Source organism: Canis lupus, chromosome 2 (assembly GCF_003254725.2).
Source record: "Canis lupus dingo isolate Sandy chromosome 2, ASM325472v2, whole genome shotgun sequence".
Classification (NCBI taxonomy): domain Eukaryota; kingdom Metazoa; phylum Chordata; class Mammalia; order Carnivora; family Canidae; genus Canis; species Canis lupus.
Window position 1 is genome coordinate 15,811,854 of NC_064244.1, and position 72,089 is coordinate 15,883,942.

At 41.1% G+C, this 72,089-nt stretch overlaps 1 long non-coding RNA gene across 1 annotated transcript; it reads left to right on the forward strand.

Moving 5' to 3' along the window:
* The first annotated feature begins 21,731 nt into the window (after positions 1-21,731).
* On the forward strand, positions 21,732-29,058 carry LOC112670273 (uncharacterized). The gene is made up of 4 exons (XR_003142843.3): positions 21,732-22,500; positions 25,468-25,672; positions 25,773-25,897; positions 26,920-29,058. It is a non-coding gene; the product is annotated as an uncharacterized LOC112670273 (long non-coding RNA).
* The last annotated feature ends 43,031 nt before the right edge of the window (positions 29,059-72,089 follow it).

Sequence of the window (72,089 nt, forward strand, 5' to 3'; positions counted from 1 at the left end):
GTGAAAAATGGTTTCATAGCGTTAAAGTTTTTTTTGCCTTTTATGTGGAATTGATTTTGAACTTACAGGAAAGTTGAAAGAATAAGAGTTGTACTAAGAATATATTGTTCCCGTGTTAGAATCTTAGCACCTTTGCTTTATTATTTGTCTCTTTTTCTTCCTGAATTTTGAGGGTAAGTGACATACATTAAGGTTCTTTATCTCGATATACATAATGTTTATTTCCTAACAATCACACAGTTATTAACTTCAGTAAATTTAACACCATATAATGCCTTTGTCTAATCTAATCTGTCATTGGCACTGGTATTCCAGTGTTGGTAGTTAACTCAATAATGTCCTTTATAGAATTTTTCCTCCAGTACAAGAATCAGGCTAGGGTCATAGTTGTACTTAGTTGTCATGCCTCTTTAGTCTTTAGTCAAGAATATTTCTATAGCTTTTCTTTTTTTTTTTTTAAGATTTTATTTATTTATTCATGAGAGACACAGAGAGAGAGGCAGAGACACAGGCAGATGGAGAAGCAGGCTCCATGCAGGGAGCCCAATGCGGGACTCAATCCCAGGACTCCAGGATCATGCCCAGAGCCAAAGGCAGAAGCTCAACCACTGAGCCACCCACATGTCCCTATAGCTTTTCTTGACATATTTGAAAAATTCAGCTCCTCCACCCTGTTGTTTTTTTTTTTTTTTAAATAGAATGTTCTCCACTTTGGGTTTGGCTGGTGTTTCCTCATGATTAGACGCAAGTAAGCATTCTTGGCCACAACTCGACAGAGGATGTGCCCTTTTCAGGGAGGTACCTGATATTCATCCATTCTTTGTTGGTAATGTTGATTTGGTTCACCCCAGTTGAGGTATCCAATTTCTCCATTGTCTAGTTGCTCTTCTCTATCCTTTTTGCAACTAATAAGTGGTTTAGGAGGAGACATTTTGAGCAAAGCTTCTCATCAAAATGCCTAGATTGAGCATTTATTGATGATTCTAGCCTGAATCATGCAGGCTTTACACTTAGTGTCCAACTCTAGCACACCTCCACATCGATCAGTGAGCCCTGAGCAAGAGTTTTTCTTATCCCCAACTATTTATTTCTCTGTGTATTTTTGGCTATTATCTATTATTATCAGTATAGACTTGCAGATTACTATTTTCCCAATAATTTATAATATTATTAATTATTTTGGTGCTCAAATTGTCCTGGATTTGACCTATGGGTATCCCATCAGGCTGGCTCCTGGGTCTTTGTGACATACCATGGGTATTTTTTTTTAATGACTGTGTTTTTAATAATAAATTCTACTAGTACTAGAAGAAAAAGAAAAAGTAAAAACAAATTTTTTAAAATGTAAATTTTATATAAAAGGATTTCAGGGTGCTTTGTTGTTGCTTGAATTGCATTGCTTTGTAGTTCTTTTTGGTTGTAAAGTTTTTTCCTTCAATAAATGAAAATTTCGTGAACATATATAGTGCATTAGTTGTGCAAAATTCTATTGCGACACAAAGGAAATGTAAAAGAAGTACAAAAAAGTGCCCTCCTTAGAGCCCATCACTTAGTTACCTCATCCCCCAACCCCCTCCCCTCAAACAACCCTCAGTTTGTTTCCTAGAGTTAAGAGCCTCTTATGGTTTGCATTCCTCTGTTTTCATCTTATGTTGTTTTCCTTTCCTCCTCTTATGTTCACCTGTTTTGTTTCCTAAATTCTACATATGAGTAAAATCATATGATGATTATCTTTCTCTGACTGACTTATTTAACTTAGCATAATACACTTTATTTCCATCCACATTGTTGTAAAAGGCAATGTTTCATTTTTGATGGCTGCATAATATTCCATTATACCTATATCTATCTATTATCTATCTATCTATCTATCTATCTATCTATCTATCTATCATCTCTCATATCTTCTTTGTCCATTCATCTGGGCTCTTTCCATAGTTTGGCTATTGTGGACATGGCTGCTTAAACATTGGTGTGCAGGTTGAATCACTATGTTTTTAGCCTTTAGACAAATACCTAATAGAGCAATTGCTGGGTGGTAGTGTATTTCCATTTTTAACTTTTTGAGGAACCTCCATACTGTTCCAGAGTGACTGCAGAGTTTGCATTCCCACCAACAGTGCAAGAGGGTTCCCCTTTCTCCACATCCTCACCAACATTGTTTCCTGACTTACTAGTTTTAGCCATTCTGACTGGTAGGAGGTGGTATCTCATTGTGAAAACCTCCTACTTCTAATGAGTTGCAAGGGAAACCAGATCAATTTGACCTGGTGCCAGCCCTGCCTTCCTGAGCTCCCCCAGGGACTGTGGACAGCCTAAAACTCACACTTTACATTCTCCCATGGGCACAGGAAGGCATCTGAGAAGCACTGGAGGGCAGGAGATAAGTAGGGACTCTTCTTCCCCAAAGGTGGTGTGAACATCTGCAGACGCAGACAGCTGACATGGATGTTTGCCTGTGGTTTTCAGGCGTACTCTAAGAATCTCCCACTGTGTTGCTGAAAGACTGAAGAGGTGCCTGTCTGTGATCCATGTTCCATGCCTTCTATCATCCCTGCCTTCCTTATCTCCAAAGGTTGTTTAAGTCCCTAGTACCCAGTAGTAAACTTCATACTCAAACTACTTAGGTGGCTCCTGTTCTCCTAATAGAGTGTAGATTACTGGTTTCTTATTTATTTGTTACACACTTGTACATTTGCCATGAACTGGGGCACTCTGCTTCACAAACATGAACTTCACGGATCCCTAGGAAGTAGGCACTATTCTTTTTCCCTTGTAGGAACAGAGGTAACTTGCCTAAGTCACAGAGCTAGTGAGCAGTGGAGCTGGGATTCAAACCCAAAATGTTTGACTCCAGAATTCATGCCTTTATTCACATAATTTTAAGAAACAATACCTATGATGCTAAATTAGTCTGCTTAGGTTGTCATAACAAAATCATAGATTCAGTGGCTTATATAAGAGAAATTTATTTTCTCACAGTTCTGGAGGCTGGAACTTCAAGATCAAAGTTCTGGCAGATTGGATTTCTGATGAGAGCTCTCCTTGACTTGCAGATGACCTCCTTGTCACTAGGTGCTCACATGACCTTTGCTCAGTTAGACAGAGAGAGAGCGCGAGTGAGCACTGGTATTCCTTCTTATAAGGATACTAATCCTACCAGATCAGAGCCCCAATCTTATGACCTCATTTCATTTTTTCTTCTAGTTTCATTGAGATAAAATGGACATATAGCACTATAGAAGTTTACAGCTTAGTGATTAAACTTACACATGCTGTGAATTGATCACCACAGTAAATTTAGGTAACATTCATCATCTCATATAGATAGGATGGAAGGAAGGAAGGAAGGAAGGAAGGAAGGAAGGAAGGAAGGAAGGAAGGAAAGAAGGAAGGAAGGAAGGAAGGAAGGAAGGAAGGAAGGAAGGAAGGAAGGAAGGAAGGAAGAAAGAAAGAAAGAAGAAGGAAGGGAGAAAGAAAGGGAAATAAATTTTTTTCTTCCTTGTGGTGAGAACTTTTAGGATTTACCTTCTTAAGAGCTTTCCTGCATATCACACCGCAGTGTGAACTCTAATCATCATGCTGTAATCACTGATTTATCTTATAACTAGAAGTTTGTGCCTTTTGACCACCTTTTCCAATTCCTCCACCCTCCACCCCCTCATGGAATCTTAAGCTCCCTGCGGCAGCAGAAATTTGATTTTCTGAGGCAGGAGTAGCAGAGGGGCAGGGTGAGGGCACGTGTTTTGTGGTGTGGACCACAGCAGAAGCAGTGCTGCCCAGAGCCCACAGCTGGGCATCAGTGCCTGGGTTGTCTGGATTCATTCCTGTAATTGAGGAGGTGGTTCCCTTGTGGGGCTGGTTCTGTGATGTTGGCCTCACCACAAGTTTGCTCTAAAAGCTCAGCCAGAGTCTACCACTCCAAGCTTTGCGATTCCCTTATGATGCCTTTCTGCTGGACTCATTACTATCTGAAGCCAAGCCTGGCTCAGACAAAGACTGAGATAAAAGCTATGTGCTGCGTTGGGATGTAAGTTCTACAACATCAAGATTGTTTCCCCCTAGTGCCTAGAACAGTACCCAGCAGAGCTGCTCAGCAAATATTTATGGAACTGTTGACTAAATTGGTAATGAAACTCTTACTCCTTGACTATTTATTTGTGGCTGCCTAACAAATTACCCCAAACTCGTGGTTTAAAACAACAGACATTTGTTATCTCACAGTTTCCATGGGTTAGGAACTGGGGAACAGCTTCGCGAGGGAATTTGGGTTGAGGTCCCTCACGAGGCTGTAGTCATTTCAACGTTCACTGGGGGAGGATTCCCTGCCAAGCTCTTTCATGGGCTGTTGACTGGGGGCAGGATGGCGGGCCTCAGTTCTTCGCCCTATGGACCTCTCCCCGGGCTGCCCTCTCCTCAAGGCTTCCCTGCAAGAGCAGATGGCATTCCCCAGTGTGAGTGTGAGAGACAGACAGACAGCCACACACATCCAACACAAAAGTCCTTTTATAATCTAGTCTCAGCAATGACATCTCACATTACACTCATTAAGATGGCTATTATCAAAAAACCATTAAGTCACAAGTATTGGTGAGGATGTGGAAGACTTGGAACTCTTTTGCGTTTCTAGTAAGAATGTAAAATGGTGTATATATTATTGTGATTAAAAATAAAATATTGTGAAAGATGCAAGAAAAAAGGCATGGAAAATGGTGTAGCTTCTGTGTCAAACAGTTCGGCAGTTTATAAAAAAATTAAGCATTGACCTACCATGTGATCAAGCAATTCCACTCATAGATGTATACCCAAAAGAATGGAAAGCAGGGACTTATACACCCATGTTCATAGCAACATTATTCACAATAGCCCCAGTGGAAGCAGTCCAAGTGTCCACTGACAAAGGCCTAAGCAAATGTGGCATATAATGTACAGTACAGTGGCATATTACTCAGCCTTAAAAAGAAAGGAAATTCTGGCATATGCTGCAACATGGATGAACCTTGAGGACACTGTACCTTGTGACAGAAGCCGGTCAGAAAAAGACAAATACTGTATGATTCCACTTCTAAGAGATGCCTAGAATAATCAAACACCCAGAGAAAGAAAGAATGGTGGTCGCTGGAGGCTAGGGGCAGGTAGGGAATGAGGAGTTGTTTAATGAGGATAGAGTTTCAGTTTGAGATGCTGAAAAGTTCTGGAGGTTGCTGAAAGGTGCCACTCACAGTTTCTTTGAGCCAAGAACCAGGGAACAGGGAGCACCTGCTGGCTCAGTGGTTGAGTGTCTGTCTTTGGGTCAGGTAGTGATTTCAGGGTCCTGGGATCGAGTCTTGCATCAGGCTCCCTGTGTGGAGCCTGCTTCTCCCTCTGCCTATGTCTCTGCCTCTCTCTCTCTGTGTCTCTCATGAATAAATAAATTAAATAAAAAAATATTCAGGGAACAGCTTAGCTGGGTGATTCTGGGTTGGGGTCTCTCTCAAGGCTAAACTGTACACTGAACCATATACTGAAAAATGATTAGTCAATATCATATTATATACTTAACCACAATATTAAAAAAATAATAAAAAATAAAGAAGTGACATCATTTCTGCCTAAATCTGTTGGCTAGAAGTCAGTGACTAGATCCAGCCCACACTCAAGGAGAGAATTAAGCTCTACCTCTTGAGGTAAGGAGAAAAAACATTGTGGACATATTTTTCAAACCACCACCTTTCAAAGGCTTCCTTCCAAAATAGACATAATTGATGTAAAGATAGAAAAATACACAAACTACTTGCACAAAGTATTTGTTATAAATGGCTTTAGTGGGTGGACTTTTTGCAAAGACTGATCCAGAAGTCGAGGGTATATATTTATTGTCAGTTAGTGCTCAGCATTTACCTATTCACACATGTGGCACTTGAAGTCTGAATTTGTTTGCTACAAAAAATAAAATAGGGATAAAGAGGGGTCCCTGGATGACTCAATTTGTTGGGCATCTGACTCCTGATTTCAGTTCAGGTCATGATCTCAGGGTTGTGAGATCGAGCTCCACACTGGGTGTGAAGCCTGCTGAAGATTCCCTCTCTCTCTCTCTCTGTCCCTCCAGCCACCCCCACTCATGCTCTCTCTTTCTCTCTTAAAAAATTTTAAAAAATAAAAGAAATCTTTAAAGTACTGATAAAGAGATAAGATACTTCATTCAAACTCAATGAGTTAAGATTCTTTTAGAAAGGAGATTCTACCTTTAATGATTTCAAATCAAAGTGCCTAAGGATTTTATTTGGAGTTGTAGCCACACAAACACAAAGACTGTAGCCTGTATAAACTGTAATTCAGTTGTGATTCAGTTTTGTTGAATTGCTAAGTGAATGTAGAGACCACATTCTAGAGGGGCTCATGCTGAATTCCCTGCTGTGATCTCCATAACACCGTGGGCCTCCCAGTCACTGGATGGAACAGAGGTGGGCAGAGGCCTAGTCCGACAGCTGGGGCTGATGATAAGCAGAAGCGTCTGTTTTCCCGAAGCCCTTCAATGCCCTCCAGTTACTAATGCCCTATGATCTGCGCCAGATCATAAGCAAACAGAGAATACCCAAATGATAGCATTTTCCACTTCTTTCTGAAGTAATGTGCTATCACACACACTCCTAATGAGTTCTCTCTCTCTCTTTTTTAAGATTTATTTATTTATGGGGGGAGGGGCAGAGGGAGAAGGAAAGAGAGAAGCAGACTCCTTGCAGAGCGCACACAGAGCCCAGCACAATCTCCATCCCATGACCCTGAGATCATGACCTGAGCCGAAAATAAGAGTCAGCCACTTAACTGACTGAGCCACCAGGTGCCTTAATAAGTTCTCTTAAGTAGCTTAATTGTTCCTGTGTATAATGAGAGTTTTCTTTCTTTCTTTCTGATTTAGCCATCTGTTTCTCCCTGTGCAGGTACCCTCCACTTTTGGAAAGTTTATGCTACTCCACTTTGCTTTTTACAAAAGACCCACGCTAGTACCTGTTACTACTAACTGAAAAGAATCCAAAGAGGATTTTTGCTTTTACCAGAAAAGGTGAAAAGCCAAAACAGCGTTGAGCATTGGTTTTGTGGCAAGCCCTTAGGGAGGCGGTGCGGACGCCCAGGGACGGCCCGCGAGCCTCTTGCCCAGCAACTCCACTCCGCATCTCAGCATCAAACAGTCAAAGCTTTGAACTGTGTCTGTGAGCATCTGTGCTTTATCTTGATTTATTTTGTGCATCCGTTAGCGAGCTGTGTCCTAAGATCACATCAGAAAAGCCTCAGAGAGGTTATTCTGGCCGTCTGGAACACCCCCAAAATTTCCGTACATGTTAATGGTAGTTGCTTCTTTGCACCATTTTGGCTTACAAAAGGTTTCCGAAGAAAGCTTCACTTTTGTAGAGCCAGGGAAGCCTGCCCTTCTTTTTCCTCCTGAGACACCAAACTGCTTCCAATTTAAGCTCACACTGCTCTGGCTTTTTTTGTAATATTGTATCTGCTTTCCTTCCTCTTCTTTCTTTCTTTCTTCTTTCTTTCTTTCTTTCTTTCTTTCTTTCTTTCTTTCTTTCTTTCTTTCTTCTTTCTTTCTTTCTTTCTTTCTTTCTCTTTCTTTCTTCTTTCTTTCTTTCTTTCTTTCTTTCTTTCTTCTCTTTCTCTTTTCTTTTCTTTTCTTTTCTTTTCTTTTCTTTTCTTTTCTTTTCTTTTCTTTTCTTTTCTTTCTCCAGAGCGTATTACAGAAGAGCTTTTAGCTATTTCTCAATATTAAGCAGTTGCTTTCTGGGAAAAGGAAATCAATCGTCAAGAAAACAACCTTAAAGAAAAAAAAAATCGGCACCTTCTCTTTTGCTTTTTATTATTTGACATGCCTGTGGTTACATCTCCTTCAGGAGACAACAGGACTTTATCAAAAGAGTCATATGTCAAGTATAGCTAATTTTTCAGATCTCAAAACAGATTTACTTGTATTAGGGTATTCCTGCTATTATTTCATGCTTCCCCAGATTGCTGCTTTTTCAAAATTCCCTCGCCCCTCCCCCTCCCTCTTGTTTTCTCTATTGGGGGTAAAGGAATTGCCCATTCTATTTCCAGCTTTGGTGCTCACCAAAAGTGCTACCCCCAGAGGTCACCCCCACTGCTCCACTGGGAATTACCCAGTCTCCCTCCCTCCTCCTCCTTCCTATACAAGCACAGTCGCCTGTGGGCTGGGAGAGTGTTTTTTCCTTTTGTCGTTGTAAGGGAGCAGGGGACAGCTGGGAGGTGTTATTTTGTTTGAGGAAAGTGTGCGAACGTGTGCTTTTCTACCCCCTGCTAGTGGAGGGGGAGACAAGAGTTAGTGAGACTAAGTGACAACTGAACATTTCTTAAACAGCTGGCAATGAATTGGGGTTCACATGACCAGTTTTGCTCCCTGATATCCCATATCACTTAGCACAAAAAAGAGACACTTTGTAATGGACAGCCAACATACCCCTCAGACTTCCAAGTTCACTTTCCTGTGTTTCTGAGCCTTCAAATCTTAAAGGTCATGGTTTTCAACATGAAACTAAACAATTATCACCAGTTGAATAATTTCTTTTATAAGGTTGGCTCCAATCGTCCACAATCAGAAGAAACTCTTTTGGTTTCTGGTCACAATCTCTGAAGAAACTGCTCCATATTTAAAACAGAGCTTTCTAGAATATTCTGAACATGTGTGCTAGTGTTTTCAGTATAACGAAGCAAATGTCAATGTTCAGGTCTGGACTCTTCCAGGAAACCGACTCTGAGGTGCAGACAAGTGTGCAGGACATTTACCAAAGAATGCCCCTGGCATCTCACCTGAGGAAGGGAAGAAGAAATCCAGGATTGGGCCAATGCAAAGTTGGACTGGGGTGAGGTCTCAACAAAAGCTCTCATGGGCCCCACAGAGAGCTCTGAACTTGGGATGGCCTCACAGAGCTGCCCTATTTGTGTCAAAGCCTAAGTCAATTAGTCACTGGATGTGGGCCACCTTGGGAAGGGTGTATAACCTTGGGTGAGGCTCTTCTTTTCAGCTGAGGCAACTTCCAAGGGGGCCAGTAGCTGAGAGCTGTCTCCTGGCAGCCCTCCCACAGCAAGGGACAAGGTCATCACCTAAGAGCATTTTGGGTGGTGCACGAGAATGTTCACTGCCATCAGGATATCTTTTTGCAAGAACATCCATTGTGAGGGTGAATTCACAGAAACCTATGGTGAAGTTGTCTCTGTGGTGATGACAGAAGCTTCTGTGCCTCAGGGCTGGTCCACAGCTACTAGGAAAGCCCTGACCATAGCTGTCAGACAAAGAATAGAGAGGTACGTTTATGCTAAACCCTCCTCTCCTCCTTCCCTACCAAGTCTCCTCCACTGTTCACACATCTCTGGAAGGCAAGTCAGATGTCACCCCACCCCCACCCTAGGACGAGGGAAGAGTTAGCTTTCTAGTTGGGACCAAGGCAGACCTCATGCCTGTAATTCACTCCTCCTCCAGTCTTATACCTGTCCTAGAGCTTCAACCAAGCAAATCCTTTGCTTTTCTCATACTTAAGTCCTGCTTACTGTCCTTTTGTGATAACCTGAAAATATGGCCCGAAGTGAGGAAGGGGCAACTTTTCTGGAACTACAATTGTCTTTGCCTCTCTTTTCACTCTCTCCTCTGTACAGCTCTCAAGCTTCCTCTCTACACTCAGCAGGAACCCCTGCACGAAGTTTCTAACACCATTTTGGAGGAGGGATATTAAAGTTGGTACCACCTTCTGACATTCTGACATTAACTTGTGTTAAACCCATAGAGGTAAATGGAATACGATAAAATACTTTGAAACAAACAAACAAAAAATCAAAAAACAAAACAAGAAAACCCTTTGAAACCCAGAAAAAAATCAGTCTTTTAATGTTAGGAAAGAGAATGTATTCATATTTCTCTCCAAATTTTTCTTTTAGAGTTGAGCTTTGTAAAGAGTCACATTAGAAGGTTTTACAGGTTCTGTGACTTGCTTATTTTCACAGAGGAATTTTTTAGTCTGCATCTTCTTGAAATTTGTGTGTTTGAGTGCAGAATAATAATAATAATAATAATAATAATAATACATCACCAGCTATAGTCTGACTGACTAAAATCAAATAGGGCATTATGTGTATACAATGCAAAAGCAGTTGGTGCCCATGTGTAAGGAAGAGATGCGTGTGAGTTCAGAATCCTTTATAACTTGTTAGATAGGAGATTTAGATGAGTTTGATGAAATAAAACCTAGTGAGTTGCAATAAGAAGGTTTTATTATATTCAAAAAGAATATTTAAGTAATGAGAGACAAGAATCCTGAAGAGCAGCTACTACACAATATGAAGAAGTAGAGAGAAACAAAATCAGTTCTACAAAGTGATCTCTCAAAGATTAAGAAGATGAAAAAGAAATAATCTTTTAGAGGCATCAGATTAATCTCTTAAGTTTCATTCATAATGTACATGATTTCTGTCTTGCTTATGAGGGAAAACACTACTTTTTAATTTTTTTGGTTGTCTTAGGGTTTCCACTAAGTTTCTTTCTTTCTTTTTTTTTTAAGATTTTATTTATTTATTCATGAGAGACATGGGGAGAGAGGCAGAGACATAGGCAAAAGGAGAAGCAGGTTCCCTGCAGTGAACCTGATGTGGGATTTGAACGCAGGACCCTGGAATCTGACGTGAGCCAAAGACAGATGCTCAACCACTGAGCCACCCAGGTGTCCCTCCACGGAGTTTCATGCATGTGACAGTGAGTGCAAAGAGCCATTCATTCCAAGGAGAATGGGAGATACAGCCACAGGCCAAAACAAGTTTTATAGCCACTATATCATGTTTTACCTTGCCTGTAAAAGAGAAGCAATGAGAGATGAGGTGAAGGACTTTCAAGGAATTCCATGTTTCCCATTGTCACATGGCTAACAGGCAGCAAAGCCACTACTTAATCCAGGCATGGGCTGCTCTGAAGTTCATGCTCTTTCCACCACCCTGGTCTGACTCCTGCAAAAAGTTTTCTGAGTAACCATTAAGAATCTATGACCCAGAAAATGGAATTGAAAAATGCCAAGAAAATACCGGGGGCGGGGTCTTATAATGCAAATCGATTTAAGATGAATACTGTAGGAAAAGAGAACAGAGAGACTTAGTTGAGGACAGAATATCTGGTTCTTATAGAGTTTACTTAATTTGAGGTTCTAAATATAGTTTATGTGCAATTTTCCCGGGAGAGTGTTCATAGACTCTATCAGATTCTAAATGATGCTCATGACCTTGAAATAATTTACATGCTAAAGAATCAGAGGAGTAGGACAAAAACAAATAGAAAGTAGAAACTAGGGGGACGCCTGGGTGGCTCAGCGGTTAAGCATCTGCTTTGCGCTCAGGGTGTGATCCCAGGGTCCCAGGATCCAATCCCACATCAGGCTTCCTGCATGGAGCCTGCTTCTCCCTCTGCCTGTGTCTCTGCCTCTCTCTGTGTGTATCTCTCATGAATAAATAAATAAATCTTAAAAAAAAAAAGGAAAGGAGAAACCACAGAATATGCTAATAGAAAAGAAGGAAGGCAAATAGAAGAAAAGAAAGCAAAGAAGAATGAAAAAGGACCAGCTAGAGCAAAGAAATTCTTACCACCTCTTTCTCCTTCTGTCCCCACTTTTCATTGCCCAATATGTTTCTCAGCTGCTTAGGAACAGATGATAGCCTTGAGACACAAAGAGCTGATAACAAGAGGTGCAAAGGGATGCAAGTTCCTTTTCCTCTTACAGACCTGGGATAGGGCTGGGGGGTTAGGAAGGGTACTTCTACTCTCAAAGGGTAGATGTGTTGGCATCATTTTTGAGACTAGCCCTGAGTTCAAATATCAGCAGAGGGGCACCTGGGTGGCTCAGTGGTTGAGTGTCTGCCTTCGGCTCAGGTCGTGATCCTGGGTCCTGGGATGGAATCCTGCATCTGACTCCCCAGAGGGAGCCCGCTTCTTCCTCTGCCTATGTCTCTGCCTCTCTCTCTGTGTCTCTCAACCATTGTTGTGATAGTTTTAATGAATAAATAAATAAAAATCTAAAAAAAAAAACAAATATCAGCAGATATGGCTGAACTGAGCCACAACCAGAGTTGAGTAAGATAATCAGAAATCACAAAGGCATTGGGACTCAACAATTGATAGTGTTATCGCAGGTTTTGTGTAAAATTACAGCATATTATATAAATATAATGATCACAGTATGTATGTATTTTGGGCTTAAGGGAAATTTGAAGTTTCCTACCATGTTCAAGAAAAAAGTGAAAAAAAAAAGAAAAGAAAAAAATGAGTTATTGTCAAACCAGGTAACAGCAAGTTTTGGGTTTTTTCTCCTGGTTAACACTCACTGACTCATTTTTACCTCACTGCCTTTTTTTTTTTTTTTCTAAAGATTTTATTTATTTATTTGGGAGAAAATGAGCGACAGAAAGCATAAGCGGGGACGGGGAGAAAGGGAGAGGGAGAAGCAGACTCCCCGCCAAGCAGGGAGTCTGATGTGGGGCTCTGTGCAGGGCTTGATTGGGGGGTCAGTAGGGAGTTCAGTGGAGGGCTGGATCCCAGGACCCCAGGTTCACGACCTGAGCCAAAGGCAGATGCTTAATGACTGAGCCACCTAGGCATCCCTTTATCTCACTTCCTTTTTCAGGTCATCAAGTTTCCAAATACCCTTCTTTCACCCATAGAAAGTTTTTTCTCTCATTTGCACAAATCCAAATATAAAATCAGCTATAATAAAGATAGAAAAATGATTTTTGTAGATGAATATTAGAATAAACCTCAGATTTATAGAACTAGAGATTTTTCTTTTTTAGAGATTTTATTTATTTATTCATGAGAGACACAGAGAAAGATGCAGAGATATAGGCAGGGGAAGAAGTAGGCTCCCTCTGGGGAGCCTGATGTGGAACTTGATCCCAGGACCCCAGGATCATGTGCTGAGCTGAAGGCAAATGCTCAACCACTGAACTACCAAGGTACACCTCGAACTGGAGATTTCTTATTATAATCAAATTTTGAATGATCAGAAGACACTCAAATACACTGATGAATGAACAAGAAATAAGGCTTTTAGTTGTGTTATTCAGAATAAGACTAGGTTATGCTGCAGTTACAAATAACCTTAAAATATCTATAGCTTATTTCTAGCTCACACTGCATTAAAGGCTGACAGCGATTTTGCTCCACCGACCATCAGAGACTCAAGCTGACACTGGCTCCACTATCTTATGACACTTCCTTCTGAGCACATGGCTTCACAGACACCATACCAAAGGCACAGACAGCATGAACTCAACTTAATCCTACCAGAACTGGTCACATGACCCCAACTGAGCAGCAAGGAAGTAGGAAGCAGAGAAGTACCAGATATGTTGATTCTTGTAAGCTCTACCACCCGATGTTTTTTGGATTTGTGGAGATTGTGTCAGTTTTACCATCAATTAATTCATTAATAATTAATTAAATTTTGAGAGAGAGAAAGAAAGCGAGCAGGGGCAGAGAGGAGTAGAGAGACAGAGGGAGAGAATCCCAAGCAGGCTCCACGGGCAGTCTGGAGCCTCAATGAGGCTCCATCTCCATCCCATGACCCTGACATCATGATCTAAGACCAACTCAAGAATTGAAAATCCAAACGCCTGAGCCACCTGGGTGCCCCAGTATTACCATCAATTTAGACCTGTGATTTTAATAGAATTTTTATTTAAGAGGCATGATAGAAAGGGAGTTGCTGTGTTAGCTCACACAGAGTTGAACTTTGATACAAAAATTCTCGTAAGTTAGATAAGTTCACATATTTTAGTAAGTACCAGAATAATTAGAGAATTGATAAAACACAAATTTCTGGTCCTCTATCCCTAGGGATTTTTATTTCAGTTAACCTGAGGTACAGTCCAGGAATTTGGATTTTAACAAGCACCTCAGAGAGTTTTCATGCTGGTCACCACCAGCCAAGCTGGTGGTCTTCATGGTTTGATAAACACAAGATTATTGGTTTCTGCCTTCTTGACAGTGATACATCAGGGTTTTAGCACATGTGAGAGTGTATGTGTGTATGATATTTTATTTTGAGAAGCAGAGTGCTAAGAAGCAGATGGCTGTTACTTCTATCTCATTGATTTTCACAAGATAAAGCCTTGGTAGAAATAGACCCGAAAGCTTGAGAAGTATATGGAGAAAAACAGCTGAAAATGCCAGAGAGTAAGTAGAAAGTTCACTAAGAGAAGCTGTGAGTGATAAAGGACCAGGAGAGGGAGCAGAAGGAGAGTAGAAATGAGGAGAATGAGCATTCCTAGTAGACCAATCATGTTCCTGGATTCAAGGATTGGTTTATCTGGGTCAGCATATGGTCTGGTAGGAAGAGAAGGTGCTGAAAGGCACCTACAATATGGCCAAGGATCATTGTGATGGTTTTTATTTAGAACCACTTAACCGAAAATGAAGACAATGCTGAGAAGGGGCAAAATAGAGCTAGTTCCCTGCCATTATTGAAAATGTGGTAATTCAAAAAAAAAAAAAAAAAAAAAAAAGAAAATGTGGTAATTCAATAAAGTATAATCAGAGACATGCACAAATATCATGTACAAAGTTTTTGTAGCTTTTTACAGTGATCAAAAATTTGGAAATCACCTAACCATTTGCCAGTTGGAAATTGGGTAAGTACATTTGGCTTCATGCTTGTGATTGGGATGCTATGTGACCTTTAAAAGTGCTTTGGGGGCATCTGGGAAAGAGCAATGTATTAGTGGGTTTATAAAAAATTTCCTTCCAGTGCTCACTGGAATGGATAAAACAAGATACACCAGAAAAGGCATCATCCAACAAAGAATTTAGGGATTTTCCCAACCCCATATTACAGACCTCAAGAAAATACAAAACAATTAAGCCTAAATTGGTATAAAATTCTGGGAATCAACCCACAACTCCCTTTTTAGAGTGAACTGCACAAAGTGGTGACAAGAGGCAGAATTTCTGAAAATGCCACTAAAAATAATTCTCACTTTGGAAGAACAGGAAATAGGGGCTTGAATTGGCAAAAGAAAAGATTTGGAATGTTCTACTTGGGGCCCCTTTTCCTCATTGTGAAGCCCAACATCAGTCGAAGGCCCAGTGGCAAGAGAGAGTCCAGATAGAAGCTTTCAGCAGCAGTTGTCTCAGAGGGGCTGGCAGCTCTGGACGGAGCAGACTGGATGGAGGGACGTGCCTGCAGCCACACGAGACCAGACGTTCACTCCACTTGGAGGCCTCCAGCTTTGAGCATCCGGAGAAGGGAGCCAAACCCAGATCTCCAGACCCATCACCCTCCACGGAGCAAGGTAGAGTCTCTACTCATTGGACCAGGCTTCTGGTTAAAGGTTTCCACAAAAGAAAAAATAAAATGAATGTGAAAACTGTTCCCAGCTTTGATGGCTCATGGAACCACTGCCCTCCGACTGTCTTTGGGCAGCCTGGGGACCCCTACATATAAATGTAGACCCAAGGGCCAACCAACTCATGATTCACAGGGAAGGAGCAAACCATGCTCAACCATGCTCGGGTAAACAGAGAGATGAGCAAAAGACTGTGTGGGTATTGTTTTGGGAATGAAGCACAGGCCTGTGCAGAGCTGCCCCTACCTCGAAATGACTACATGAGAAGAAACCCATCTTCGGGTCTGTGGGATAATTCTGTCCCTTGCTACCCCCAAAAAGAAATAAAAAGGAAGAGTTGATGTGAAAGGAGCTCAGATCACATGAGAAAAAAGAACTGATTTTGGAAGAAAATTCCTTCTATTCCTACGTAAATTCAACCAGCACCACCACCACATATGCTTAAAATAACAGAATGAAGAGGCCTGCAGACCTGCAAGAGGCCCGGGACTTGCAGTGTGTGCAGGAGTTGGACCACCCCTCAGTGCCTCCTTTCAGAAGAGGGCTGTGTACAGTTTATGAAGCTGTTGTTATTGTTGTTTTAAACAAACTCATAGATGGGAGGAGTGCCTGGTGGCTCAGTCGGTTAAGTGACTGACTCTTGATTTCAACTCAGGTCATGATCTCAGGGTCCTGGAATCAAGCCCCACATTGGGCTCCCTGCTTAGTCGAGAGTCAAGTCTCCTTGAGGATTCTTTCTCTCTCTCTCCCTCTGCCCCTCCCCCCTGCTCGTACTCTCTCTCAAAAATAAATAAACTAATTAAAAAAAAAAGATAGCTGGGAAAGGGTATAGGCACGTTGGATAGTAGGGAGGAGTATCAAAGTGAACACCGTTGACTGCTCACAATTTTTCCTTCCATCTTTCGACAGAATCCCCGCTGAGTTTAGGTGTCCACCCCTCCTCACCGGCCTTGCCCTTCAGAACATGCCAACCCCACCTCTGGGCTCTGTATCTGGCCAGGCCCAGTTCATGAGTGATTAGGGTGGCCCTGGTGAGTGTCATTGGTCAGGGAGGGCATATGATACAAGTTGATGCCATTAGACTTAAAGAACAAATTGATATTCTCTGGGAGAAGGGACCATGCAGCCTTGATTGCCTCTGGAAGCCATCTTGTGACCATGAGGAGAACCGGCTTGCAGATGAGGCCCCCGGAGACAGCGGAGGAGACAGACAGCACCTGCCATCCTGATGACCCTGTTGAGCCCGTCCTGTTTCTGCCAACTGAAGTCACGGGTTCCTAACTCATCCTGAGCATTCCCCCTTCCCTTTCTTTTCTATGCACTGTTGGCATTTCTTTCACATTTAGAGGTTATTCCTTTTGTAATTAGGGGAAAAAGTGTTTATGTTTTGACAAGTTCATACAGAAGGATGTTCAAAGACATTAAAACTATTTAAAATGTATTATTAAATTAAAAAGTATGGAGCGTCTGTGTGGCTCAGTTGAAGCGTCTAACTCTTGATTTTGGCTCAGATCATGATCTCCTGGTCGTGAGATCAAGCCCTGCATCCGGTTCCATGCCAGCAGGGAGTCTGCCTAGACTTGCTCTCCCTCTGCCCCTCCACCCACCCCACCTCTCTCTAAAATTAATAAATGAATCTTTAAACAATTAAAAATCAGTTTGCAAAGTCTTTTAATGACATAATCACAATTTTATTTTAAAAGGTACACATAATGCCCTGTGTGTACAGGATCGAAATCTGAAGGTGTGCATGCCAAAAGCATAGTAGGACGGTATGTGCTCATTTTCCTTTTTCTTGTTGTCAGGTTCCCCCCCCCCCCCATAACGAACACATAATGACTTATGTAGAGATCTAAAAGATAAAAGAAAATTTAAATAAAAATTGAGGTACTTCGATGCAAGTACTTCCTTTTTTTCCCCTGCCAGATTTGAGTTTGTAATATTTTGCAACTATTAAAATGAAAGGAGAAAGGAGAAGAGAGGCAGCACGTCCTCTTCCCGCCAAGCCCAGCATGAAGTACAGCAGATTCCACAATATGGTTGGATTCGGGCAGAGCTGGCCTCCCCGCCACCCCGCAACTCTTCCCACTGGAGCCCTGCAAACATTTCCTCTCTTCTCGCAGGGGTGAACCCAGCATGGGTGGTTTGAAGATCTTGGCTGATATTGGTTTGCCCCTGAGGGGGGTCTACTTCAGATACACAGCAATTCCAGTGCCTGCACATATTATGATGTTATACTTTAAAGATAAGCCATCAGAACAAAAGATGGTTCTCTATGTCCTGCAAGTAAATGCTCAGTTCAAAATTGCAATGAGAGATTTGTCTTTAGCATCTTACTCCATCCACCTTCATATTCCACTTCATTTTTTTTCATATTCTTATTCTTATCATCTACTATATGGCAAGTTCTCTGGATACATTAAATGGCTTCTCATTAAACTTCTAACAGGTTGACATTATTAAAACTATTGTACAGATAAGTCTTGGGGCAGAGTTTCTCAACCTTGGCGCTATTGGCACTTGGGGCGTGGTCATTCGTTCCTAGGGGGCAGTCCTGTTCAGCAGCATCCCTTCCCTCAACCCAGCTGATGCCAGTAGCATCCCACTCACCTTCCATCCAGCTGGGACAACCAAGAACATGGCCCCTAGACATCGTCAAATATTTCCTGGGGAGTGGGGGGAGGTCTGTGAAATCACCAGTTAAGAATCGCTGTCTGGGAGGTGTCTCATAGCAGAGGGGAAGTCCAACTTTGAACCCAGATCTGAATCAAAGCTTCTGCTTTCAATCATTATGCGCTGCACTGCTTTCCCCACCCCTACCATCTGCATTCCTTCTCCCTGCCTCCAGGCACACTATACTCTCTCCACGCCATGGTACAGCCTGGAACACTCCTTTCCCCGTGTGGCTTGGGTCATTCAGATCAGTAATCAAAAGACAGTTGGACAGAGTTGTCACCTAGAGCGCATCCACCTCCAAATCTTAAACTGCATCATGTTGATCTCTGATCACAGCCTCTACGTTTTGCTCTGGTAGTCCTCCAGCCCAGTCTCTGCAGACGACACACTGCGTCTGCTTGTGTGCGGTGGTTTGCCTAGTACCCAAAGTGTAGAAGAGATGCCCATTTCAGTTGAATTTAATTAACTGGAATCCCATTCTACCTTCTCCTCTAGCTCATTAAGAGATTCATTCCCTCACACCATCCCCTCTTTTCCCCTAAGTTACTCAGTGGACAGTTATTTGCCAAATAATTACCATGTGCCACATAGTCTATATTTTCAGAATGAGAAGTAGACTGGGGATGGAGATGATTATACCCTAATAAAGGCTGGTGGCAGCAAATGAACAGGCAATTACTGCAATAATATGGAAAGTATAGCGTGCTCCCTACCTACGAAGAGGCTTTTTTTTTCTATCCACACTAGACTCCAATTGAATCACCTTGTTCCAAGGGCTCTTAACTCCCATAACTTTCTTGTTATCTTACATATGTTCCTTACAATCCTCCAAACTTAGAGTCATCTGTGCTAACCTTACCATGGATACTACCAGGCTGGAGACATGACTAGTCTCCAGTTTCAACTGGATTGCCGGCTCCTATTCTGAACTGGGACCCTCTCCTCAGATCCCCCACACCTCTTGATTAGGAAGTGTTCTTGACTTCTCTCTGACCAGAAGTTGGCTTTCTTTCTCATCCACGAGCTTACTGCTCTCGCCTTGCTTCCTTCCCACCTAGGTTAGAGGCCAAGATTTCCCTCCATCTGTCTCATCCGTGACTTTGCTCATGGCCTGTTTTCTCTCTCCCTCTGTGTTGTCACCCTCTCCTGTTGCATATAAATAGGCTTATATCTCCTTTATCAAAACAAAGTCTGTCCATAACCCTTTACTCCCCTCCAGCTACCACCACGTCTTCTTGCCATAGCCAGTTCTTTGAAAGCTTCGTGTTCACTCATTACCTACATTTCCTCATCTCAGCAAAACCAAACTCAGGGTTACAACAATGCCCCCACCTGCCCTTGTTGATGTCTGGAGAAACCTCCTGGTTCAGAGTCCGATCCAAAAACTCACCCTTCATCTCTTCGTACCATTTGCATTTAACAATACGAATACTCTTCTTTCTAGGAAAGAAACTGTGTGGCTTTTCCACTTATTAAGATTTTGTTTTTAATTACAGACACTCTACATGACAAATTAAATAATGCAAATCTATGAAGAATAAAATGAGCACCCTCCCCCTTCTGGGTATCTCTCCTCTGAGGTATCTTCTACATGGCTATCTCCACCCCATAAACACCCACTTAGAGAGAGGTCTGTCCTCCTTCCTCTCCTCTGACTTCTTTTCCATTTCTTCCTCCCTCCCTTCCTTTGTTATCTTCCTCTCATTTGATGTAACTTTCTGTTCATATCCTTTGCCCAGTTTTTCAGTTGGTTGCTAGCAGAGAACACACCCTTCCTGTTTCCCTATTGTTCAGTCCATGTGAGAGCAAGGACTTTCTGGACTCCCTTCCCCTTCTCATACTCTGCCCTGGAAGAGACCACGTGATGTGTACATTGGTGAAATGAAGAAACACCAGTTGGTCATGTTCAGCGCCTCTTCTCCCTCTCTGTCTTGGAGGAGGGGTCTGCTCGATTGCACAGCATGCTGTGACAGGTTGGCACAATGCAGGATTCTCATATTCAGTATTGGGAAGACATTTGTTCTTCACACTAGGTAGTCTTCATCCCAGCCCCTAGTCCACGTGGAAGATGGTACTTGGCTCCCATCTGCCTTACTCTTTATCATAGATCTCAGTTTGTTCTGAATTCAGGAAAGGGGTTGGGTGACATTTATGCAAACATCCCAACATTTGGTGAGCTGTTTGTCCTTTTTTTTTTTTTTAAGATTTTATTTATTTATTCATGAGAGACAGACAGAGACAGAGAGAGAGAGAGAGGCAGAGACACAGGCAGAGGGAGAAGCAGGCTCCATGCAGGGAGCCAGACATGGGACTGGATCCCGGGTCTCCAGTATCATGCCCTGGGCTGAAGGTGGCGTTAAACCACTGAGCCACCTGGGCTGCCCTGTTTGTCCTTTTTTTTTTTTTTTTAAATCAATTATGGCAGCCCTTTGTATATTATATATAATAACTGTCTACCACATTGCCCTCTACTTTTTGCCCCAGCAGCCTCACTCTGTGGACTCTATCAACAAGTTCCCTTGCTCTCTGGCTTCCCATTGGATTGGACCAGCGGACAGCTCCTGCAGGTGTTGGAGGGAAGGAGAGAATGATGTACGGGAATTTAGTTCCTAACTCCTCTGACGGGCTGTATCCTTAGAACACAGATCATGGTTCTCCTCCTGGTAATATCACTACATAACTTTCTCCTTGTTTCCACTTTGCTCTCCTAAGTAGTTCTCTTGAACCCTACCTGTAACTTTACAAATTGTCCCTTAATTAAACTCTCCTCAAATTATCCTCATTTGTACTGTCTGTTTCCTGGCTGCTTCAAAGAGGCAATTTAAAAGAATGGGTTACACTACCTGAATGTATTCTTGCTGTAAAAAATTTGAACTGTCCCCAATCAAGTGAAAAAGTGAAAACATCTACCTTAGCCTTCAATTTCCCAATTGTAGTCCTTGCTTCAGAGCTAACCATTGCTTTCAATTTGGTGAGTATCTTTCCAGATCTTTATTTCTTATATTTATTTACATCAAATTTATAGACTATTGTGTAGATGTGTGTGAGGTGTGTTTACATAAGTAATACCACACTGTATGTATTGCTCCATATCTTACTTTTTCAATTTCTGTCTTGAAGACTTTTCCACTTCAGAATGTTAAGAAACCTAATGCACTTGCTGCTCAGTAGTGTGGAGATGCAGTTGTTTCTTTAACCACTCCCCTCCTGACTGATATTAAGGGTATTTCCAGTTTTTCACTCTCATAGACAACACAACCCTGAAAATCCTTTCATATTCCTTCTAGTGTACAACGTGGGCAACTATTTTCCTAAGATGCTGAGAAATAAAACTCTGGGCTGAAGGTTAAGTGCATTTTTTGTTTTGCTTTTTTGTATATTCTATCAAACAGCCTCCCCCAAAGGCCAGAACTTTCTTGTGTGTAGATACCCGTGTTTATATAACAGAATGCCCTAGAAGACTAGACTCTAAGCCAATATTTTTTAGAAGAGGGACTTTTACATAAAAGTTGCAAGACTTCTGCCTTTAGGATTGTCATTCTAATTTTTGGGTTCTCTGTGTCATTGAAAAGTGAGTGTGAGTCTCAGGCCACACTCAGATGTGCAAGATTATATCACCATATTCACAGCCATGTTATTCCCGTATCAAGTCCCTGTTCTCCCTGGCACTTGAAATGAAGTCTCAGTCAAATCAGGGGGATCTCTGTGCATTCTATGTGTTACTTCGTTAGTGGGGAGTCCGCCTCTCACTTCCCAGGATTGGTCGCTGGCTTGTGGTAGAAGGCTGAGCTTTGTGGGAGTGGCCTGAGGGCAGGTATGTCTCTTGTTCTTTACTCTGGGACCTAGCTGGGATACTCACTTCCCATCTGACCCTCGGCCCCATGGCCTTGCCAGACCTGGCTCTTTCTCAGCTATGACTGACCACTTTGAGGCAGAGAAAACAAGTAGCTGTGCTTCCTTGTCACGTTGGTGCATGGAGAACCGTACCAGGCTTTGTCTACCCTGTCTGGGCAGTCATGCATTGTAGCCATGCTAGATGGTATCCCTGGGAGCTTTCTCATAAGCAAAGAGGAAAAGAAGCTCTCCTTCCAGATTCCCCAAGCAAATATATGGTTTCTAGAAACCCTCATCTCCATTTGGGCCCTGGGCTTAGTATGGGGGTAGGGAGTGGGAGTCCTACGTAGGGTGAACATATGTCTGGGCTGCTTTGCCTGAGACGGTCCTGATTTGTATCTGTGATCTCAGCATAATTCAATAGTTCCCCATTTATCTGTGGTTTCACTTTCCCTGGTTTCAATTACTCTTGGTCCACTGTGGCCCAGAAGCCGATGATCCTTCTCCTAACCTACCATCAGAAGGTCAATAGTGACCTAACGCTATCCTACATCATTCACCTCACTTCATCTCGTCATGTAGACATTTTAGCATCTCATCTCATCACAAGAAGAAGGGTAAGTACAGTACAATAGAAATTTTCAGACAGAGAGAGTCAGAGAAACCACATTCACATAACTTTGATCACAGAATGTTATTATAATTGTTCTATTTTATTGTTACCTGTTATTGTTAATCTCTTATTGTATCTACTTTATAAATTAAACTTCATCATAGATATGTATATATAGGAAAAAGTATAGTATAATATATATATATTATATATATAAAGTATAGTATAGTATATATATATAGTATAAAGTATAGTATAGTATAGTATATAGTATACTATATATACTATAGTATATATAGTATACTTTTACTTTATAAAAGTAAAAGTATAGTATAATATATATATATAATATATATATATTATATATATATATATATAAAGTTTTGGTGCTATCCACAGTTTTAGGCATCTGCTAAGGGTCTTGGAATCTGTCCCCATGGATATGGGGAGCAACTGTATTCATAGCATTTCTTTTCACTTTCAAAAGTGAACCAGTTTGGATGCTCACCCTACCCACACAGAATTTAATTTACCTGTTTCCTTACTAACTCTCCTCTCTTCCAACAGAGAGAATCTGTAGCTCATTTTGGCTTACAAGACCTGACTTTTACCATCACCTCAAATTCTTTCCAACATAGTGTTTATGGCCTAAAATTAATGCTGTGACTCTTTCAAGGCCAGACTTTTGACACAGAAATGTCCAGATGTCTGAACCTCCAAAAAGCATTCCTCTGCTTCTCTGATGTAATAACACCTCCCTGGGATGTACAAACGGATGCCTCACAGTCTACTTTGACTGGTAAGGGGCCATAGAGTAAAAATAAATTAGCAGTAATGAAGAAAACATCAAATAGGATTCTAAAAATTTACCCTCCCACATCCCCCCTCCTGTAATTCCCCCTGAACTTATAAAGAAAGTTGGCTTCTTCTAGGGGTGTTCTCTGCTCCCATGCTCCCCAGGAAGTAGGAACAGCATCTAAGTTGGGTTCTCTAGAGAGTCAGTTCCTCTGGAGGCACCTGGATGCATCACTGGCCTATGAGGTAGATCCCCAAATTATACACAACCCTAGAGAGAAGGAGACTCCGAGTTAACTGGAATGAAGTTTCTGCCACCCCAGGGAATGGGCACACAAAATAGAAACCAAACAGACTTGGAGAATAATAAAGCGAATTACATTTTTTACCTATCTGAGTTGTGGCCTAAGATTTATCTCTGCTGCATGTAGGGATTCACATGGGATTTATAATAGTAACAATAGTGAAGAGAGCTATAATAATGATGATAGTAATATATATTGACTGTTTACTATGGTTGGTTCTAAGGACTTCACATGTTACTATGCCATAGATATTATCATTTGTCCCATTTTATAGCGGAAAATGGAGTCACAGAGAAATTAAACTATTGCCCAAGGTCAAAGGATACGTTGGCCCTGCAGACTGATGACAAACTGTATAATGGAATCTGGGGCAGGTCACTCCGGGACATGAGAAAATTGGTATGCAGAGCGGAGGCAAGCTTCTCAGAAATTGTTGTGGTTCTAGAAGTATATCAATGGGTCAAGATGAAACTGCATTTGAAGAAAAAAAAATCTGCAGCACTGTTGCAGACCCCAGCTTGGACCACCCAGGCAGAGGACCCCGGGCTGCAGGCACACCCACATCCCCTTAACGTGCCTTGAGGTTCCTGAAACCACTGCAAACCAGCTGCGCTTTGGAGGAGGATCCCAGTTTCCAGTGCCACAGCAAGAAAGCATCCTCCTTCCTAAAAGGGATGCGATTTTTGTTTTGTTTTGCCTTTGAGACAACCTTTAAAAGTTTTCTGGAAGAACAAATGCCTTCCTGCTTCTCCTGATCTTGTCCGTGAGGAATAGAACGTTTGGCAGTGGACTGTCACATAAAAGCTAAGAAGGGTATGGGACTTCTGCAAACTGGAAGGGACCCTGTAAGTGGCAAGAGTTTAGGCTCAACTGGCCCCCTTTCCCTGGCTGAGGCCCAGAGGGAAATGAGGAGAGGAAGAAGGCTTGGCCCAGTAGGCAGGTGAGCAATCCCCCGGCATCACATGCTCCCTTTAAAGAAAGGCAGCTACTCAGGTCCACACTGCAAACTGGTTAACAATAACCCCTAGATAAGTGAGGAGATCGGAGAGAGACAATGGGGTTAGAGAATGCCTGGCCTCGGGAGCGCCCATGCAGTGTGGCTTGGGAGCATGAGAGGACAGAAGCACCAAAGGGTGCCTGGCCCCAGGGGCCTGAGGCCACCTCAGTGTTGGGAGGGGGCTAAGGTTGGGGCTGCAGGGCAGCAGAGCATTTCCCTGCGTGTCTCTCAGCAAGGAGCTATGAGCACAGAGAACCAAAGGACAGCAAAATAGGGTGCCTGGATGGCTCAGTGGTTGAGCGCCTGGATTATCATCTGCCTTTGGCTCAGAATGTTAACCCCGGGATCCTGGGATCCATTCCTACATCGGGGTCCCCGCAGAGGCCCTGCTTCTCCCTCTGCCTGTGTCTCTGCCTCCCTCTCTCAAGAATAAATAAACAAAATCTTTAAAAAATAAAATAAAATAAAAAGTTACATTTCTTATGCACCTGAGTTTAAGATCTGAGTAATTGATACCCACTTTGTTCATTTTAGGATGTTTGCTAGAATAGGCCCTTTCTCACTAACAACAGGAGTACCTGTTACTCTCTGAGAACCTGGGGTGTCATCATGAACTGGAAGGCCGATGAGAAGTGTTGTGTCTTAGTCACGTGCGTTGTGCATTCAGGTGAGTGGCATTTTTCTTGATTTGGGGTGTGAGTGGCGGGCGAGTCTTGGCTTTACGTGAATGAAGACAATGCGAATTCCTAAGGAAAAAGATGTTCATTAAAGGTCTGGTTGTTGTTCTCAGGTAAGAAACAAAAGGAAAAAACGAAAGTGTCTGTTTTTGAGACTTGGGGAGACCGTGGCCCAGGGGACAGCGTGAGAGTGGGCCCCAGCATCTCTCTGGAGCTGACGGGGTGTTCTGTTAAAGGCAGTTGGCAGAGATGCTGGCGATCCCGGGCAGGGGCAGTGGTCGTCAAACTGCAGCAGGGGGCTGGGAAGAGCAGGGCAGCCCGAAGACTTGCCCATGGACATCGTGGAAGTTCAGGCTCTGAGGAGTTGATGGAAGAAGCTGAGACCCAGAAGTGACCGTGACACACGGTGGGTGCGCAGAGCTCTGTGATATGCAAGGTAGGAACACCACAGTACTTTTGGACAGACACTGGCCTCCTTATCGGCAGTTCCATTTCTGTTATTTCAGCGACCCTTGGTCACCTGTGGCCCGGAAGCAGATGATCATCCTTCCAATGTGTGATCAGAGGGTCCATTAAGAGAAAACGCTACGTCACAATGCCCATGTCACTCACTCTCGCTTCATCTCAGCAGGTAGGCATTTTAACATCTCACGTCATCACAAGAAGGGTGAGTACAGTACAGTAAGATGGTTTGAGAGAAGAGAATGAAATCTTGCCATTTGAGGCACCTGGGTGGCTCAGTGGTTGAGCGTTTGCTTTCAGCTCAGGTGGTGATCCCAGGGGTCCTGGGATCAAGTCCCACATTGGTCTCCCCACAGGGAGCCTGCTTCTCCCTCTGTCTCTGTCTCTCTTTCTGTGCTTCTCATGAGTAAATAAAAATAAAATCTTAAAAAAAAAAAGAAATCTTACCATTGGCAGCAACATGGTGGATGAGAGGATTTCGCTAAGTGAAATAAGTCAGACAGAGAAAAACAAATACTGTATAATTTCACTTACATGCATACTATAAAACAACAAAACAACAGTAAAAGCCAGAAACAGACTGATAACCACAGAGAATAAACCGGTAGCTGTTGGAGATGAGGGGTGTGGCAGGGGTAGATAGAACAGATGAAGAAGATGAAGAGAAACAAACTTATTTATCTGATAAACAAGTCACAGAGATGGAAAGTACAGCATAGGGAATATAATCATAATATTGTAATAACTGTATGGTAACTACTCTTATGGTGAAGATTTTGTAATGTGTATGACTGTCAAATCACTATGTTGTGCATCTGAAACTAATATATGTCAACTGTACTTCAGTTTAAAAAAATATCTTGAGAGCAAGAGAGAGACCGCATTCACAATAACTATTATTATAGTATATTGTTATAATTGTTCTATTTTATTATTAGTTGTTGGTCTCTTAGCTGTGCCTAATTTACAAATTAATCTTTATCATAGGTATTTATGTGTAGAAAAAAAAAAACAGAGTATATACAGGGTTTCGGGCACCCCTGGGGTGTTTTGGAATGTGTCCCCCATGGATAATGGGGGGACTATTGTAAAATCAGATCTGGTTTAATGTTCACTAACTTGGCTAACTGAATATTCCAGCCAGTCATTTTTGGGAGGCTGTGACTCCAAGGTGAAAATGTTTCTCTCCAGGTACCTAAACCTCCCAGACAAAAACTTGAGTAAAGAAGGCAAATGGTTTTGGTGAAGTCCAGAGGTATGATCTTGAGAAGTCCCCTGCACCACTACTATCACCCTCGGAGTCTTGGCCAAGTGTATCCTGGCTGCGGAGAGACAGCAATGCCAGCAAGACCATATGCTGCATCACGGCAAGGTGTTTCTCCAGCTGGCATAGGAACTGGCTGCCAATAGACCATTTCTGCTCCACGAGCCACCTGCTTCTGGTGTTCTGATACATAATAAGATCAGGGACTCTCATGGGCATTTGCCCATGGCTTACCTTTTCCCTGTAAAATGAGTTCCTTGGTCAGAAGTCATACTGTGTTGAGAGGCCTGCCACTCAGCAGGTCTAGGGAGAGTGTGCTGGCAGCAGCATAACGACAGCCAGAGAAACCAAATCCAAATCCAGAATAAGGGCCTGTTCCAAAGAGAACAACCGAGCTCCCTTCCCTCATGGAAAAGGTCCAATGTAATCAGCCTGCCACCTGGTAGCTGGCTCCTCCCTCAGGACTCCTCACTGGACTAAATGGCACTGCCAGTAACTCAGTTCATCAGGCCAAAATCCTAGGAGTCCTCAGTCACTTTTCATTTCCTTTACACTCAAAATCTAATTTGCCAACAGGTACTCCTCTTTCTCTCTTTTATTTATTTATTTTCTAAAAGATTTATGTATTCATTTATTTATTTGAGAGAGAGAGAGAAGCAGAGGGTGGGGAGTGGGCAGAGGGAGAGAATCCTCCAGCAGGCTCCCCACTGAGCACAGAGCCCGACACCGGGGCTTGATCTCACGATCTTGAGACCAGGACCTGAGCCAAAATTGAGAGTCCAATGCTTAACTGACTGAGCCACCCAAGCACCTCTGTTTCTCCTTTTTAAATGGACCCCAAATCTGATCTTTTTTCAATTGCTTCCACCGTAATCACCAAAATCCAAGTCACTGTCATCTCCCCGGCCCCTGAAATACCCTTCCAGCTGGTCAGCCTGCTTCTACTTGGACTTGGCAACAAACCGTTCTCCACATAGCAGTGATTTAAAAATGTTTTTAATGTGTGATAAGATACACATAACCTAAAAATGTACCATAACCATTTTTAGGTGTGCAGTTCAGTAGTGTTAAGTACATTCACATCTTTGTGCAACCAGTCACCAGACTTCTATCTTGCAGAACTGAAACTTTATACCCATCAACAGAAACAACCCTCTCCTCCCTCCTTCCAGTCCCTGGCAATCACCATTCTACTTTCTCTCTCTATGAATCTGATTACTCAGTGCACTCCATGAGAGTGGAACCATATGGTATTTGTCCTTCCTTGACTAGTTTATTTCACTTAGCTTAATGTCACACTGTATGCCAGAATTTCCCTCCTTTTTAGGGCTGAATAATACTCTATTGTAGGAATATGCCACAGTTCGTTTAGCCAGAGTGATATTTTTAGTTTTAAAGATTTTATTTGTTAGAGAGAGAGAGAGCACACAAAAGCAGGGGGAGGGGTAAAGGGAGAGATACCAGCCTTGATCCCAGGACCCTGAGATCATGACCTGAGCCGAAGTCAGATGCTTAGCCAACTGAGCCATCCAGGTGCCCCTAGCCAGAGTGACTTGTAAAAACATATTAAAAACATATATGTAAAACATATATATTTATATATATATGTATATGTTTAGTTTGTTCAACAAAGAAGTGGCATGGGAAATATACAAAACCAATTTTAATGAGTAGATGTTGCTTGCGTACTGATTTCAATAAGACAACTATAAAAAATGTTTCTGAGACAATGGGGAAATTTGAACAAGAAACAGAATTTTACTAAGGAAGGATTTTTAAAAAGTATTATTGTGAAAAAAAAAGTATTATTGTGTGTGTGTGATAAGGGTATTGTTAGGTATTTAAGAACATCGTATCTTCTAGAGATACTAATAAAATATTAATAAGTAAGATGCTGTACTATGGAATTTAAGTACTATGGAAAAAAATGTGTGTGTAGTAGAAAAATAGGTGAGATGAGATAGGCAAAATGTTAATCATTGTTGAAGTTAAATCATGCATAAAGGGAGGCTTATTGTATTTATCTGTCTACTTTTGTATATATTTGAAATCCCATTAAAATATTCTTCAAGTCACATACTATTATCGTATTGCTGTCTATTCATGTATTAACAAAGCTAAAGAGGGAAATTGACACTAATGCAATATTAGTAGGAGACATTAATACCCCACTCACACCAATAATCTATTATCCAGACAGAAAAATCAATAAGAAAACATTGGCCTTAAAAGACATGTTAGACCAGATGGACCCAACAGGTATTTACAGAACATCCTATCCAAGAGTACCAAAATACATATTCTCAAATACACACAAAACATTCTTCAAGATAAATTGTATGTTAGGCCACAAAATAAATCTTCATGAATTTAAGAAAATTGAAATCATACCAAACATCTTCTTTAAACATAATATATGAAACTAGAAATTAATTCAAGAAAAAAAACTGGAAAACTCAAAAATCTGTGGAGATTAAATAACATGTTATTGAGCAATCAATGGATGAAAGAAGAAATCAAGAGAAATAAAAAAAAAACCTTGAGACAAATGAAAACAGAAATGCAACATATCAAACTGTATGGGACACAGAAGAAGCAGAGAAGTTCATAGTGATAAATGCCTATATCAATACACAAGAAAAATTTCAAAGAAAAACCAAACTTTACACCTCAAAAAACTAGAAAAAAGAAGAATAAATGAAGCCCAAAATTAGTAGAAGGAAGGAAATTAAAAAAGCAGAGTGGTGATAAATGAAAGAGAAACTAAAAATAAAATAGAAAAGACCAGTGAAGCTAACAGCAGCTAATTATTTGAAATGATGAAATTGACATAGGTTTAGCTAGACTCACCAAGAGAAAAAGAGAGGACACAAATAAAATCGGGAATCAAAGGCTAGATGTTTCTACTGTTATCAGGGAAATACAAAGGATCATAAGAGATAATCATGAACAATTATAGCCAATGAATTTAACAATCTAGAAGAAATGAATAAATTTCTAGAGATAAACAAGCTATCAAGACTGAATCATGAAGAAATAGAAAATCTGAACAGACTGATTGCAAGTAAGGAGATTGAATCAGTAATCAATTACCTCAAAACAAACAAAAGTCCAGGACCAGACAGTTTCACTGTGAATTCTATCAAACTTTCTTTTCTTTCTTTCTTCTTTCTTCTTTCTTCTTTCTTTCTTTCTTTCTTTCTTTCTTTCTTTCTTTCTTTCTTTCTTTCTTTCTTTCTTTCTTTCTTCTTTCTTTCTTCTTTCTTTCTTTCTTTCTTTCTTTCTTTCTTTCTTTTCTTTCTTTCTTTTAAAAAAAATTGTATTTATTTATTCATGAGAGACACACACAGAGAGAGGCAGAGACACAGGCAGAGGGAGAAGCAGGCTCCATGCAGGGAGTCCAATGTGGAACTTGATCCCAGGTCTCCAGGATCACACGCTGGGCTGAAGGTGGCACTAAACCGCTAAGCCACTGGGGCTTCCCTCCTTGTTCAGACAAGGATGTTCACTCCTGACATTTATTACACGTGGCATTGGAAGTCCTAGGTACAGAAAGTAGACAAGAAAAGGAAGTAAAAGTTATGCAAATTAGAAAGGAAGAAGTCAAACTTGCATATTTGCAGATGAAATATTGTATCACCCTAAAGATTCTACCAAAAAACTGTTAGAATAAAGAAATTTAGTATAGTTGCAGGATACAAAATCAATATAAAAAATAAGTTTCATTTCTAAATGCTAATAACAAACTATTAGAATGATAAATTAAGAAAACAATTCCATTTATAATTGCATCAAAAAAGAATAAAATACCTAGAAATATATTTACCCAGGGAGGTAAAAGACCTATACACTGAAAACTATAAAACACTGATGAAAGAAATGGAAGAAGACACAAATAAATGGAAAGATATTCATGCTTGTGGACTAGAAGAATTAAGATTGTTAAAATGTCTATGCTACAGATTCAATGAAATCCCTATCAAAATCCCAATGGCATTTTTCACAGAAATGGAACAAATAATCCTAAAGTTTGTATGAAACTGCAAAAGACTCTGACTAATCAAAGTTATCTTGAGAAAAAAGTACAAAGCTGGAGGCTCAGTCTCCCTGATTTCAAAGTACACTGCAAAGCTATAGTGTTCAAAACAGTGCAGTACCAGCATAAAAACAGACACACAGATCAGTGGAGCAGCAGAGTGCCCAGAAGTAAATCATGCGTATATGGTCGATTGATTTATGACAAAGGAGCCAAGAATATATATAGGAAAAGGATTATCTTTTCGGTAAATAGTGTTGGGAAAACTGGACAGTCACATGTAAAAGAATGAAACTGGACCTCTATCTTATACCAAACACAAAAACTAACTCAAAATGGATTAAAGACTTGAATGCAAGGCCTGAAACCATAAAAGTCCTGGAAGAAATTATAGTTGGTTAGTTCTTTGACATTGGGCTTGGCAATGATTTTTTGGATCTAACATCAAAAGCAAAGGCAACAAAAGCAAAAATAAACAGGCAGGACTACATCACACTAAAAAGCTTCTGCACAGCAAAGGAAATTATAAAAAAAATGAAAAGGCAGCCTATTGAATGGGAAAGAATATTTTCAATCCATATATCTCATAAGAGGTTAACATCCAGAATATATAAAGAATTTACACAATTCAGTAGCAAAACAAAACCAGAAACAATCCATTTTAAAAATAGGCAGAGAATCTGAATAGACATTTTCCCAAAGAAGACATACATTTGACCAACAAGTACACGAAAAGGAGCTTGACATCACTAATCATCAGGGAAATGCAAATCAGAAACACAGTGAGTAGAGCACGTGATTTTTGATTCTGGGTTGTGAGTTTGAGCCCTATGTTGGATGTAGAGATTGCTCAAAAAAAAAAAAAAAAAACTACAATGGGAAATCACCTCACACTTGTTAGAATGGCTGTTATCAAAAAGAGAAGAAATAAATGTTGTTGAGAATGTGAAGAAGATGATATCCTCATTCACTATTGATGGGAATGCAAAATGGTGCAGCCACTGTGGAAAACAGTTTGGAGGTTCGTTGAAAAATTAGAAATGGAACTACCATATGACCCAGCAATTCCACTTCTGAGTATTTGTCCAAGGAAATAAAGACATTAACTAAAAAAAAAAAAAAAAATACGTGCAACTCCAAGTTTATTGCAGCATTATTTACAATAGCCAAGGTATGGAAACAATCTGTGCCCACTGAGGATAAATATATAAAGAAAAGAATATATATATGTAATATATGTATACATATATAAAATATTCTATTGTGTGTATACAAGTGAGATCATATGGTATTTGTCTTTCTCTGTCTGACTTATCTCACTTAGCATATTGTTCTCATGGTCCACCCATGTGGACTACCTCAAAAATGGCAGAGTTCAGTCTTTTTTTATGGCTGAATAATGTTCCATTGTGTGTGTGTGTGGGTGGGGGATGTATGATCTCACTTGTTTGTGGAATTTAAAAAAAAGAAAAAGAAAAAAACTGAACTGATAGATACTGAGAACAGACTGACAGTGGCCTAAGGCTGGGATGGGAGTAGTGATCAAAATGGGTAAATTGGGTCAACAAGCACATGAGAAAATGCTCCGTATCACTGGCCATCAGGGAAATACAAATGAGATCCCACTCACACCAGTGAGAATGGTGAAAATTAACAAGACAGGAAACAACAAATGTTGGAGAGGATGTGGAGAAAGGGGAGCCCTCTTGCACTGTTGGTGGGAATGTGAACTGGTGCAGCCACTCTGGAAAACTGTGTGGAGGTTCCTCAGAGTTAAAAATAGAGCTACCCCATGACCCAGCAATTGCACTGCTGGGGATTTACCCCAAAGATACAGATGCAGTGAAATGGCAGGACACGTGCATCCCAACGTTTCTAGCAGCAATGCCCACAATAGCCAGACTGTGGAAGGAGCCTCGGTGTCCATCGAAAGATGAATGGATAAAGAGGATGTGGTCTATGTATACAATGGAATATTACTCAGCCATTAGAAACGACAAATACCCACCATTTGCTTCCACATGGATGGAACTGGAGGGTATTATGCTGAGTGAAGTAAGTCAATCAGAGAAGGACAAACATTATATGGTCTCATTTATTTGGGGAATATAAAAAATAGTGAAAGGGATTAAAGGGGAAAGGAAAGAAAATAAGTGGGAAATATCAGTGAGGGTGACAGCACATGAGAGACACCTAACTCTGGGAAACAGACAAGGGGTGGTGGAAGGGGAGGTGGATGGGGGGTTGGGGTGACTGGGTGACGGGCACTGAGGGGGGCACTTGACGGGATGAGCACTGTCTGTTATGCTATATGTTGGCAAATTGAACTCCAATAAAAAATATACAAAAAAACCCCACAAAATGTATAAATTTCCAGTAATAAAATAAATAAGCCCTAGGGATGTAACATGCAGCATGGAGACCATAGTTAATAATACTGTATATTTGAACGTTGCTTGAGGAGTAGATCTTAAAAGTTCTCATCACAAGAAAAAATTTGTAACTAAAGGAAGTGATAGATTTTAACCAGATTTATTATGGTGAACACTTCACACTACATATAAATAATGAATCATCAAGTTGTTTGTTGAAACTAGTATTATTTGTCAGTCATATCTCAATAACAAAGTAATCACAAAATTCTTAGCTCATACTAAAACAAAAGTATGTGCTAATTGCCACGAGCAGGTATAAAGAATTTAGTCTTGGGAAATTCAAAGAATTCAGAAATCAGCTACAGGAATTCAGATAATAAAGAGATTATTTTCAGCTCTAGCAGTCAAAGACAGTTGGATGAGGCAATATTATCTGAGATGGGCTCTGAGACAAGGGTAGAATTTAAACAGGAAAGAGGATGGAGTGGGTTAAATCCATAATTTACAAGCTAGTAATAAATTTACAAGATATTTTGTCTCATATAAGAAAAATACATGTATATGAATCACCTATGGATCTTATTAAAATGCAGATTCTGATTCAGTAGGTGTGGCATTGGATATGACATTTCTCCCAAGCTCCCAGGTGATGCCGATGCTGTTGGTCCAGAGAGCGAAGGGTGAGGTATTTCAGGTAGATGGGACAGCATGAGCAAAGGCCCGGGTTGGGGAATATAATACGAGCTGCAATAGACCCAGAAACAAGAGCAGTCCAGTTAATCAGAGTCTCGTCTGTATATGACGCAGCTGTGGGAAATAAATCTACAATGGCAGATCAGTTCTGAGCTGTAGAAAGTTCCAAGCGTCAAGTTTCAAACTGTGGACTTTAGGCTAGTAATAGGAAAACACAGAAGGCTTTTGAGCAGGGGAATAACATGATCAGAAGGGATGTAAAATTAATCTGGCTACGGTATGCAGGAGCCAAGGAGACCAGAGAGCTAACAATCCAAGTGAGAAGGACTAAGGGCTTAAGATGGAAAAATGCTGGCAAGATTGGGGAGGAAAAAATTATTTTTATGTAGCAATGGATGTGCAAGAATGGTGAATCAGATAAATAAATGAATCCATAATAAGTAAAGTCAGTCTTTCCTTTTCTAAGTTTTTAAATTGTTTAATCCCTGCACCCAATGTGGGGCTCAAACTCATGACCCCAAGATCAAGAGTCACATGCTCTTCCAACTGAGCCAGCCAGGTGCCCCAAATGAATCCACAATAAAGTAAAAAACTTACAAAGGAAGATGGTACTAATAGAAAACAGGAAGGGTACTCTTTTTCTGGGGAAAATATAATAGCAGCACTCACTGGATATTCAGTATATGCCCTTCATAGATTCAAGTGCCTTTTTTTTTTCTTTTTTGGCTTTGTCTCCTTTAATCTTTACCACAGTCCTAGGAAGAGATACCATGTATATGTCCCATTTTAAGAATTAAAAAACTGAGGGACAGACCAAATAAAGTGACTTGCACAGCTAGTAAGGGGTGGAGTCAACCCTGGAAGCAGGCATTCTGGGTCCAGATACAATTCCTAATTGTTCGTCTCCTCTTCATACCCGTTAGATGTATTTTGGGATGTCTCCCTCACTCATTTCTCTTGTGGGTTGGGAACCACAGGGCCAACCTGGCCATAGCTAGTTGTCCAGGGAAGGAAACCTGACAGGATGGGCCATCCACTGGCTGGCCTGAAACCTAAAATATGGTGACCTGGTGGGAGAAGTGAATTGGCCTACTCTCCTTCCTCTCTTGGAAATTTGGAATAAGGAAGCAGATTGATTCTGGAAGATAAAAGAAGGGAAGAAGGGAGGCTCTGGTCTCTGCCCTGCCTGAGACTCTCCCTGTACCTCTGGGATCTTGGGCCTCTCATTAAGTCTTTGTTTTTCTGGGGTAAGTAATCTCTGTTCTTCATGCACAAAGGATATTTACTTGAGCTCAATAATTTATTTCCTTCTAAGAATTTACCCAGATCCATTGAAAATACCACCTCCTGCATATCACAGCCACAACAATTTTGCTAACATCCCTTCTGATCATGTTACTCCCTGGCTCAAAACACTTAGGTAATGCTAGTTAAGCATGGACTCTCTAGTATCCCTCTGTCATCTTAAAAGTAGGTAAAGGTGGGCAGCCCCGGTGGCGCAGCGGTTTGGCGTCGCCTGCAGCCCAGGGCGTGATCCTGGAGACCCTGAATCGAGTCCCACGTCAGGCTCTCTGCATGGAGCCTGCTTCTCCCTCTGCCTGTGTTTCTGCTTCTTTCTCTGTGTCTCTCACAAATAAATAAATAAAATCTTAAAACAAATAAAAATAAAAAAATTAAAAGTAGGTAAAAATAGGGGCACCTGGCTGGCTTAGTCAGAAGAGCATGCGACTCTTGATATCTGGGTCATGAATTCAAGCCCCAAGTTGGGAGTAGAGATTACTAAAAGAAAATAAATCAACTTAAAAAAATAGGTAAAAATATGTGGGGTACTGTGTATCTGAAACATTCAAAAGTGAAAGCCTAGTAGTCAAACCTGAGCCCACACCAGCTAGAGGGGGTGTTTGGAAGAAAAATGTGTTTCTGGCAAGAATTGCAAATAGTCCTCAATGTGCAGGATTCTCTCTCTTTCTTTAAAAACATTTTTGTTGCTGTTGTTGAGGTATAATTGACATACACATTATATTAGTTTCAGGTGTACGATGTAGTGAGTCAATAATTTGTGTATATTGTGAAATGATCACTGCAATAAGTCTAGTTAAGGTCTACCACCATATACAGTTACCAATCTTTTTTTGTGATGAGGATTATTTATTTATTTATTTATTTATTTATTTATTTATTTATTTTTGATGAGGACTTTAAAATTGTGCCCTTGGGGGATCCCTGGGTGGCTCAGCGGTTTAGCGCCTGCCTTTGGCCCAGGGCGCGATCCTGGAGTCCCGAGATCGTGTCCCGCGTCGGGCTCCCGGCATGGAGCCTGCTTCTCCCTCTGCCTGCGTCTCTGCCTCTCTCTCTCTATGTCTATCATAAATAAATAAAATCTTAAAAATAATAATAATAAAATAAAATTGTGCCCTCTTAGCGACTTTCAGATATGCCATACAGTATTATTAACTTGAGTAATCATATTGTACATTACATCCCCAGGACCTACTTATTTTATACCTGGGAGTTTATACCTTTTGACCCCTCACCCTATTTCCCTTTCAGATTCTTTCTCTTTCAAAAGAGCTGTAAAGCACCCTTCTTGCTGCCATTAAAGAAGAAGAGGCAGAGACATAAGCAAAATGTCTTCCATTGAAGGGGAAACTAACTTAGTCTAACTCAAAGTGAGATATTCCTTGCCAGGCATTAGGCATTTTACAGAATATTTTGGAAGAGATATCCTCAACTTTGTACCATTAACAGTAGACATAGGTGGGCATCTGGGTGGCTCAGTGGTTGAGCATCTGCCTTCATCTCAGGTCATGATCCTGGGGTCCTGGGATGGAGTCCTCATCAGGTTCCTGTAAGGAGCCTGCTTCTCCCTCTGCCTATGTCTCTGCCTCTCTCTCTATGCCTTTAGTAATAAATAAATAAAATCTTTAAAAAAATTATCTGTTAGAAACAGTGGACATAGGTAAGGGCACCTGGCTAGCTTAGTTGAAGGGGCATGCAACTCTTGATCTCGACGTTGTGAGTTCAAGCCTCATGTTGGAAGTAGGGGTTACTTTAAAAAAATTAATAAACTTAAAAAAAAAAGAGTGGATATAGGTAAAGCCAAAGCAGGATGCTGGTTGGAAGGGCGATGTGGTCTTAACATCAGTCACCTCTGATGATTTTTTAGGGCTGATTATACTGATCTGAGTAAGTACCCTTTCTGTATCACTACTATACATGCTTCCTTCCTAAAATGGCCTACTTGATGGATGCAGGATGGAGCAGGCTGACCTTCCAGATTTAGGAAGACACTTCTTCAGTCAAGTGTGGATAAATGTCTATGGCCCTGCTAGAACCTTTAACCAAATTCTAGAAGTGTACATGCAGGAGAGTATAAGGAAAGCCTCCAAGATACTAGATACAACCAATGGAGACATTGAGTTGAGGTAGACTGCCCATCAAAAAAAGAATTTATGAGCACTTAGTACTTAGAATCTGAGCTTTGAGCAATTGTCAGGAGAAAGATAAAAGCTGCCTGTAATTGACTGTTGGTACTTTGTACATACTGTTTGTTCAGACTGGAAAAGCCTTTGCCCCTGTGAACTTCTAGAAAACTTGACTCAATTTTTAAGCTTAATTTCAATGTCACTTCCTCTGAAAGACCTTTTCTGATCTTCCCAGGCACCTGTCTTTCCTTCCCTGTGCTCCCATTCCATCCTTGTGCCTGCTTTCAATTTAACAAAGTGGTTTTGGACATCCCAGAATCAGACACTGTGTCATATTTATCTCTGTGCCCAGTGCCTGGAACATGGAAGGCACTTCAAGTATTTTGGCCAAATAAATGAAAACATCCTTATGGAAAGATGCCCCATTCCAGTGGGCCTGTCTATATGAAACAAGAATAAAAAAGGCATCATAGTCCAGGCCATCTGAGCATTGACAACAAGGTCAATAAAGCTTTGATGACAGCCAAAGGAAGACATAAGTTGAAAAGCGTGTTGCCTTGAGACTCCAGTAGCAAATAAGATGGAAAAATTTTTTGAGAGAAAAAGGCTCATGTCTTCTTAACTGAATTTAGGGATTCAACCCTGTTGCAAAGATCAGTGAGGGTAGGGGTTAGAGAAACATGGAGGCAAGAAAGCCAAATAAGAGTCTTGAGAATTAGATCTTGAGAAAGAAATGGACCAGAAGTTTGCTACATTTTTTGAGGGAATTACATGTCCAAACACACCAAGAACTTCACCTAGAAAGAGGCTGGTACTTGAAAACATCCCTTGATTGGCCATGATTGCAAAGGCAGCAAGTGATGGGTATGATTGCTACAGTCATTCAAGAGGATATTTTCCCTGATGCCCAGTCCAGGTAGAGAACAGGGACAAGGAAATTCCTCCCATTTAGTGGACTTGGGTCTAATCATAGAAACTTTTCCACTATTAGGGCAGGTGTTGTTACAAAGCCTGCCCACTAAGTATCAACACTGCCATGAGTTAGTAGTTGACAGCTGTCTGTCATTCTTCACATTCCCAAGTGGGAGCTTTCAGTGTGGTTGGCATATCTCTGTTTCACCATTGTATGTTGTGTGTGTTTATGGGAGAAAAGGAGGTGAGATAATTTATATTTTCATTTATAGCTCTCCAGATCACAAAGAGTCCCACCTAAATCTGAAAGGAAAACTGTACATCAGAACAAAGTTTTGGAGTATGAGCTGCATGCAAGTCTCTGGGTGGCACGTTCTTCTAACAACCCTGGGGAGATTGGTGGGTGTGTTTCATGGTGTAGGAAAAAGACTGCAAATGAGTATTTGGTGCCAAGAGTAGAAGATGGCAGATATTGATTCATATTCTCTTCTTTCTGTGTATAAGTCGGACCACATTTCCTAGCCTGCTTGGCAGTGAGCTATAACCTTGTCATGACTTCTGGCTGGTGGATTATGGTGATAGACCCATGGGGATCTCTTGTGTGCTCCTCCATGCATTCTCCATTCTGTTGTCTGTGTATCAATGCCCAAGATGACTAAAAACAGAGCTGCTCCCCACCATCTACCTCCCGACATATATTTGAACTCTTAAGTGAATGAGAAATAACCTTATTTTGTATTAAGCCACTGAATTTGGGGATTTGTTATAGCAGCTAGCAATCCTTAGATAATTCAAAGCTTTGTGCTTTAAAACAAAAAACTCTCTCTCTCTTTTTAAAAATTTTATTTGCTTATCCATGAGAGACACAGAAAGAGAGGCAGAGACATAGACAGAAGCAGACTCCTCATGGAGAGCCTGATGCAGAACTGGATCCCAGGCCTCTGGGATCATGACCTGAGCCAAAGGCAGACGTTCAACCATTGAGCCACCCAGGTGCCCAAAGCTTTCTGCTTTTTATTATCCGAATCAGTGCTAGCCAGGACTAATCTCTTGCCTGAAGCATTCCTGGGGTTCTTTCAATTATAATGGGAGAAAAGACTCTTTTTCTTTAATTTATTTTTTATTGGTGTTCAATTTACTAACATACAGAATAACACCCAGTGCCCGTCACCCATTCACTCCCACCCCCCGCCCTCCTCCCCTTCCACCACCCCTAGTTCGTTTCCCAGAGTTAGCAGTCTTTACGTTCTGTCTCCCATTCTGACACTTCCCACATATTTCTTCTCCCTTCCCTTATATTCCCTTTCACTATTATTTATATTCCCCAAATGAATGAGAACATATAATGTTTGTCCTTCTCCGACTGACTTACTTCACTCAGCATAATACCCTCCAGTTCCATCCACGTTGAAGCAAATGGTGGGTATTTGTCATTTCTAATAGCTGAGTAATATTCCATTGTATACATAAACCACATCTTCTTTATCCATTCATCTTTCGTTGGACACCGAGGCTCCTTCCACAGTTTGGCTATCGTGGACATTGCTGCTATAAACATCGGGGTGCAGGTGTCCCGACGTTTCATTGCATTTGTATCTTTGGGGTAAATCCCCAATAGTGCAATTGCTGGGTCGTAGGGCAGGTCTATTTTTAACTCTTTGAGGAACCTCCACACAGTTTTCCAGAGTGGCTGCACCAGTTCACATTCCCACCAACAGTGTAAGAGGGTTCCCTTTTCTCCGCATCCTCTCCAACATTTGTTGTTTCCTGCCTTGTTAATTTTCCCCATTCTCACTGGTGGGAGGTGGTATCTCATTGTAGTTTTGATTTGTATTTCCCTGATGGCAAGTGATGCAGAGCATTTTCCCATGTGCATGTTGGCCATGTCTATGTCTTCCTCTGTGAGATTTCTGTTCACGTCTTTTGCCCATTTCATGATTGGATTGTTTGTTTCTTTGGTGTTGAGTTTAATAAGTTCTTTATAGATCTTGGAAACTAGCCCTTTATCTGATACGTCATTTGCAAATATCTTCTCCCATTCTGTAGGTTGTCTTTGAGTTTTGTTGACTGTATCCTTTGCTGTGCAAAAGCTTCTTATCTTGATGAAGTCCCAATAGTTCATTTTTGCTTTTGTTTCTTTTGCCTTCGTGGATGTATCTTGCAAGAAGTCACTATGGCCGAGTTCAAAAAGGGTGTTGCCTGTGTTCTTCTCTAGGATTTTGATGGAATCTTGTCTCACATTTAGATCTTTCATCCATTTTGAGTTTATCTTTGTGTATGGTGAAAGAGAGTGGTCTAGTTTCATTCTTCTGCATGTGGATGTCCAATTTTCCAGCACCATTTATTGAAGAGACTGTCTTTCTTCCAATGGATAGTCTTTCCTCCTTTATCGAATATTAGTTGCCCATAAAGTTCAGGGTCCACTTCTGGATTCTCTATTCTGTTCCACTGATCTATGTGTCTGTTTTTATGCCAGTACCACACTGTCTTGATGACCACAGCTTTGTAGTACAACCTGAACTCTGGCATTGTGATGCCCCCAGATATGGTTTTCTTTTTTAAAATTCCCCTGGCTATTCGGGGTCTTTTCTGATTCCACACAAATCTTAAAATAATTTGTTCTAACTCTCTGAAGAAAGTCCCTGGTATTTTGATAGGGATTGCATTAAACGTGTATATTGCCCTGGGTAACATTGACATTTTCACAATATTAATTCTGCCAATCCATGAGCATGGAATATTTTTCCATCTCTTTGTGTCTTCCTCAATTTCTTTCAGAAGTGTTCTATAGTTTTGAGGGTATAGATCCTTTACATCTTTGGTTAGGTTAATTCCTAGGTATCTTATGCTTTTGGGTGCAATTGTAAATGGGATTGACTCCTTAATTTCTCTTTCTTCAGTCTCATTGTTAGTGTATAGAAATGCCACTGACTTCTGGGCATTGATTTTGTATCCTGCCACGCTACCGAATTGCTGTATGAGTTCTAGCAATCTTGGGGTGGAGACTTTTGGGTTTTCTATGTAGAGTATCATGTCATCGGCGAAGAGGGAGAGTTTGACTTCTTCTTTGCCAATTTGAATGCCTTTAATGTCTTTTTGTTGTCTGATTGCTGAGGCTAGGACTTCCAGTACTATGTTGAACAGCAGTGGTGAGAGTGGACATCCCTGTCTTGTTCCTGATCTTAGGGGAAAGGCTCCCAGTGCTTCCCCATTGAGAATGATATTTGCTGTGGGCTTTTCATAGATGGCTTTTAAGATGTCGAGGAATGTTCCCTCTATCCCTACACTCTGAAGAGTTTTGATCAGGAATGGATGCTGTATTTTGTCAAATGATTTCTCTGCATCCAATGAGAGGATCATATGGTTCTTGGTTTTTCTCTTGCTGATATGATGAATCACATTGATTGTTTTACGAGTGTTGAACCAGCCTTGTGTCCCAGGGATAGATCCTACTTTGTCATGGTGAATAATTTTTTTAATGTACTGTTGGATCCTATTGGCCAGTATCTTGTTGAGAATTTTTGCATCCATGTTCATCAGGGATATTGGTCTGTAATTCTCCTTTTTGGTGGGGTCTTTGTCTGGTTTTGGAATTAAGGTGATGCTGGCTTCATAGAACGAATTTGGAAGTACTCCATCTGTTTCTATCTTTCCAAACAGCTTTAGGAGAATAGGTATGGTTTCTTCTTTAAACGTTTGATAAAATTCCCCTGGGAAGCCATCTGGCCCTGGACTCTTGTGTCTTGGGAGGTTTTTGATGACTGCTTCAATTTCCTCCCTGGTTATTGGCCTGTTCAGGTTTTCTATTTCTTCCTGTTCCAGTTTTGGTAGTTTGTGGCTTTCCAGGAATGCATCCATTTCTTCTAGATTGCCTAATTTATTGGCGTATAGCTGTTCATAATATGTTTTTAAAATCGTTTGTATTTCCTTGGTGTTGGTAGTGATCTCTCCTTTCTCATTCATGATTTTATTAATTTGAGTCCTCTCTCTCTTCTTTTTAATAAGGCTGGCTAATGGTTTATCTATCTTATTAATTCTTTCAAAGAACCAACTCCTGGTTCTGTTGATCTGTTCCACAGTTCTTCTGGTCTCGATTTCGTTGAGTTCTGCTCGAATCTTTATTAACTCCCTTCTTCTCTTGGGTGTAGGATCTATTTGCTTTTTTTTCTCTAGCTCCTTTATGTGTAAGGTTAGCTTTTGTATTTGAGTTCTTTCCAGTTTTTGAATGGATGCTTGTATTGCGATGTATTTCCCCCTTAGGACTGCTTTTGCTGCATCCCAAAGATTTTGAATGGTTGTATCTTCATTCTCATTAGTTTCCATGAATCTTTTTAATTCTTCCTTAATTTCCTGGTTGACCCTTTTATCTTTTAGCAGGATGGTCCTTAACCTCCACATGTTTGAGGTCCTTCCAAACTTCTTGTTGTGATTTAGTTCTAATTTCAAGGCATTATGGTCCGAGAATATGCAGGGGACAATCCCAATCTTTTGGTATCGGTTCAGACCCGATTTGTGACCCAATATGTGGTCTATTCTGGAGAAAGTTCCATGAGTTTGGATGTAAAGTTCTGTAGATATCTGTGAAATCCATCTGGTCCAGTGTATCATTTAAAGCTCTCGTTTCTTTGGAGATGTTGTGCTTAGAAGACCTATCGAGTATAGAAAGAGCTAGATTGAAGTCACCAAGTATAAGTGTATTATTATCTAAGTATTTGTTCACTTTGGTTAATAATTGATTTATATATTTGGCAGCTCCCATATTCGGAGCATATATATTGAGGATTGTTAAGTCCTCTTGTTGAATAGATCCTTGAAGTATGATATAGTGTCCCTCTTCATCTCTCACTACAGTCTTTGGGGTAAATTTTAGTTTATCTGATATAAGGATGGCTACCCCTGCTTTCTTTTGAGGACCATTCGAATGGTAAATGGTTCTCCAACCTTTTATTTTCAGGCTGTAGGTGTCCTTCTGTCTAAAATGAGTCTCTTGTAGACAGCAAATAGATGGGTCCTGCTTTTTTATCCAGTCTGAAACCCTGCGCCTTTTGATGGGGTCATTAAGCCCGTTCACGTTCAGAGTTACTATTGAGAGATATGAGTTTAGTGTCATCATGATATCTATTCAGTCTTTGTTTTTGTGGACTGTTCCACTGAACTTCTTCTTAAAGGGGAATTTTAAGAGTCCCCTTTAAAATTTCTTGCAGAGCTGGTTTGCAGGTCACATATTCTTTCAGTTGCTGCCTGTCTTGGAAGCTCTTTATCTCTCCTTCCATTTTGAATGAGAGCCTTGCTGGATAAAGTATTCTTGGTTGCATGTTCTTCTCATTTAGGACCCTGAATATATCCTGCCAGCCCTTTCTGGCCTGCCAGGTCTCTGTGGAGAGGTCTGCTGTTACCCTAATACTCCTCCCCATAAAAGTCAGGGATTTCTTGTCTCTTGCTGCTTTAAGGATCTTCTCCTTATCTTTGGAATTTGCAAGCTTCACAATTAAATGTCGAGGTGTTGAACGGTTTTTATTGATTTTAGGGGGGGATCTCTCTATTTCCTGGATCTGAATGCCTGTTTCCCTTCCCAGATGAGGAAAGTTTTCAGCTAGAATTTGTTCAAATACATATTCTGGCCCTCTGTCCCTTTCGGCGCCCTCGGGAACCCCAATTAAACGTAGGTTTTTCTTCCTCAGGCTGTCGTTTATTTCCCTTAATCTATCCTCATGGTCTTTTAATTGTCTGTCTCTTTTTTCCTCAGTTTCCCTCTTTGCTATCAACTTGTCTTCTATGTCACTCACTCGTTCTTCCACCTCGTTAACCCTCGTCGTTAGGACTTCTAGTTTGGATTGCATCTCATTCAATTGATTTTTAATTTCTGCCTGATTAGCTCTAAATTCTGCAGTCATGAAGTCTCTTGAGTCCTTTATACTTTTTTCTAGAGCCAGCAGTAGCTGTATAATAGTGCTTCTGAATTGGCTTTCTGACATTGAATTGTAATCCAGATTTTGTAACTCTGTGGGAGAGAGAACTGTTTCTGATTCTTTCTTTTGAGGTGAGGTTTTCCTTCTAGTCATTTTGCTCAGTGCAGAGTGGCCAAAAGCAAGTTGTATTGGGAAAAAGAGAAAAAGAGAGGAGAGAAAGAAGGAAAGAAAAGAGAAAGAGAAAAAAAAGGGGAAGAAAAAAAACGAAAAAAAAAAAAAAGAAGAAAAAGAGAAAGAAAAAGAAAGGAGAAAAAAAGGGGGTGGGGGAAGGAAACAAATCAAAAAGCAAAACAAAACAAAACAAAAACAAAAACAAAACAAAAACAAAAACAAACAAAACAAAAAAGAACCACCGGGGAGTATCTTCTGATTCTGTGTACTTTAAGTCCCTTGACTTCCCCTGGAACTTGTCCGTCTAGCTGGTCTTCTGGGGGAGGGGCCTGTTGTGCTGATTTTCAGGTGTTAGCAGTTGGGGGAGCTGCTGTGCCCCTGCCTGGTGCAGGGCTCAGTGGGGGTTGTTTACCCCGTGAGGCCGCAGGAGGAACAGCCCTAGTGGCGGGGCAGCTCTGGAAACCTGGATTCAGCTCCGGCAGGAACTCCGTCTGCAGGGCCTGGAGGCTCCGGGCGGGGCCGCTGATCTGCTCAGCTGGGGCAGGAGCGTCCTCGCTGTCCTGGGCCCTCCCGGCCTCTGCCTGTCCCGGGGGAGGCGGGATCCTGGGCTGTGTCCCGGCGCCCTGTGCTCCGGAGCCTGCGCTGCGCTCCCGGGCCGCGCAGCCCCCTCCGCGGAGCTGCCGCCCAAGCCCCTCCGAGCTGCTCCTGGAACCGCGCAGGCCCCTGCGCACGGAGCCTCTTCCTCTGCTCAAGCCCCTCCGAGCTCCCGCCCCGCAGCCCCCTCCGCGGAGCCGCCGCCCGAGCCCCCCCCCCGCCCTCCCCCCCGCCCCCCCCCCCCCCCGCCCCCCGAGCTGCTCCGGGTCCCGCCGTGCGCTGCAGCCCTTAGGGAGCTCGGCGCACTCTCCCGGCGCGCAGTTGCTCTGTTACTGTCCCGGGGAGCCCGAGGGCATCCCCGCCCTCCTGGGTCCTGCTCCAGCTCCCTGCGAGCCCCTTTCCGCCCGGGAAGGTCGGTGCAGCTCCTGCTCCTCCGGGACGGGGCTCTCCTGTCCTGGGGACACTCGCCCCGGCCTCAGCCCGGCTCCTCGCGGGGCCCCTCCCCCTTGGAGGCCTTTTGTTTCTTTATTTCTTTTTCCCCGTCTTCCTACCTTGATAGAAGCGCGAACTCTTCTCACTGTAGCGTTCCAGCTGGTCTCTCTTTAAATCTCAGGCCGAATTCATAGATTTTCAGGATAATTTGAAGGTTTTCTAGGTAGTTTGGTGGAGACAGGTGATTTGGAGACCCTACTCTTCCGCCATCTTGCTCCTCCCCCCCGAGAAAAGACTCTTGAGCAGAAAAATTCTTCAACTGGTGAGATGGGGTTCAGAGAAATGTAATTAGACTATTAAGAGTTATTCGATTTCATCTTGTACCTTAGGCTGATAAAATGAGACATAGCTCAGTTAACTTGATTCATATAGTCAAGATTATGGTGCTCAGATGAGGTTTGGTCCCATATGGATGATGTTTCATTCACATCATAAAAATGAAACATTTAGTTTCATTTTGCCATTTTTTCATTGATTATTTTAATGTTAGAGGAGAGTACTTAGCATAAGAAGATGTTCACAGCAAATTAAGTGAAAAAGGCTACTAATAAAATAGTATGCTCAGCATAATCCCAATTTTAAAAAGTAAGTCAAAAGCCTACAAGTGCATTTACAGACACATTGACCTAGAAAGATGACACCAAAATGTTGAGTGCTCATCTGTAGGCAGCAGTACTTCATGTAATTTTTGTATTTGTCTTTATCCTATTTGATATTTTTCACTCTTCTCAGTGGACATGCATCACCTCTATTAACAACAACAAAGGCAATAGAAGTTATTTTTAAGGAAAAGACAAAGAAAATAATGTGATCTTGGAACTGAAAAAAATCCAGTCTCTTTAGCCACCATTACTGTGAGTATTTTGTTAAGCTCATATTCCAGCAAAGACTTAGGGAATCCCTTCAGCCCATCATTAATGTTAAAGCTGCAAGCAGCAATCTCCTGACTGGGATGATTGGTCATAAGGATTTTGTTTAGAACTTGAAAAGTTAGGGACGCCTGGGTGGCTCAGTCAGTTAAGTGTCTGTCTTCAGCTCAGGTAATGATCCCAGAGTCCTGGCGTGGAGCTCGACATTTGGCTGTCTGCTCATAGGGGAGCCTGGTTCTCCCTCTGCCCACTGCCTCCCCTCTACCCTTGATTATCCTCTCTCTCTGTCAAATAAATAATAAAAGTCTTAAAAAAAAAAAAGGACTTGAAAAGTTAGATTACCCTGAGAGCCTTGTATTTTAAAGAACTATTAATTTCTTTCCAAAAAACACATCTCTACACTTCTATTACATTTGGGATACATAGTGCTCCTTTCCCAGTCTTAAGTGCTGAACTCAGGCAAATATGGCTGCGTGAGTGTTGCAGTATTGTCAGCATCAGAGCCCTGATTTTCTTCTGTTTAGATTATCACATCCTGGTTAAGGATGTGTTGGTGGGTCTTCCCTTCCTGAGATCAACAGAGTTCCACCTGCAGGTTAAAAACCATTCACGTTCCAAGGGAAGGGAAGATTGATCAAAACAAGAGTTTCTGGAATGTTAAGTACCAGGCAAACTGTGGAAGGAGCCTCGGTGTCCATCGAAAGATGAATGGATAAAGAAGATGTGGTCTATGTATACAATGGAATATTACTCAGCCATTAGAAACGACAAATACCCACCGTTTGCTTCAAGTGGATGGAACTGGAGGGTATTATGCTGAGTGAAGTAAGTCAATCGGAGAAGGACAAACATTATATGTTCTCATTCATTTGGGGAATATAAATAATAGTGAAAGGGAATAGAAGGGAAGGGAGAAGTGGGTAGGAAATATCAGAAAGGGAGACAGAACATAAAGACTCCTAACTCTGGGACACGAACTAGGGGTGGTGGAAGGGGAGGAGGGCGGGGGGTGGGGGTGAATGGGTGACGGGCACTGAGGGGGGCACTTGACGGGATGAGCACTGGGTGTTATTCTGTATGTTGGCAAATTGAACACCAATAAAAATAAATTTATTATTAAAAAAAAAGTACCAGGCAAGGAACTGAGATTTCAGCACCCCCTCCCTCTGCCTTGAGCCACAATTGCCACTTCCATTCTTTCTTTAATGTTCTTGTTTTAGAATCCATCTTGTAACATAAATATTCCCTTACTAAAAGAGAATAAAGCCGTAGTCCTTGTATTAGGAAAGTCTTCAACTTTGGAAAACTTTTCAGCTTTCTATTTTGACCCTAAACACGATCTTAGAAAAAAGCATGGGGTTAGATTAACATTTGTCTGCTGGACTTCATTGCTCTGTAAATTCTAAGAATTCACTCTGGAAAGATCCAGAGAGCTAATGATATAAACATGAGAAATAGAAATACATTTTGTGAGGAAGCGTGGCTTATCGGAATGGAGGCCAGTGGATACAGGGTCAAACCGCAGCTATGTCACTTGCATGTGGCATGACCTGAGGCTAGCCTTGAGCTTCTTGGAACTTGTTCTTTCACTGGGAAAATGAGGGTCATAGGATCTATCTTGAAGTATTGTTGGGAGAATGAAGTGACAAATGTATGAAAAACACCTCACACAGTGCCTGTTACTCAGTAGATGTCTATTAGTGTTGGTTCTCTTTCCCATACTCCAGGAGTCGTTAGATTAGGTTTGGGGAGAAGCTAAGACAAAACAAAACCAGATTGGAGGAGCGTGTTGGGATAATACAAGGATAAGGCTGAAAAGTAAGGGATGAATTTATAAAATGTGAAAGAGCAATTTTACCTCAAAACATAAGACATAAGTACACAGGAGTGCTACTGAGAAGGCTACCCCCCCAAAAGGCAGATCAGACTTTCACTTGCAGAGCTACCGCTCTGAAAAATGACCCCTTTCATGGGCCACGCATCACTGGTCAACTTTCCAAAGCAGCCATCTTTTCTGCTGTAGCAAATAAAGCTTTTCAAAATGGCAAGTCTCACCACCATCACAATGGCCGAGTTAATGGACGGAAAAGGAAAAAAGAAAAGACTGCTCATGAATGTAGAATATTCATCACTTATTTACATTAATTAAGGAATTCCAATAACACTTAGGAATCAAGCTCCATGGCTTGCATAGTTAAACCAATCAGATTGGGATTATATTATTTGCATTATTTGACACTTACATGTGGACACACCTCCCCAACTATCTAGTATGGAATCAGCAGTTGACATAAAATTGTTGATTCAGGGGGTTGTTAGGCCAATAAGTGACTCTGTATTGCTGACCCCAATCTAGATCTGAAGAGTCACTACCTAAGAATTTTTAGGCAATCAATTGCAGTTCCACAAAAAACTAGCTTCTGCCTAGTTTTGATCTTCAAGATCATTCTAAGTGACTTTATAGCTCCCTAGGGGGAGCTCCAGTTTAGGTTTTTAATACAAACTGTCATTCTTAAAGCAGCACAGTTTAAGAGAAGCAGTCGAGTACAGGGATTAAGAGCATAGACCTATTGGGTTTACAATTTATTTTTGCCACATAGGTTCTGTGTGAATATGGCCAAATTACTTCACTTCTTTGTGTCTTCATTTCTTCATCATAAAACGTGTTGTAATAAAGTGCTTTCTTAAAAGGATTAAATGAATTGAAGCAGGTAAAGCATGAAGAACAGTACTAGTGCATAGCAAGTGCACTGTGTCCATAACCTACTCAGTCATGTCCTTGGTATGGTTTCAAGTTATTTTTAAAGTTTAACTAGTACAAAGAATGCTGTGATGAGCATTCTTATGTATACTCGTCTCTTATAAGATACACTAGTAAAAATATGTATATAAGAATACTCATGTGGGATGTTCACATAGGGATATGATTTGCCTAATTGTTCTCCAAAAGTTGTACCATTATACACTCTAGCCAACATGGTACATGACAGTTAATTTCCCCAGACTTTTGCCCAAACTAGGTTTTATAATTAAAAACAAAATTTTTTATCTAATAGGTGAATATGCATTAGTCTCCCTTTATCCATAACTTTACTTTCTGCCATTTCAGTTACCTGAGGTCAACCTCAGCCCAGAAGCAGATGATCCTCCTTCCAATGTATTGTCAGATGTATTATATCAGAAGGTTAATAGTGGCCTAACGCTGTGTCCCCAAGCCCTCGCAGGCATTTTATCATCTTCACCTCATCACACAGGCACTTTATCATCTCATATCATCACAACAAGAAGAGTGAGTATCATACAACAAGATATTTCCGGAGAGAGATCAGTCATATAACTTTTCTTACAGTATATTGTAATAATTATTCTGTTTTATTTAGTTGATGTTAATCTCTTACTTTGCCTAATTTATGAATTATACTTGATCATAGGTACATAGGTATGATCAAGTTTAAAATATATATATGGTTTTATACTATCCATGGTTTCTGGCATCTGACTGGGGATCTTGGAACATATCCTTCATGGATAAGGGTAGACCACTGTAACTAATCTTTGACACATTGAATTATAATATAAATTATAATATAAATAGTGTGTACCCCCAGAAGACCCATAAGGCAACAAAATTGGGCAGAAACCATACATTATATATTTTCAATTTTTAATAGAACACTCTCACAGTTACCTAACATCAAGATTTATGAAATTCTTATCTTTTCTTTCCATAATACTTCTATGTGTCTTCATTTTGAATCTAGGGCCTATGAAATAAAGTATAATTTATTTCTTTTGATTTTCTTCCTTTTAAAATCTACAGACATTGTGAATACATTGTTAAGTCAAACCGCCTTTGCTCCTTTTTTGAGTCCTCAAGTTAGGATTCATTTTTGCCACTTAGGTTCTGTGTGAACTTGGACAAGTGCATGAAAATCATCTCGTCAGCCTTGTCGGTTTCTGTTGCTTTCTTTTCCATCTTGTTCGCCCTCTGCTGGTTTTTCAGAAGAAGAACATGAATGATAAGAACAATGTTCTCTGAGCCTGTGAGATTTTTTCTTGTTTTTGTTTTTGGAAGTCAAAATTCCAGTTGACCATGTCCTACCCTCACCCTGCCACACACATACAAGTTATAAAAGATGTTGAAAGAAGACATGTGTATTTAAATGGATTATATTAGATTTATTAGATTAATTTCAATTATTGGTATTTGGAGATAAGACATAGGGTGGAAGAAAACCCTCCTTAGCCTCTTTTTATGTACTTCTTATTGTTTAGTCTTCACCTATGGATTTTCTCAGGTGCATAACTGCACCTACATCATAAATTCACAGTGTAGAATATATATATCCTGGAGCCCTGCCAATGTGGGGAACCCAGAGCTGAAAGTGGACAAGCAGAATAGTAGATATGGAGAAAAGTCAATGGCATTGAAGCATATTTAGAAGTAGAATCTTCTGAAGGATTGAATTGGAGGCAAGAGATGAGCAAAATAGAAGAGTCAAGAGTAATTTCTAGGTTTCTAATTCTGGTTCCAGAATGAATGTGTTATTATTTGTTAATATAAGGAGAAAACCAGCAATGGAATTGGAGATGAAACCAGCACTTTGGCGTGATGATCAGGAATTCATATGGACCTTAAAAGATATCCATGAGGTAGGCAAGTAGAGATGTTAGGTGTGCAGTTGAATATGTGACCATGGAGTTAGGAGGAGAGATTTGAGCTGAAGCTATTAATGGGAGCTGTGGCATATAAATTGTATGTGAAGATATCAGAGGGGATGAGAATATTTGAATATAGAAGATAGTGAAGAGAAGAAGACCCAGGACCAAGTTTTGAGGATGATCAGGTGTCAAAGGTTAATAATTGAGCAGAGAAAGAGAACTTAGCAGAGGACACTTAAAAAGAGAGGCTAATAACATAGGAGAAAAAGTAGAACGAAGATAGGGTATCAGAGAGCTGGAGAGAAGAGTTTGTAAAAGTGGTTAGTGGTCAACTAAGTCAAAAGCAACTGAGAATTCGAGATATTTGAGGCCAGAGACCCATTCGTTGGATTTGGCAATGCAGAGGGCACTGGTGAAGTTGACAAGCACTTTCAGTACAGTCAAGTAATGGGCATGGAAACTAGTTCAGGGGAGGTGAGAAACAAATGGTTGTGTGTTCTTGACCCCGTCCATCACACACCTGCACACACACAAACACACCACAGTACAAACACATAGCAGTGACTGATAAAGTCTCTTAAAAATATTTGAGAGAGTATCATTGTATCTGGCAGAAAAATTTATCCCTTGGGTCTTTGACTCCTAAACCATCAGAGCCTAGGATTATGAAGATTGTAACAAAAATGTTGGAGGGAGTCCTTGAATATTCAAGCAGAGGTGCTACTCTTACTCCCACCTCTTGATTCTCCAATCCATATACAGTCAACTATTTGGGAGCACACAGTATTTAGAGTAATTCTGATAAAGTCACCACTAATGCTGAATTAGCCAATACTGGGCTGCAAGGGGGGAAATACAGGGTTAGGTTCCTGAGAGCTTTTGTTCATAGCATTTTCATCAACCAAAACTCCACTTGTTCTATAGGTTCATTCGCAATATCCTTGTAAAACAAGCCAGTTTCTTCAGCATTAGAAACCTGTTCTTCTGCCTCTAATCCTTTCCCTGTATAACACTTAGCAGGTATTCAAAATATTCTCCCACAGCCTCTTGATCTGCAGAACCTGCCCCTCCTGCAAGTTTAACATTTTTCATGCTGTATTGCTTTTTGAAATATGTGAGCCAGCATTAATTAGCCCAGAAGAGTAACATTTTCCTGACTCTGGGCAATGTGACTGTGGATTTCTTTGGCTTTCAGCCTCACAACAATGGTTTCTACTATGTTGTTTGTTTGTTTGTTTTTAAAAATCAGTTGATATCTTCGAATCCACAAAGGTAGCCCCTTTTCCATAGCTTCATCATGTGCTATAGATGCTACCTTAGCACTTTCTGGAGTGGCCTGACATAGAGATCAGAGAATTTCCTTGTCCTTTCTTTTGGATGTGCCATAGTGTTCATTCCATAACATTGAACACACAGACACAGCGCTGTAACTCATGCCTGAACAAAGCTTATTTAACACACATATTTTCTCCCTGAGGCACATCACGGCCTTCTTAGGCTTAGGAACAATTACCAGCACTTCAGCCCTACAGAGGAAGCCATTTCAAACAGTGAAATCACAACAGAAGGCACAGAATGTGAAAAACGTGGTGGCTCTACTTAGATCACAGAAAGGACATTTGTTCAGTATGAGAGCTGAAACAAGAAAATAGTGTTGACTTGTTCAGTTTCAGCTGGAAACATGTGCACAGGGCAACTCAAATGTTTCACCACTTTGTGCATTTCCCCAAATGTCTATAAAAGTACTGTCAGTATTAATGTTATGGTTACAAATAAATCTTAGCAAGTTGGCAAATGCACCAGTATGGAATCCACTAATGATGAGGATCGCCTTTACTCTGGCTTTAGGAAGACCAATGTGTCAGTTCATTTGGGCTGCTGTAACAACATACCATATATTGAGTGGCTTAACCAAATACATTTATTTCTCACAGTTCTGGGGGCTGGGAAATCTAAGGTCAAGGAATCAGACAAATTTGGTGTCTGGTGAAACCTGCATCCTGGTTCAAGATGGCCATCTTTTCATTGTAACTTCCCATGGTGGAAGGGGTGAAGAAGCTCTCTGGATTCTCTTCTAGAAGGGCAGGAATGCCATTCATGAGGGTTCCACCCTCATTACCTAATCACCTCCCAAAGACCCACCCCTAAATGCCGTCATAGTGGGGATTAGGTTTCAATAAATGAATTTTGCAGGGACACAAACATTCTATGGAAATAAAACCTATATTGTTAGTTCTAAGTCCATACCAAAATCCTGCAGTGAGGTTGTGACATTACATCAGCTGTCTTTCAGCTGGTGCTAGCAGACTATGCAGACTCCTCTGTAATCCAGGTTCAAAAATTTCCCATCAGTCAACTGAATATAACAAACTGCCCATGAGGCCCTCTGTGTTTGGAGATTGAAGTGGCAGGGGACAGGAGTAGGTCTGCTGGAATCATAAGCTACCAATGCATGCAATTCATTTGTGTCTACAGGACCTGCTTGGTTTGGGTTAAATATCTGATACTTGCACTTGATAATGGGGTGTTTTTGGGCACCTCAAACATATGGAGAAGTGCATTGGGAATAATCGTTTGGTCATGGGTAATTGTGTCACATGACCCGTGGTCAGGCATTCAGTATCTACCAGGGTTCAGTAGCAAGCCAAGAGCTGTTTTCTCAAAACAGAAATTGTAACTAATGTAATATACCATAATTTTGCTCTAAAACTTATTACCCAATCATGGTTGACTTCAGTCTCCATATTGAGTTCTCTTGTTCTGGGTCACACTCAAAGATAGCAACTTTTACATTTATACAGTATATGGGCTGCAGAAAGACACCTAAATGTGATATAGGTAGCTGTCATGGTCTGAATGTTTGTGTCCCCCTCAAAGTCATATGTTGAAATCCTCAACAATGATGGTATTAGGAGGTAAGGTCTTTGAAAGGTGGGGCCTCATGAGATGCAGAGCCCTCATGAATGAGATTTAGTGCCCTTATTAAAGAGATCCCAGAGAGCTCCCATGCTCCATAATGCGGAGACACAATGAGAAAATGCAGGCTAAGAACCAGGAGGAGGTCTCTCACCAGAATACAACCATGTTATTGATGCCTTGATCTTAGACTTCATAGTATCCATAATCATAAGAAATAGTTTTTTGTGGCTTATAAGCCTCTCAGGCCCTGGCATTTTGTTATAGCAACCTGAATGGACTAAGGCGGTAGCCTCTAAAATCTACGATGTCCTATCAAGACTTGTGACTTTTTTTTTTTTTTTTTTACTGGTAAGGGGTTCCATATTTTTATGGGATTTATCTCCCCCACTTTAGCAGATATTTATCTTAGGTGGGCCTCTGAAGAACTTCCTAATTCTAGGTCATCAGATCCTATCCATATAGATGTCCTCAAAATAGTGGACAAGAAGGATGTTGTATAGACAGTAGGAATATCAAGCTCCCAGAGGACTCCTTCGAAGGCCAGGGAGGAAGTGAGGTTACATAATTAAAGAATCCTGCTGCCCCTGGAAGTTTTCTCTGCTTATTGAGTCAGAGATAAAACAAACAAAGAAACAAAAAAACATTTTCCAGATTAACAGCAGCATACCAGGTACCCAGGCCTGTGTTGACTTGCTACTGTGAAAGATCATAACTAGAAGAGCAATTCTAATTAGAGATACTAATTAGCCTTTGGATAATACACTGTCATCTTTCTCTTTTTTTTATTATTTTTTTAATTTATTTATGATAGTCACAGAGAGAGAGAGAGAGAGAGAGAGGCAGAGACACAGGCAGAGGGAGAAGCAGGCTCCATGCACTGGGAGCCTGATGTGGGATTCGATCCCGGGTCTCCAGGATCGCGCCCTGGGCCAAAGGCAGGCGCCAAACCGCTGTGCCACCCAGGGATCCCCACTGTCATCTTTCAAGGCCTATCTTTCTTCTGAAAGGCTCCATAGCTGAACCAAATGGCATTTAATAGAAATAACACCTCTTCATCTTCCAAAACTTTGAGGAAGGCACCAATTCCTACAGCTTCTCCGAGATGGGCTAGTGCTTTCTGTTTATGATTTTAGCAAAGAGGAAGAACCCAAAGGGCTTTCACTTGGCCCTTCTCACCACAATCGTTTTTATTACATAGGCCAGGGAGCAATGTGGAGGCTCTGCCAGTTGCCCAAGGCAGGAAGGAAGGTGAAAGGTTGTTATGAGCTACGTCTCTTCCACTCAGAAAGCAAGATCTTGCCCAGATACTCCCCACCAAATCGTCACCTAAGGACTCACTGACAGTCCTGTCACTGATCTCTAGCTGCAAGAGAAACTGGAAATCAAGTATTTTAAATGTCCACCCTATCTAGTGGAGAGCAAAAGAGGAAAGTTTTGAGAATGACCCTGGGGGTTTACAACAACTTTCGGCCAGCCAAGGCCTTAGCCCAGCTTTGGCACTCTGCCCCTTGCTGGCAGTTTCTCCCGGAAACTGCTCATTTCTCCCCTTCACCAACATTCCAGGTCTATGTCTGAGGCACTGCCATCAGGAAGCTTATAGTTTTGTGGAGAAAAAGTGGTGTTCAGTTAGTGTCTGCTTCAGGTCCTTCTCCCTCTCTCTACCCCTCCCCGCTTGTTCTCTCTAAAATAAATAAATAAAATCTTAAAAAGGAAAGAAAGAGAAAGAAAGAAAGAAAGAAAGAAAGAAAGAAAGAAAGAAAGCAAGCAATGAGGACTGAGAAAGGAAATATTTATCCCTTCCTAAGGGAAGAAGGAAATAATTCAAAGATGGAATTACATTTCAGATGAGTTTTGATGGATTAGCAGGCACTTTGATAGGCAGATAGTTTCGGGGAAAGTATTCCAAGCAAAGAGAGCGGTCTGCACAAAGACATGGAGCCACAAAAAAGGCAAGGTGTATTTTGGGAAATGGCAAGAAATAAGGGTGGTTAGAACAGGAGTTTTATAGGGCAGTGGCAGATGTTGATGTGAGGGAGCTATACTGGAGCATTCCCTGCCTTTCTAAGTTGTTAAATACAATGATCTGCACAGAGCATATGTAGCCAACATCTCTACCTGGAAGCTACCCTATTCCACTGATATTTTCACAACAGTGCTCCGGAGGATGAAAGGCAGAGAGGGATCAGGCCCCAAGAAGCCTGTGGGGGAGGCTTACAGCTGCTCAGATGGATGAGGCTGGCCTCCACCAATATGTGGTCCTGGGACAGAAAAGAAAGACCACATCTGGGAGGTATTTCTGAAGCAGAATGGCTAGGATTTGACAGCTGATTCCCTACAGGGTATGGAGAGTGGAAGAGAAATACAAGGAGCCACTCAGAGATTTCTAGTCTTGGTGGATGGTGATGTCTTCACAATGTAAACAGAAAACAGGAAAAGAAGTTTCAGGGGACATTATAATTCATTCATTTAATAAGTGATTTATTGAAGATTTCCAATGTGCCAGCCACTGTGCCAAGCATGCGTGAATTGGACACAGTCTCTGGCCTTGTGAAGTTTACAGTCTAGTGTGGATTATTAATATTAAGCAAATGTTACTGCATAATTAATTATAGTTGTGAAAACTATAACACTTGTGAGTAATGTGATAAACGAAAAGCTCAGCAGAGCCAGGAGACTGTGTGTGAGTGAGACCTAACTTGGTTGAAGGAGTTGTGGTGGTTTCCTTGAGAAAGAGACATCTGAAGTGAGCTCTAAATAAGGAGTAGAGGTTTTTCTAAGCAAAGAGTGACAGAGTGAAGCATTTCAGGCCTAGGAAAAGCTGCAAAGCAGAAGGGAATTTGGTGGGATGAAGAAACTGAAGGGAGCTCAGTGTGCAAAGGAAAGGGACCATTTGAAGAGCTGGAGCCATGGGCAGGTGCAAGGGGGGTCATGCATAGCATTTTATTTCATTTTATTTAAATTTTATGTATTTATTCATGAGAGACAGAGATATAGGCAGAGGGAGAGGCAGGATCCCTGTGGGGAGCCCGATGTGGGACTGGATCCCAGGACCCCAGGATCAGGACCTGAGCCAAAGGCAGATGCTCAACCACTGAGCCACCCAGATGCTCCCATGCATAGCATTTTAAATTACATTGATGGCAAGGTCCAATCTAAATACAATAGGAAACCATTGAAGTGTTTTTAGGAGAGAACATAAGAGGATTTTCATTTATATAAAATTCTGCAGCTTAAGAGTGAAAAATGGATTAGAAGAAGTCAAGAATGTAACAAGCTGAGACTACCCAGGAGAGCAGAGTCCAGAATGACTAGCAGGGCTCTGGAGTGAAACTTAGAGCAGATGACCTAGTGTGGTGAGCGTTGCGTGAGTACCAAACAGGTGTGCTGGTACAGGATGGGGAAGATCAGAAGTTCAGTTAAATGTTTGTTGATTCTGAGATACCTGTGAAATGTCCATGTAGAAATGTCCATTAGGTATTCAATTCTGGAACTTAGAAGAGTGGTCTGGGCTGGAAATATAACTTAAGAAATAGCTAGCATGAGTCAAGGAAAAGGAGTATGTTGCAGAGGGAGAAATGAAACGTGAAGAAAAAGCTGAGGAATACACTTCAAGGCATTTCAATGTATAAGGTTATGTCAAGGAGGACAAGCCAACAAGTGATTCCAAGAAAGGGCAGTCAGACATTTACAAACCAAAGTAGGACAGTGTGGCATCAAAGTGGCAAGGAAACAGTTCTTCATGAAGGAAGAAATTAACCTAAGAAACCAACAAGAAAATTACTCCAAGTCTATATTTAATAACAAGAAGATCATTAGAAACTCAACCAAAAGTATATATTTAGGAGTGGTGGGGGCAGATGCCAGATGGCAGGGGGTTGAAGAATGAATAGCAGGTAACAGGAGGTGAGAAGTGTAGCCAGTGAAAGGCAATTCGAGAAGGTTGGCTGTGAAGGGGTGAGATTTCCATTTTGTACATATTGAACTGGATATGCTCATATGGTGTTAAAGTGGAGATGTCCAGAAAGAGCCAGATTAAAAAAAAAAAAAACTATCACTGATGGATATGTCTTGCATGCAAAAATAGATTTGGTTTGCAAGAAGTGTAAGTGGTATTGAAACTTGAGGTTAGATGAAATCATCTAAAAGAGCATGAGGTACAACAATACAAGACAGAAACAAAGACAGAAGAAAGTAAATGTTTAAAGGGGAGGCCAAAATATGCAGAGCCTGAGAATACAGAGTGATGAATAATTGGCAGAGAGGCAGGAAGAAAAGCAGGAAAGCATGAGCTTGAAGGCTGGAAATTAGGGAGTTTCAGGAAGAGTAAAATGCTGCATGATCAAAAACAAATCTTTGGATTTAATCTTTGAAGGTCATTTAAGATTTTAGCAAGATAAATTTCAATTGTGTTTTACAGTTAGAAGCCAGATCATTAGGGGTTTATTAAAATATTGAGAAGTTAAAGGGGGCACCTGGGTGGTTCAGTTGGTTAAGCACCTGCCTGCAACTCAGGTCACGATCTCAGTGTCCTGGGATTTAGCCCCACATCGGGCTCCCTGCTCAGTGAGGAGTCTGCTTCTCCCTCTCTCTCTGCTTCTCCCCTCTGACTCGTGCTCAGTCTCTCTCTCTCTCTCTCAAATACATAAATAAAATTTTTTAAAAATATTGAGAAGCTAGGTAAATAAAAGCAATGAACATTGACTCTTGTGAAAGAAATTTAGCAACATATATTGGAAAACAATAAATATTTTTAATATTAATACATTAATACTATATCAAAATAATTCTATTTAAAATAACATATATTAATGTTATTATTAGTTAAATTAAATGAAAATATGTATTGATTAGTATGTGTTAATACAATTAATATGATCATATTACACATAATCCACATTAAATAAACTATACATTCATTATTCATTAGCAATATATATAGATTACTTATACATTCTATTACATTATTCATTGCATTACAGTGATCCCTCCTATGTGCAGGGATACATTCCAAGACTCCCAGTCTGAGATGCCAGAAGCTGTGGGTAATACTGAACCCTATCTATACTGTCTTTTTCTGTGGTAAAGTTTGATTTATAAATTAGGTACAGCAAGAGATTAACAACAATCACTAATAATAAAGTGGAACAATCATAACAATATACTGTAATCAAAGTTATAGGAATGTGGTCCTCCTCTATCTCTCTAAAAATACTGTACTGTACTCACCGTTCTTGTGATAATGGGAGATGATACAATGTCTACTTTATGAGCTGAAGTGAGGTGAATGATGGGAGGCATTGTGTCATAGTGTTAGGCTGCTGCTGCCTTTTGATGGATATATAAGGATATATCAATTTATCAGAAGGAAGGTCATCTTTGACAAATGACTCACAATCAATATATTAGGTAATATAAATATGTTACTGTATTAATTATAATCATTTAAATAATTACATTCCTTGTTTAGTGTAATTAAGATTATGACTACTAATTAATATGAAAAGGAATATCACCCAATGAAGAAGGGGCAAAGAATGCATATATGCAATTCACAGAAAAGGATGTATGGATATTGTACATTTATTTACAATATAAAGTGTAAAAATATAATCAAACTTACAATCAGGAAATGCACACAAAGAGAGAACATTTTTATTCCATCAGATTGACAAAAATTTAAGTTTAAGATTTTTTTTTTTTTTTTTTTTTTTTATTTATTCATGACAGTCACAGAGAGAGAGAGAGAGGCAGAGACACAGGCAGAGGGAGAAGCAGGCTCCATGCACCGGGAGCCCAATGTGGGATTCGATCCCGGGTCTCCAGGATCGCGCCCTGGGCCAAAGGCAGGCGCCAAACCGCTGCGCCACCCAGGGATCCCAAAATTTAAGTTTAATAAGATCAAGTGTGATGAGATCTACAAAGAAAATGCAGGGTGCTTGAGCTATAGGTAGGATAGACATACTCGGTAGTTGGGGTAAGCCCCATATTGCATTCTTGGCTTGTGGAGTAGGTTACCATAGTGCGGAAGGTCATATGGAAATCTCTGAAATAGATCTTAACTCCCTGGTCAAGAAAGTGAAAAAATGTTATATTGCTCTCCAATATAGCATTCTGGGGAGAATGGCAGAGATTAGTGCCACCTTAAGGATCTTAATAGCCATGGTGGTTCCTATCATATCTCTAGTTAATCTATCAGACTGGCTCCTGCAGAGCCTGGATCCTGAAGAATTACTGTAGACTGTGCCAAGCTTAACCAAATAGTAACCCCAAGTGCAGCTGCCATGCCAAGCATGGTATCTCATCTAGAGAAGATTAGTATGGTTTCAGGTACATGTTATTCAACCATTGATTTGGCAAATGCCCGCCTTTTTATCCCAATCAGAAAAGAGGATCTGAAACAGTTTGTAATTACATGGATTTATAACACATATTTATATAATGCATAGGCAAGTACACATCAACAGCATTTTCCTAGGACTAATTTAATGCACCCACTGGCTGTCATAACATAATTAGAAGAGATCTGGGTTACATAGACCTCCTGTAGAGCATAAAGCTAATCTATAACATTGATTACATCTTAAGCAGATTTAGACAGGATAAACAAGAAGTGCTAGCAGCAGGATGCCTTGGTAAGACACATGTGCACCATGGGGCTGGAGATAATCTCTAGGAAGATTTATAGACTTGACACTTTGGTAAAGATTTTGAGTGTCCAAGGGTTGGGGTGTACCAGGACATCCTTTATTAAAAGACTGGATCTTGCATCTCTTACCACAAAGAAGAAAGTAAGTACTATCCTGGTAGACCTCTTCACATTCCATACCTAGGCACATGGCCCCAGGTCATGTACTGACTGATCTAAAAGACCAGTAACTTTGAGTGAACCTCATAGCAGAAAAGGGTTCTGCAGCAGGTCCAGGCTGCACTACAAGCAGTCTTGCTACTTGGGCCATTCACTATGGCCGACTCTGTGATGTTGGAAGGGTTAGTGGCGGGAAAGATGCTACGTGGAGTTTATGGCAAGCTCCAGAGGAATAGCTCTTTTGTCTCTCTAGAAATAATTTCTGGTGTGTTACTGGGCCCCAGTAAAGGCAGAATGCTTACCATGAAGCATCAAGTGGCCATGTGTCTGAAACTGCTCATTATGAGCTGAGTTCTCCTGAACCCACTGATCACAGAGACAGAGGGGCCCACCAGCATCTACAGTAAGATGGAAATGTTATATCAGTGATTGAGTGTGAGCAGTACCACAAAGATGCATGAGGAGTTAGTCAAGACTCTCCTCTTCCACATGATGGTTGCACCAGCATGTCTCTCTGAACTCACATATTTGGTCATATAGAGCAAAGGAAGAGATGCTGAAAGAAGAAGAAAAGCCTGAACTTGGTTTATGGATGGAATGGATTGGCTTTCTGAGCTAATATCAAATGGATAAACTGGGTAGCAGATGTATCACAGTCACTTTCAATGGTAGCCTTAAAGGAGAGTCTTCGGAGAAAAGTCTTTCTAGTGGGCTGACCTTTTGGTAATTGCCCCTTTACCCACTTTACATAGAAAGAAAAGTAGCCCAGGATGAGAATTTACGTGAGCTCATGATAGCACTGAATAGCCAGGTTGGCTGGTCAAGGACCTGGAAGGAAAGGATTGAAAGAAGGAAGACAAGGAGATCAGGAGTAAAGGCCTATGAGAGGGCATTCAAGGTGGGCACAGTGATTTTTGTATGTGCACTGTAGGTCCTCCTATCAAAAGATGGAGTCTGTATCTCTGCCTCTTAAATCAGAGCTGGGCCATGCAACTTTGGCCAATGCAACAAAGCAAAAGTGCCTGGACGTTGGGGCTTGCCCTCTCTTGCTCCTAAGTAAACTCTTCTACTGTGTGCAAAGCCTGCTCTAGCCTTCTGGAAGATGAGAACACATGGAGAGAGGCTCTGCTATCCTAGTTGCCCAAGGTCCAAATGCATGAGTGAGCCTTGTTGACATAACACAGAGCAGAGACAGGCCACCAGCCTGTCAAATCAAGAGCAAATAAATCTTGCTGTTCAAAAGCACTAAGTGTGGGGTAGGTGGTCATGCAGCAAAGCTAACTGATAACATAGCTTTCTAGGCTTTGCTCTTATTAGTAGATTAATAGTTTGCCAAACTGGCTTCAGAGACTTGTTTGATTCAGGAAAGTCAGATATGAGGTTCAGAATTGATTAATGACTTCCTTCAGCATACCTGCCTTCCTTTCCTAGGGCACGAAGCCCCATGCATCAGCCTTAGAGGCGGAAGTCTGCAAGGGAATATGTTTTATGGAAGGAATTTAAAGGAAAAATACATTAGCTTAATATTTTCACAATATTATTCCAAACACTGAAGTTATCAAGAAGCCAGAGAAACAGTTGTTTTATGTCCTGCTGGTGATAGAACAGATTATGCAGACACTTTGGAAGGCAAAATGGCAGTATCAGCAAAAAAATTAACATGAACCTACTGTTTCTCTAAGTGATTCCATTTCTTTGAAGATGCTATGAAGAAACACTGCATACAAAGAGACATGCACAGAGGTGTTAATTCCAACATCTTATTTTTGTAATGATTTATTTATTTGAGAGAGAGAGAGAAAGGGGGGCAAGGGAGAGGGAGAGACAGAATGTCAAGCAGACTCTCTGCCGAGCAGGGAGCCCAATGTGGGGCTTGATTTCACTGCCCTGAGATCGTGACCTGAGCCAAAATCAAGAGTCAGATGCTTAACTGACTGAGTCACCCAGGTACCCCCCCAACATTAATAGTAAAAAACTGAAAACTGATAATATGTCTATATTATGAAAAATTATGCAGTAGCTAAACAAAGAAACAAACAAACAAACAAAAAAACCTAGGTCAGTCTATATACTAGCTAGGAAAGATTTCCAAAATATATTCTTAAGTGAATATATTAGTTAAGGAAATGCTTATTTCTATTACAAAGTAAAACCCAAGATCTCAGAGGCTTAATAATGCAAGTTTATTTTTTCCTCATATAAAATACAATGAGCTGTGAAAAAGAGGGTAGATCTGCTCCATGCAGTCATTCAGGGCTTCACACTGACAGATTCTGTCATTTTTCACCCATGGATTCTAAGCTCACCCTGGGCATTTGCATCCAGCCAACAGGTGGAGGGAAACAAAGGAATCTTCTGAGGCATGTTTTTATGGTGCAATCCTGGAAGCAATGGTCATTGCTTCTGCCAATATGTCACTGGCCAAAATTCAGTCGCATGGACCACATCTCACCCTCAGATAGCTGGGAAATGTGGTCTAGTTGTGAAGAAGCAGAAAGAGAATGAAAGTGGTGAACAAGCTGTGCCACAGACGCTGCCAGAATTCATCTCCACACATTTACGTCTGGTTTCCATGGGCATGTCCGCAAAATATTTCAGAATGTCATCTCTCTTCACAATAAGCATTTCTACCTGCCTTCCAAAGTTTCCAAGGCTCTAGTAACGGGCTTGGAGTTCCTAGAGGTGGAAGGGTGGGTGTCAAGGATACCATGGCATCTGCTTGTAAGAAAATTATCTCAGATGAGGGCACTGCAGGTCTTCAACAAGATGTTTCTCTTCAGACACAGGGGCTGCTTTCCACAAGGGGAAAGCAGATTCAGGTTCTTTGTAACCGCGCTCCCACTCTTTCCAGAACAGTTCCTTATCTTCAGTGTAAACAAGACCCAGAGAAGCTATGCAATCAATGTGGATTGTAATTCTGCAATCCCTAGGCCCAGACTTTGGGCCTGATTTTCACACCTACTGTCCTGACTGCTGCAGGAGACCAGGGGCTCCTTTGGGGCAAAGAAGCTCTTCAGTCTTCTGACCAGGACATCAGTGGACATGCCCAAGCCCTGAACTTGAATTTTTTTTCCTTTTACTCTGTGGGGCAGTCATAGCAACCAGTCCACTCACAAGCTTTCCGTCTTCATCTCCATCACATTGTTGTATTGCAGCAGCAGCCTACATTTGGCCTCCCAAAGCCTACATTTTTATTTTATTTATTGTTGTTATTTTTAAATTATTATTATTTTTAAGCAGGCTCCAGACCCAGGATGGAGCCCAATGTGGGACTTGAACTCACAAGTCTGAGATCAAGACCTGAGTTGAGATCAAGAGTGGGATGAATGCTCAACCCACTGAGCCAACCACATGCCCCCCAAAGCCTACCTTTTAATATGCTCTTCATTTCGAGAGCATTTCTGATTTAACTTTGTTAAGAACAGGAACTCTTCCAAATGCATAAACCTACTGGTGGAATGGCATAGAACTGACTTAGTTCAGGTTATCCTGCAGCTGATACTGGATTGGAAGAAAAGGAGACCAGTTTTAGGGGTGAGGGTGAGCATGGTGGCAAAAGCCCCAGTTCTGACATAGACTGGAGGTCTATAAAAATGAGAAGATGATGAATTTAGAGATACTAGGAAAGTTAAGTCTAGAACTCGGTGATTGATTAGGATGTAAAGTTTTATTGGAGACTTATTTTGGGAAAGTTCAGGTGATAATTTGAAAAAATGCTTGCGACCCCAGGCCACAGACTGGCAGTATCCATTGTCCACGGCCTTCCCATGCAACTAGATTAAATACCTAATCCTAGAGCCCCATCCTGTGGGTCTGTTTCCTAAAACAATTTCTGGACATAATACTCCAGCAGTCAGAGTTCAGTCAAGAACACAGAAGTCACTCTGTTTACTTAAACCAGAAAACATTCAATTTAAGGGACTAGGGGCACACACAACTGCTGAAAGGACCAAAGAAGCCGAAGTCAGGGAAAGCTATACCAACACTTGGGAAGTCAGGGTGGTTCAGGATCACAGAAAAATGCTGGCAACGGTCTTAGCTGCCTATAGCACCCCAATGGGCCATTCCCAGGAGGACACCCAGAAACTACATTTGCCCAGTAACCTGTCCCTGTTTCTAAAGCAGTGATGGCTTCTGCTTCTCTTCCACCTTCCAGACATCAAGGAAGAGCCTGGAACTCATGGAAGCTAAGCTGGATATATACTGGCAAGAGAGCCTGGGAAGGACACTTTCAAGGTTTCCAGCTCCTGCAATGCAGGAAAAGCAACAACAACAACAACAACAACAAAAGATAGAAAGGGACAGAAATGGTGCTAACAAGTTGATCTGTGAGGGAGAGGAACAATATGCACAGAATTCTTGGCAGAATGAACCTTCACAAAATAAATCTATATTCTATAGTGAATAAATGCACAGAGTTCTAGAAGGAAACTCCAAACTAATTACTGGTGGTTAGTTTGTTGCTGGTTGGTAGGGGGGCGGAGATCATAGACTTGAGCTTTCTTCAAATTTTTGAAAAGATTTTACAGTTAGAATTCAGACAAATGAAATAAATTAGGTGGCAAGGGGGTACAAGGTAAAACTTTGAGAGGCATTGGATTAAGAAAATTTTCTTATTAAAGAAAAAATTTTTAAAAAAAGAATGCAGAATGTTATGTATGTTTATAGACTGAGGGAAGAAGCCAAAGATTCGAGAGAGGGTGGACCCAAAGAGAGGGCTTGACTGGTAGAGTAAGATCTTGGTGGAGCCCAAGGAGGATGAGTTTTAGTTCAAGGTAAGGTTCTAAGCCATGGAGACTCCTCAGTCTGGAGGAGAGGAGAGGAGTCTGCTCCTCTGCAGCAGAGGCCACTGCATGTGCTGATGCCAGGAAACTGGGAGGAAAAGAGGACAAAAGCTGAGAGATGTTGAGACTGATGGCCAAGGGTTTCTCAGTGGAGGGCAAGGCAAGGCCCCCCGAAGTGATAGCGAATGGGGTGGTGGGTGGTTATGGGCATTTGAAGTGGTAGTGTCACCTGACCGGGGACCTGCTGAGGATGCTGAAGTATGCTTCAGGGTGTGCCCATCCCAAGTCACTGGGTGGAGCTCTCTGAGCTCCAGGTTTCAGGCCTCATGTTTCTCAGAATTGGTAACCTCTCTCATGACATCACCACTTAGAGCAGGATTTCTCAATCTCAGGATTAACACTGGGATTGGATAATTCTTTGCAGTGGGGGGCTGTCCCGTGCATGTTGGATGTAGCTTCCTCTAGAGACATGCTAGATGCCAGGAGCACCTCCCAATGTGCTAGTTATGACAACAAAAATATCTCTGGACATTTCCAAATATCTCTTGATGGGGGAGCAAAATCTCCTCTGGTTGACAACTACTGACTTATAGTTTAGTGATCACATTCCAGGGCCACTTCTTGGAATTGTGCGAGCTGGTCAACTCTGGGAAATGGTCTGCCCTGCTGCTTTTGCAGAGGGTGGGAAAGCCTTGGGCATTTGGGCAAGGTGTCCACAGGGAAGCCACACCCAGACTCTCGGTGCTGTTTGTACCACGGATACCAACAAGCTTGCATTACAGGTATCTTCCCCATCAAAGCCAAGAGTTACTCAATTAGTTGGTCCTCCTCTTAGGTAATTTCTCACTGTCACCTCCTTGAAGGAAAGGAAAGGAAAATGAAGGCAAGGGCATGTATCATAATTTTCATCAAATCATGTCACAAAAGATTCCCTTTTAGAATCTTTCTGTTCCCCTCGCTTTCTCCCTTACTGAGAATGTGTTGACACCCCTCTGCTTTATAGGCATGATATCAGAGACTGGATACTCAAATCTAAAAGTATGAGTGCCTTTTGTTGAGCTCATATCACAGGAAGAATGACACAAAGAGTGATAAATATTAATTGACCCACAGACCTAGTATTTCAAAAGCACAGTGGAGGTAAGAATGCCTACAGGGAGGTGGAGTCAGGGAGGCTCTCAGGACAGGTGATAATTTGGTTGACTCCTAAAGGATGCCTCATTGTTCAGCCAGCACAGGAAGTGCATTTCAGGCAATGGTTCCCCCTTTCCAGTCCAAGACCCAACTTTTTGGCTTCAGGTAAATATAACTCAGCCCTCCACTTGGAACTCCTCCAGAGAGGAGAGGAGTCTCCATGGTCTTGTTTTTCTCTGTCTTTACCTTCACAATGCAGACTCCACAATTTCCATCAATTCACCTCCTATAGTCTCCACAACTCAGTTACCTTCTACTTTCTGCTTTTTACTATCTACAGGCCCCCAAATCTCCTAGTTTTTACCTAAATTCATTTCCCCTTTCCCATCAAAGTAACCTGGAAACCTTCCTTCCTCCTACTGGGATATTGTATCTAGAAGGTGTTAAATACCCAAAGCCCCAATTTCTGGGCATGATACTTTTAATAAAGAATATCTCTCCTGGTATATATTAAAAAAATTTTTTTTTTTTTACCAGTGAAACTAGGGGAGAATACATGCTTACACCATTACAAGAGGGGAAGCCCTGCAGGCCAACTTTCCCCACCTCATAATCTGCCTGGGCCTGGCTCCTCTCGAGCCTTTCTTTCCTTGTGGAACACAGATATAGGATCACACACGGATCTGTGTTCTCATTCTGAGCTCTGAGAACATTCCGTGCATTCCACTCTCTTTACGTATCTTCAGTATCACAAAGAGGGTGGTAGTGCTGGAAAGAAGGGAGGTTGGGGATGAAAAAAAATAAAGCATTTGATAGCTTTTGATAACTTATCTTCTGGCCTTGGTTTCTGATGCCTTTCCTTTATATTTCCCTTGTATTTTTTATTTTTATGCTCTTTTCTTTTCCTCAAAATGAATGGAGTTGGAGGAATGAAGCTGATGATATAAAGCTGGATTTGGGAAGTAGAATCAGCAAATCCAGAAATTTCTAAAATGTTGCTAGTATTGTTTACACCTTCACACCTACCTGTACCTTGATTTCTGTAGTAAAATAAAAAGAACACATGGGGTGGACAGAAAGCTACCTCCTGAATTTTAAGGTAATGAAAGCAAAATTAGGGAGGGTCAGAAACCGATAAAGAATTCTAGGGGCACTGGGTGGCTCAGTGGTTGAGTATCTGTCTTTAGCTCAGGTCGTGATCCTGGGATCCTGGGATCGAGTCCCGCATTGGGCTCCCCTCAGGGAGCCTGCTTCTCCCTCTGCCTCTGTCTCTACATCTCTCTGTGTGTCTCTCATGAATAAATAAATAAAATCTCTAAAAAAAAAAAAAAAGAATTCTAGGGGTGCCTGGTAGCTCAGTCAGTTAAACTTCTGACTCTTGATCTTAGCTCATGTCTCGATCTCAGGGTGGTGAGTTCAAGCCCCATGTTGGGCTCTACATTGGGTGTGGAGCTGCCTACTTAAAATAAATAAATAAATAAATAATTCTAAGAATGTATGGATACCTTTGTTTCTCTCTCTGTTGTTCCTCAATGACCTAGCAGAATCTGTGTATCCAGGAAAAATCTGTGTAGGCTTTCACATCTCCTCCACCCTTGGAAAACTGTCTTGTTCCTAGAGATATAAGTTTAGGCTTTGCTGGGTTAGTCCCAGAAAGACAGGATGGAGAACGACTATGTACCCAAGGAGGGCTACTCCCCACTGAGATCAAGGAAAGCTCACTTGCCCTCTAGCTAGTCTGTGTCTACTCCAATCTGCCCTGACTCCCTCTCACCACCTCACCTGGGAATACTCAGCCTCTCCCCTCACTCTTCTCTTTGCAATTCTCTGATAATTTCTATCTCTTTATGTATGCATGTGTGTGTTTGTTGTGAGGGGAGGGAGAGGGAGAAAGAGAATCTTTAATCTTTAAAGATTTTATTTATCTATTTATTTATTTATCTGAATATTTATTTATTTGAAAGAGGAAAGTAGGGAGTGTGTGCAGACAGGGGAGGAGCAGAAGGAGAGGGACAAGCAGACTCCATGTCAAGCACAGAACCCAGTGTGGGGCTTGATCCCATGACCCTGAGATCATGACCTGATGCTTAACTGACTAAGCCACCCAGGTGTCCCTCTATCTCTTTGTGTTTTGATCAGAATTTTAGTACAACTCCTTGAGTTGATTTTGGAATGTTTTTCCCCCAGATGTTCACAGTGTTATTCATTCCTTTTGCTTGATCCTTTTTTTGTTTTTGTTTTTTAATTCAGGAATGAAAAGAAGCTATTGCAAAGGAAACAGATACTAGATTTAACCAAATAAAATTTTAAAACTTCCCTCTGTCAGTTACCCCAATACAAAAATTAACAGGCAAATGGACGCACTAGAAAAAAGTATTTGCTATATGCCAGAGTGAAAAGATACATAACACTGATTAGTCATATATATATTATAAATATATAAAATTAGTAACTTACAAGTGTTAGTATATAGCATATGTTAAAACATACTAAAATGTAAGCAGTAAGAGAATATGCCCCAACAGGAACAAAAAAGAGGTTTAATAGGCAATTCACAAAGGAAGTGCCAAATCAAAATGATCAACTATATTAATAATCATAGAAACATCCGTTGAGACAACTAAAAAAAGGTTGAGGAAATCGGCATATACTAGTAGTGGGAGTATAGAATAGTAACATTTTCTGGAAGGCAATTCGGAAGTTTGTGTTAAAAGCTTTTACAATGTACGAACTCTTTGATCCAACAATCTCAATCCTTGAACATAATCCCGGATGGATGTGCAAGAATGCACCTGCAAGGGTGTTGGTGCTCATCAAGGTGTTATAAACAGAAATTAAAAAAGCAAAAACCAGAATGGCTAACTTTAGAATGGTTTCAGTCACAATGTATAACAACAATTGGTAAGTTTTAAGTTATGGCTTATAATTTATAAATCTTGTAGAAAAATATGACACTCAAGGAAATGTTCGTAATAATGCGTTACAAGCATAAGTGCTTAAATAGACATATTTACATATGTGTGTTTGAAAACTATAAGGACATGCAGTTCACCCAAAGTTAATACTGGTCATCTCTGGGGATAAGATTAAAGATGATTTTAGTTCTTGATTTTGGGTTCTTTTACTATTTTCTGAATTTTCTATAATTTAAATATATTACTTTTGGAATATGCACATATGTAAATATATATATTTGAAGTAAAAAAAAAACTGGCTTTGACACTAGAGAGGTGGAATGGTATTGAAGAGCTAAGAACAAGTGGACTCTGAATGCATGGCCTTACCTTTACTCAAAGTATGACTTACTCTTAGTAGAAGTGATGCAGTTACTCACCTCATTTTGTCTCAGTTTTCTCTTACCTAAAATGGGAATAATAATGACTCTCATAGGGTTGTTATAAGAATTAAATGAGCTACTTCAATCAAAGCACTTAGCACAATGCCTAGCCCAGAGACAATACTCAGTGAATGGTGGTAACATTAATTAATGATAGTTTGTGAGGAAAACCAAGCTAATATCCTCACTCTATACCAGAATAAATTTCAAAGAGATTAAATTAAATGTAAAATATGAAAACATAAAAAAATTTAAATGTAGAGTTGAGGTTGAAAGCCTCCTATGATATCCCAAAGCCCAAGGAAAAGGAGAGATAAATTTGTCTGCATCCCATCATTATTTATTTATTTTTTAATAATAATAAATTTATTTTTTATTCGTGTTCAATTTGCCAACATACAGAATAACACCCAGTGCTCTTCCTGTCAAGTGCTCCCCTCAGTGCCTGTCACCCATTCACCCCCACCCCCCACCCTCCTCCCCTTTCACCACCCCTAGTTCGTTTCCCAGAGTTGGGAGTCTTTATGTTCTGTCTCCCTTTCTGATATTTCCCACACACTTCTTCTCCCTTCCCTTCTATTCCCTTTCACTATTATTTATATTCCCCAAATGAATGAGAACATATAATGTTTGTCCTTCTGGGATTGACTCCTTTCACTCAGCATAATAGCCTTCCAGTTCCATCCACGTTGAAGCAAATGGTGGGTACTGGTCATTTCTAATGGCTGAGTAATATTCCATTGTGTACATAACCACATCTTCTTTATCCATTCATCTTTCGATGGACACTGAGGCTCCTTCCACAGTTTGGCTATTGTGGACATTGCTGCTAGAAACATCGGGTGCAGGTGTCGCGGCGTTTCATTGCATCTGTATCTTTGGGGTAAATCCCCAACAGTGCTATTGCTGGGTTGTAGGGCAGGTCTATTTGTAACTCTTTGAGGAACCTCCACACAGTTTTCCAGAGTGGCTGCACCAGTTCACATTCCCACCAACAGTGCTAGAGGGTTCCCCTTTCTCCACATCCTCTCCAACATTTGTTATTTCCTGTCTTGTTAATTTTCCCCATTCTCACTGGTGTGAGGTGGTATCTCATTGTGGTTTTGATTTGTATTTCCCTGATGGCAAGTGACGCGGAGCATTTTCTCATGTGCGTGTTGGCCATGTCTGTGTCTTCCTCTGTGAGATTTCTCTTCATGTCTTTTGCCCATTTCATGATTGGATTGTTTGTTTCTTTGGTGTTGAGTTTAATAAGTTCTTTATAGATCTTGGAAACTAGCCCTTTATCTGATACGTCATTTGCAAATAGCTTCTCCCATTCTGTAGTTGTCTTTGAGTTTTGTTGACTGTATCCTTTGCTGTGCAAAAGCTTCTTATCTTGATGAAGTCCCAATAGTTCATTTTTGCTTCTGTTTCTTTTGCCTTCGTGGATGTATCTTGCAAGAAGTTACTGTGGCCGAGTTCAAAAAGGGTGTTGCCTGTGTTCTCCTCTAGGATTTTGATGGACTCTTGTCTCACATTTAGATCTTTCATCCATTTTGAGTTTATCTTTGTGTCTGGTGCAAGAGAGTGCTCTAGTTTCATTCCTCTGCATGTGGATGTCCAATTTTCCCAGCACCATTTATTGAAGAGACTGTCTTTCTTCCAATGGATAGTCTTTCCTCCTTTATCGAATATTAGTTGACCATAAAGTTAGGGGTCCACTTCTGGATTCTCTATTCTGTTCCACTGATCTATGTGTCTGTTTTTGTGCCAGTACCACACTGTCCTGATGACCACAGCTTTGTAGTACAACCTGAACTCTGGCATTGTGATGCCCCCAGCTATGGTTTTCTTTTTAAAATTCCCCTGGCTATTCGGGGTCCTTTCTGATTCCACACAAATCTTAAAATAATTTGTTCTAACTCTCTGAAGAAAGTCCATGGTATTTTGATAGGGATTGCATTAAACGTGTATTGCCCTGGGTAACATTGACATTTT